This window comes from Castanea sativa, chromosome 7, assembly GCF_040712315.1.
Source record: "Castanea sativa cultivar Marrone di Chiusa Pesio chromosome 7, ASM4071231v1".
Classification (NCBI taxonomy): Eukaryota; Viridiplantae; Streptophyta; class Magnoliopsida; order Fagales; family Fagaceae; genus Castanea; species Castanea sativa.
The window spans coordinates 35,905,420-35,972,247 of record NC_134019.1 but is presented as its reverse complement, the minus strand read 5'-3'; the positions used below and the strand labels follow the sequence as shown (position 1 = coordinate 35,972,247).

General features: G+C 36.2%; 4 protein-coding genes and 1 long non-coding RNA gene across 5 annotated transcripts; 4 read left to right on the top strand and 1 right to left on the bottom strand.

Annotated features, from left to right (window-relative positions):
* Positions 1-1,514: 1,514 nt before the first annotated feature.
* LOC142644390 (uncharacterized) lies at positions 1,515-2,450 on the top strand. The gene has a single exon (XM_075819017.1). The coding sequence runs from the start codon at positions 1,515-1,517 to the stop codon at positions 2,448-2,450; it is 936 nt and encodes a 311-aa protein (XP_075675132.1).
* Positions 2,451-8,217: 5,767 nt separating this feature from the next.
* Positions 8,218-28,877, top strand: LOC142642394 (phosphatidylinositol 4-kinase alpha 1). The gene is made up of 26 exons (XM_075816743.1): positions 8,218-9,437; positions 10,736-11,077; positions 11,186-11,347; positions 12,952-13,122; positions 13,293-13,451; positions 13,552-13,679; positions 13,891-14,197; positions 15,007-15,175; positions 15,381-15,598; positions 16,179-16,337; positions 16,420-16,602; positions 17,473-18,000; positions 18,100-18,459; positions 20,350-20,564; positions 21,210-21,393; positions 21,576-21,712; positions 21,847-22,000; positions 22,099-22,365; positions 22,979-23,056; positions 24,006-24,050; positions 25,177-25,346; positions 25,427-25,622; positions 26,057-26,197; positions 27,601-27,809; positions 28,042-28,203; positions 28,350-28,877. Exons 1-26 carry the CDS (start codon positions 8,406-8,408, stop codon positions 28,606-28,608), a joined length of 6,135 nt encoding a protein of 2,044 aa, XP_075672858.1. The 5' UTR covers positions 8,218-8,405; the 3' UTR covers positions 28,609-28,877.
* A 9,174-nt stretch (positions 28,878-38,051) lies between these two features.
* LOC142644389 (uncharacterized) lies at positions 38,052-38,528 on the top strand. The gene has a single exon (XM_075819016.1). It carries the CDS (start codon positions 38,052-38,054, stop codon positions 38,526-38,528), a length of 477 nt encoding a protein of 158 aa, XP_075675131.1.
* An 11,181-nt stretch (positions 38,529-49,709) lies between these two features.
* On the bottom strand, positions 49,710-55,448 carry LOC142642120 (putative polyol transporter 1). Its single transcript, XM_075816473.1, has 3 exons — positions 55,125-55,448; positions 54,299-54,645; positions 49,710-50,923 (listed from the first exon to the last, which is right to left on the bottom strand). Exons 1-3 carry the CDS (start codon positions 55,273-55,275, stop codon positions 49,832-49,834), a joined length of 1,590 nt encoding a protein of 529 aa, XP_075672588.1. The 5' UTR covers positions 55,276-55,448; the 3' UTR covers positions 49,710-49,831.
* A 9,492-nt stretch (positions 55,449-64,940) lies between these two features.
* LOC142642921 (uncharacterized) lies at positions 64,941-66,703 on the top strand. Its single transcript, XR_012845773.1, has 2 exons — positions 64,941-65,856; positions 65,942-66,703. It is a non-coding gene; the product is annotated as an uncharacterized LOC142642921 (long non-coding RNA).
* Positions 66,704-66,828: the final 125 nt, after the last annotated feature.

Here is a 66,828-nt window from a genome sequence, read left to right as displayed (position 1 = left end):
TCATATGATTTTGGAAGAATTTGTCTTATATAAATAAATAATTAAATAGATTTACGATGATTCATTAAAAGATAAAGGTGAGAGAGGCAGAGTGATGATAAGTATGTACTATAGATTTTATATTTTATACAATATCATCAGATATATAAATTAGACAAAATTTTCTAAAATCAAAAAAGGAAAAGAAAAGACAGGAAGAAATAGAAAATTAATGAACAATGCAAAAAAAAAGTTCAACTGGCTGAACCTGCAGCCTGGAGAGAGAAATAAAATTAATGACTTTGTTTTTATCAAGATAAATTGAATGATGCAAATTAAGATACTATGTTTAACACGAGTTATCTCTTAGCATATAGCCACATACAGTTTATACACGAAGTGATGAATCTGATAATATAATAAATGATTAATTAATTAATTTTTAAATGAGTCTATACTCTTTGGTTCCTCAACGTTTTACTATCCTTTTTTAATATGTATTTTTTATAGAAATTTCAATAATATATACTATAATATAGTTACTCAACATATATGCATGGATTAATCCAATTATCCAAAAGGTTTTCATGGCCAAGAAAATATGTAAACTAAGATTCATAATTCATATATGATATAGCATAAATAAAAACAAAAATATGAGAAGTATTGCACATCATATCATTGTTCCACCCATAATCAAGTGAAAAGCTCAATATTCTCAACCAAAAAAAAAAAAAAGGTGAAAATCTCTTAGTCACTCCTATACAAAACAACCTTAAAAAAAAAAAAAAAAAAAAAACCTATTTATGTTTCACGTACAATACCCAAGAAATTTTAGGTATTTGTTTGTGACTATCATTAACACACATGTCAATTGGAATTCTAATAGAACTCAAAACACATTTCTGTAGGGATAAACAGAGGATTGAGGAAGGTTTTTAAATTTTTTATTTTTTTTAAAGAATTATCTCAATTAAGTTAGGAGTTAGCACTTAGCACTCCTTTTTTTGCGGCTTAATCATAGTGTAAAGCCCTTTTTTCTTTTGAAATTTTAACACCAAATTGAAAATCAAAAGAAATTTGGTGTTTTAATGAAGACAAAATTGCTTAAAATACCCATCCAAAAAAAAATTGCTAAAAATAAAATTACATGCCCTGCATTAAACTTTAGGAACCAAATTATATAGATTGTTCCATGGATAGGCCACAGCAATTTGAGTAGAGTAGACAAGGACGCATCTGGTAAGTCCCACCAAAATGCTCTACATGTACGGATGCACCACTTCAGCGTAAACCATTTTCAAGGAAAACAAAGAATTCGAATAGCCATTTGCTTCGAAATTCGAAAAGAACTCTAATCCATTCGAAATTCCATAGAGAATTCTGTTTTCCCCATCTCTATCTCTCCCTATATTTTAGCCTATTTTCCCAAATCCCCATATCCTTGAATTCCCACCTTTTCTTTTTTGCATTGTTTCATTCTCTTTCTCTCCCTTTCTTTCTCTCAAAACCCTCAAACGCTACACTTTTTAGACATGATGAACGAAGAAGACAAGAACCAAGAAATCGACAGGAAGAGAAAGCACATGAACACCACCACCAACAACAACAACAATCAAGATTTCACATTCACAAACACATACCATGAAGAATTTGAAGATGAGCTTGAACTTTCGCTTTCTTTACCTAGGCAAAAATCGTCATCACTATCATCGTCACCACCATCACCACCACCACCGTCTCCATCACCGCTATCGATGCAAGCCCTTTTAGCCCAAAACCCATCTCAACTTCCCCTTCAACTCCCACCTTCACACCCTCTTTACACCACTTTCATGCCGCCATTACTATCACCACCACAGCGTGAGTCTTCGACACCAATAATCTCGATGGTGCACCGTCAAGAGAGTACTCCCACCCCTGTCCCGTCCCGCCCTTCACGTGTTCGTCGTAACCCGACACAGGCCCCACGTGACGGGAAGAGTGACACTGTGCCAGCCCCCTTCCCGTGGGCCACAACGCACCGTGCTACAGTGCATACTATCGATTACTTGCTGTCCAAGGAAATAGTTTCCATCACTGGTGAAGTGCAATGCAAGCGCTGTGAGCATCAGTATGAGATGGAGTTTGATCTCAAAGAAAAGTTCATTAAAGTTGGAAGCTTTATAGCCGATCACAAAAACACCATGCGTGATAGGGCCCCAAGTGTTTGGATGAATCCAGTTCTTCCAACTTGCAAGTTCTGTAATCAAGAAAATAGTGTGAAGCCGATTATTGCTGATAAGAAGAAGGAAATCAATTGGCTTTTTTTGCTTCTGGGACAAATGCTTGGTTGCTGCACGCTTGAGCAGTTGAAGTATTTCTGCAAACACACCAAAAATCATCGAACCGGGGCCAAAGATCGAGTTCTTTATCTCGCATATCTTGGATTGTGTAAACAACTTCAACCAGATGGCCCTTTTGACCGATAAGAATTTCAGTATGTATATTGGGGGCTAGGCTGCAATCTCTTTATTTTTCAATGTTTTTTGGATTTTCTGGGCTACCCTTTTTCATTTTTTGGACCTTGATTGATTTTCTTTAGGATTTGTGCAAGAAATTTGGCTATTGTAATCTTCTGTATTGAATGATTCAATTGCCATGCAGTTGCCATGTCTAATTCAATAGCCATGCAGTTTGTTTCTGTTATACTATAATGCTATTAATATAATTTTGTTTCTTTGAATTTTACTGAGTGTATTGGATTTTCTCTATCATATAAAGCATGACTATGAGATATAAATATGCCATCATGCATGATCTGTATGTGCTGAGAATCTCCGGGAATTTAATAGGCTAAAACTTTCTATATTAATCTACTTTTTACTGCTTTTAAGGTATTTAGAGAAGTGGGTTGTAGAACGAGTCAATGAGATTTCTTCCACGATTATAATGGTTTCTTGTATACATAGCTTTGTAAAAGTTTGGCTTTGACATATATACCCAAATCACATGAAGGTCAGGTGTATGTGAAATATATCATATGCCAAATTTTTTGCCAAAGTTGGTATTATGAATTAGTTATTGGTGCAAAACCTGATTCTAACAAATATATCAAAGGAGGTTGAGGTTCATGCCTTGAATGCAGACTTGTAGGAAGAGAAATGTCTGACCACTGAAAAGCTAGCTGTCTTGGTGCAAAGTGTCAATTCGTGGTTTGTTGTTAGTAGTACTGGATCTTGTTCTCTCTCACTCTTCAGTCTTACTCAATGCAAACCTATGTGAAATCTTCTTTTAGTTGAAGATTGTGATAAACAAGTCCAGAATTCCCCAACTCTGATGACAAACCTGTATCAGATGTATCATGCATCTTAAGGATGATCTGACGTCTTCTTTGAAGGCCGTGTGCAAGTTTCTAATTAAGATAACAATGCTGACTCAAAAACCTTTGAGCCATTAAGAATATATTCAACTATTGATTATTTTTTCATGCATCGAGTGAAGCAGCTCGAATAACATAGTACCTATCTGTAACTTGGTGACCTTTAAATAAAGGAAACGAATATTGAACTTGGAGAGTAACACGCAGCAAGCCTCTTCTGTGTGTTGAAGCAGTCAAGGGGTTAGCATAGTGTTTCCTTCTGCTTAAGGTCTGGCTAATTGGCAAGCCCGGACCCTGTCAATATAGTCCCCTTAGTTTATTTACAGTTAGCTTTAAAGTTTTAAACAAATGAGCCTACTTGTTCACTTAAAACCACTTTTTATCTTACCTTTAAACAAATAGACTAACAAGAAGTAAGAGCTACTAATTTTTTGATCGCCATTCTTACCCTATTTCTTGCAACTAATGAGTGGATGTGTCATATTTTTACACATTCGTTAGATGTACACTCCGTACACATAATATCCTTAACTTCACATGCATTGTCTACATTTAAAGATGTCCACATTTAACACATATCCATAATTTTACATGTGCTGTCTATATTTGAAGATGTCCATATTTAACACATAAAATACATGATGTGTATCGACAATATAGGGTAAGCGAGTGTCCAATAATAAGTAGCCTTCACATAAACTTTAGGTCCTATAGTTATGCAAGGTCAACACTACTATGCATTACTAACATGGCCCAATCTAGTTCCTTTTTGCTGCCTGCAGAATCCTTAGGCCCTTGGCAAATGTTTCTGTTTAAGCCCACCAATATCAGCCTGCTTATTATACCAATTAATCATTCTATTTAGATGGACTCAACCCCAGCCCCCTATGATCAATGGCCCAAGCAAATGAGCTTGGACTTTGGAGGAGTAAGATTAATTGTGATTAATTAGCGTGGCTACAACTTCGTTGTGGGGTATTCAAGTAACATGGCAATCATTTGATTCAGACACTGTTAGACAACGAACAAAAAGATAGAACTTCTTTAAGCCGCTGTGGTGCTCGCCCTATGGGGTCCAGGTTCCACTTGTGTTTGTTTGGTGGCTCGCTTTCACTTTTGATGCAATTGATTGCGGGGTGAAATATTAGTGTGACCCGTGCTACACTGCACGAGTAACATAATTAGTGAGAGAAAAGGACAAGTCCAAAAGAAATGGATGAGCTATTTATGATGAATAAATGGATTTTAATATGACTTTTTAATATATACTTTTGAATCTTTGATCATACTCCAACAACTAACAAGAAGAAGAATAGTTTCTCCAAAAAAAAAAAAAAAAACAAGAAGAAGAATATTATAGAATTTAGCCCAAGGGACCAAGCCATCTCAATTCTCATATCACAGTTCATCAAAAAAAAAAAATTCTCATATCACAGAGAAAAGCACAAACTCTAGTATTACAAAGTACAACCCAAAGGACATCAATATCACCGGCTAAGAGATTAGTATCACTAGGAAGACAATTAAAATCCCAAACTACTAGATAACAATGACAAGATTTCTTTTACATTAGCTTGGATTTTCCCAATCCACCAATCCAATAAACTTCTAAAACGGCCAAACGAGTTAGCTTTAGCCCAAAGAGGTTTTGACAAGGAAGTCAATATCGCACCGGAGGCTGTACCGGTTTGGCCACCGGTACGATATATTTCGGATACCGGTCAATACCGGTGTACCGTTTCGGGTTTACGTTATTTTATATATATATATACACACAAATACACACCAAAATCTCTAGAACTATGTTTATAAACATATAATATTTCACTTATACTATAATAAATATATAATTTTATCATAAAACATTACCTCAATTCAGAACAAATTATTCATAGTTTTAGACTTTAGTATCAATTAAAAAAAAAAAACCACAATATAAAAAATAGAAAGCTTAGTTGTTCATTGCATACTACGAAAATAAATAATACTAATAAGTTAATGTAAATAAGTTACCATTATGCCATTACAAAAATTCAAAAATTACAAAACTAAAAATAAAAAAAAATAAAAAAGCTTTTTTCTGTATCGACCGGTACGCCCGATACCGGTTGGTATTGCCCGAAATTGGCCGGTACGGCCGGTACGCGGCCGGTACAACCGGTATTTTTTTGGGTACAATATAAAAGTGTACCGGTACCGGTGCACTGGCCGGTACGGTATCGGCCACCATGGTTTTGAGAAGTGCTATAGCTTCTAAGTATCTAGAGGGGGAGGGTTCATTGGATGCATTAGGCTGTATAATTATCAAAGAGTTGCTCCTGTTTTTCCCTATTCCATTGCCTAACATCCTGTGCAATAAGATCAACAACCCAATTAACATCATAAGGTCATGAGACAAAGAAAGTATCTTACACGCCAGGTGTATAAGATTTATGTGAGACTGATATGTGAAATATATGCTGAGTGTACATAAAATTTTCACCTTGAAACATTAAATATTAGATGGAATTAATAAGACACTTCTTTTGAAGAAAAATTAATAAGACATTTGATGAAGTTTCTCAAAAGTTTGAGGGGCAATTTAAGGTCTAGAAAATTTGTATATATAAAAAAAAGGTCTAGAAAATTGGCTTGCCCCTTCATCACAATTTAGCCTACTGCGCCAACATAAAAGCAAATCATATATTCCCTAAAACCTATAAATTAATAAAGCATACAATATTAAAAAAGGGCAAACTCCAACCATCGCATTTGGTAATTGAATTGTGTGTTTTAGGTTCGTTATGAACATTGGTTATCTATCGGTCCAATGATGGAGTTGTGAGTAGTCAAATAGAGGCTAACATTGGGTGAGATTTTTGAATTATAAGTAGTTTTGAATTCTTTCTTTTGAACTTCAAGTAGCTACAAAATTGGGTGAGATTTTATATTTGAATTAAATTATTATTTACTAACATTTTAAATTTCTAACAACCACTTCACATTTGGGGATTTTAAAATTTGATTTTTGTTTGTGGAAACCGTCTTTTAAATGAATGGTATTTTTTTATATAAAAAATTAATAGTTGGGAAAAAAGATTTGAATCTAGACAAATTTGTTAAAAACACTAATAAGTAACAATTGAACTATAAAACTAGTATGACAAATTAGCATAGATCACATTCACACACAAAGCTAATGGTTGTGTTGATATTTTAGTTGTAAAAATTATGAACTCTTTTAAACTCAATTAAGTTTACTTTAATGTGGCCTTTGGTATCGAGTAATGTCTTAAGATTCTTTGAAAATTAATGTTTTAAGATTCTTGAGAATATTAAAATATTCTTATATTATTTATTTATTTTTTGATAGGAGATTCTTATATTATTTGATTGCAAATCACCTAAGAGAATCTGATACTAGGAGAATCTAGATTATCTCTCAACGCTATTTTTGTGAAAATGTGGATTTCCTTTTAAAAAGGGGAGTATCTACATTCTCATATATGGATAGAGTTGCATTTTGTATAAACTGTCAATTTTACCCATTTTCCTTACCTTTTAACCAATATAAATACAATTAAAATTATTATTATTATTATTACTATTATTGTCATAAATTGACAATTCAAATAATTAATATTGTATTATAAATGTCATTTAAAAAATGTTATACTAAATTTTTATTGAATTTTTCATGATTCATAGTTTATATTTTGATTATCAAAGTTATTTGGAGTAAGATTAAAAAAAAGAAAAAAGAGTTGATGTTGTATTTACGAATCAAATGGTATTTTGGGAAAAACATCTCATATTCCAAGATTTCTATTAAATTCTAAATCAAACAAAATATATAAATAGTTACATTTTTAGACATTTAGAATGTTATATATCACATTCTTAGGAATGTAAATACTGAGAATAATGTGGATTTCTCTTTACCAAATGCCAACTAAGTGTTCCTAATCTTTCTTTGTTGTTGAACTTGTTAGAAATATTACTATATAGATACCTCATCCCTCCCTTTGGGCACAAACCGACGCCCTGACAAGTATAAGGAGGTACCATCCGACTCAACTCACCCGATGATAAATGTCCTCAAATGTATCAAAAAGTCAATCAAGGCCAAGCAAACGTGTTACCCCTTGATCACAATTTACTCAGCTGTACTTTTGGCTTAATTAGAGTTGTATTTTTGTCAAACCTTTTAAACTCTTTAATCCAACATTTTTTTTTTTCCTTTCTAAATAAGCATTGAAAACAAAAACAAAAAACAAATTACAAAATGGAGAGAATCAAATCCCTTTGTAGTACGTAAGGTCATGTTTGGTAACGGTGTTTAACTTTAAACAACAAAAACTGTTATTTAAACATCACAATATGCATTTTTACGTACTTTTTCACCCACACGTACTTTTATAAAATTTAAATAACGTTATCAAACGGGTCTTAAGAAATTTGAATCATTAGTGTAATCCAGCATTTGGGCTATTGGCCCCAACAAAAATTAATAAAAAAATTTCCCATCCAACCATAGGAAAAAAAGAAGAAGAGAAAAGCATATAATGGATTATTAGAAAGTCAAATATTGGAAACCAGAAAACTCCCAACCGTTCCATCTACCAATACTTAAGACTTACGGCTTACGAGTCACGGCAGCAGCAGTGGACCACTGGTACAGATCATTCGGTCAATATCACGTGACTGGTCCCAAAACGACGACGGCTAAAATTTAGTTACTTTCATAGAGAATAGACAAAGACAACGACACAGAAAGCAAACAAAATCAAATTAATAAAAAAAAAAAAGAAAAAAAGAAAAAAAAAGGGATCCAAGAAACTCAAACCAAAAACAGAATCTAAAAAAATCCAAAAAATACTTTCACAGATAAAACGTAAAAAAACAAAAACAAAACCAAAACCGAACCAATATAAAGCACAGAGCAAACCGAAGCAAACCAAAGCCAAAATGCCAAAAATATGAAATAGCCGAATTTAGAAAAACACCAATGTGGAAACCCTAAATTATATTCATTTCATTTCTTTTATTTTTATTTTTTTTGAGGCTTTGGATTCGATCTTCGAAAATGGAGGCAATGACGGAGCTATGCGATTTGGTGGCGCAAAACCCGACCCAATTCTCCGACAAATTGTCGTGGATTTGCAACGGGTGTCCGCAACCCGATTCGCTCTTATCCGGATCTTCTCCTCGGCTCTCTCGCTCTCAGCTCAATGCCATTCTCGCCGTCGCTCGCTTTCTCTCCAAATGCTCCGATTTCTCGGACCCCCGGCCCAAATCGGTCGCGCTCGGGTTCCTCCGAGCTGTTCCGGCTTCGTTTTCGCCGTCGTTTTGGCCGCAGTCGTACAGCACGGACTCGATCGGTTCTTTCTTCGCCGATTTCTTGAGATATGTGTCGAAAGCGGCTGATTTGTCTCCCGATTTCGCTTCCGAGATCTCCGATTTCTCCAGCGACGTCGTTTTGTGCTCGATTGGCGAGAATTCCGCGATCTCTAGGGTTTTTCTTACCGCTCTGTCGCAGAATTTCTTGCCGATTTCGAATTCCGACGCTGATAGGCTTGTCACGTGCCTGATCGATCAGGTGGCTACCGCGGCGGCGCCGGGGACTCCGAGAGATCATGCTCCGGCGAATAATTCAGAGGCATCGTCGGCGCAGAGCTCGCCTTTGAGTGCGAACGCGAACGCGAACAATCATTACCAACAGAATGAGAGTACGAGCCCGGGGAATGAGGTTAGTCACTTGTCTGGCTCTACGTCGAGCTCGAGGGTAGGCGACGAGGTGACGAGTGCTACGTCGTCGAAAGGATCGGTGGTGATGAATGGTGGTAGCAGCATTTTGTGGAAGAGTGGTGTTGATCAGTTGGGTTTGAATTTTGGGTTCAATGATGGAGGTGGAGGTGGAGGTGGAGGTGGAGCTGCTGTGTTTAGGCAACAAGTGGTTTCGTTTGAGGAAGAGTCAATTGAAAGCTTGGAGAAGCAAGAGATTGCTTTCAAATTGATTGCGCACATTTTGGATAAGGTACATGTTGATACCAGGGTTTTGGAGCAGGTGAGGTTGATCACCAAGAAGCAGCTTCAATCTTTGTCAGTTTTTCTAAAGGTAATGAGGTTTTTGATTTGAACGTTACAGTTTCGAAAATTTTGAAATTTTAGCGTTGTTTTTGTTAATCGTTATGTAATGTAGGTGTCTGTAGGTATAGCTAGTGTGATCTTCAATTGGGAAATTAAATTTAGAAATTGGGTTTCTCTAATGGTAATGGGGTTTATGTTTAAATGTTGAAATTTGCGTCATGTTTGTTCGTTGTTATGTAATGTAGGTGTCTGTAATTGTAGGTATAGCTAGTGTGATAGTCAATTGGGAAAATAAAAAAAAGAAATTTCGGTTTTTGAAAGGTAATGGGGTTTATGTTTAGATGTTACAATTTTGAAACGTTTGAAATTTACACCTTCTGGTGCTTTTAATGGAGACACGTATCAAAAAAATCCCCCCACCCCCAGTGTAGCTACCGGATTAACCAAAATTATTATTTTTTGCATTGTGTTCGTTAATTGTTATGTAATGTAGGTTTTTGTAGGTATAGCTAGTGTGAAAAAAAGATTCAAAATTTGGTTTTCTAAAGGTAATGGGGTTTATGTTTAAATGTTACAGTTTTTGAAATTTGAGTTGTGTTTGTTAATTGTTATGTAATGTAGGTATCTGTAGCTGTAGGTATAGATAGTGTGATAGTCAATTGACAAAAAAAATTTGAAATTTGGTTTTTCTGAAGGTAATGGGGTTTATGAATAAAAGTTACAATTTTGAAATCTTTGAAATTTGCATTGTGTTTGTTAATTTTTATGTAATGTAGGTGTCTGTAGGTATACCTATCAATTGGGGGGGGGGGGGGGAAGAAAAAATAGAAATTTGGTCTTTATAAAGGTAATGGGGTTTATGTGCAGGTTTTACAATTTTGGAGTGTTTTGAAATTTGCATTGTGTTTGTTAATTGTTATGTAATGGAGGTGTCTGTAGGTATAGCTAGTGTGGTAGTAAATAGGGAAAAAGAAATTAGAAATTTGGTGTTTCTTTAGGAAATGGGAATTATGTGTAGGTGCTACAATTTTGGAATGTTTTGAAATTTGCATTGAGTTTGTTAATTGTTATGTAATGTAGGTGTCTGTAGGTATAGCTAGTGTGATAGTCAATTGACAAAAAATTTGAAATTTGGATTTCTGAAGGTAATGGGGTTTATGTTTAAATGTTACAATTTTGAAATCTTTGAAATTTGCATTGTGTTTTTTAATTGTTATGTAATGTAGGTTTAGCTAGTGTGATAGTCATTTGGGAAAAGAAATTATAAACTGTGATTGTTAAAAAGAGAAGGGAAGATGGTTTTATTGTTGGCTTATATATGGGCAGATTAGGAAGCGGGATTGGAATGAACAAGGGGCGGTTTTAAAGGCCAGAATCAATACAAAATTGGCAGTTTATGAGGCTGCTGCGAAGTTGCAAATTAAGAGCATTGCAGTCTTTGATTCTGATGGGAAATCCACTAAAAGGTTGGTGCATGAGGCAGTTGCATTGTTGATCGATGCTGCTGAAGCATGTTTGTTGTCTGTCTGGAGGAAGTTGAGAGTTTGTGAAGAGCTCTTTAGTTCTTTGCTTGCTGGGGTTGCACAAGTTGCCGTTGCTCGAGGAGGTCAGCCACTACGGGTTTTGCTCATCCGCCTTAAACCTATTGCGCTGGCTGTTTGTGCACAGGTACATTTGTTTGGTTGTGTTTAGATCTTGCATATCAATTGGTGTGCAATGGTGGTAATCTTTTCGTTACTATTTTTATTGTATTTTCGTACAATGTAATTGTAACAGGCTGATACTTGGGGCAGCAGCCAGGGAGCCATGTTTCAGAGTGTCATGAAGACTAGTTGTCAAATAATTGAATCATGCTGGACCAAGGAGCGGGCTCCTGTTGACACATATATCATGGGATTGGCTACGAGTATACGTGAACGAAATGATTATGATGAACAGGTTGGTCTCATATCTGATGACTGTGGCAGACCCATAATGCGTATATGTAGGGATGATTATGCTTGTATTTGTAGTTTGGAATGTATATTAGATTTATTATGTTATTGGTTTTTGGGCTGTTTTGAGTCTGGCCTTGGGATTGCTTGAACCTTTCGTCCTCCATGTGGTTACTGTTGGTGAAACTGATATTGTGGTTATTTTGGAGTGAGAAGCTAATAATATTATCAGTATCTGTACCTTCCTAACAGGTCAAAGACTGTTTTATCACAAAATCTGTTGGGTCCTGCTGGTGGCCCCACACCCTTTTTTTTTCAATAAGTAATTTTTTAGTGACAAAAAATAGATGACACCAGTACACAGGAAGTGTACTAGTTGCGTATCAATGTTACGTAAAGGTACAAAAATCTAAAAGTTCTAGCAAACTAGATAATGAATGACCACTCATATTAGCCACCTACTCATATAAGGTTTGCAAAAAAACCAGTCTCACTACCAGCATAGTTCATTCAGTGTCTTCAAATGTCTGGCCATTCCTTTCCCACCAAATTATCCCCATTACACAAAGAGGGATCGCATTCCAATTGTCTCCATTATGATGTCTATCAAACCTTCCCTTACAAAAATCCGCCACCCTCTTTGGCATAACCCAATGAATGCCAAATAAAGAAAGAGCTAGTGCCCAAAGTTCTCTGGCCATAGAGCAATGTAACAGTAAATGGTCGATGGACTCCCGATCTTGCTTACACATACAACACCAATTAACGAGGATGACACCTTGCCATTGTAAATTTCCCATGGGGAGAATCTTCCCTGAAGCAGCTGACCTGACAAAAAAAGCTACTTTGAGTGGAGTTTTTACCTTCCAAATACTCTTCCATGAAAACTCAGCTGCACCTTCCCCATGAAATGCTTTATAATATGATTTAACTTTAAAAAGCTTGCTCTTTGTTGGGTTCCAATAGATGTTATCTTCTCCCATACGAAACTTTATAGTAAATGAGGGAAAGGAATTGGTCATTACTCATTACTTCTTGCTCCCAGTCATGCATGGCTCTATAAAAGGAAACGTCCCATACATTCTGGTCCGCCCTCCAACTTAGTAAATCTGCTACTGCTGCATCCTTCCCCTGAGCAAAAGTATACAGCCGTGGAAACGTATCTTTGAGGTCCCTATCCCTGCACCATCTATCATGCCAAAACTGAACATTTGTACCCAGTCCAAGCTCAAAGCAAGTAGATCCAGAGAACCGATTCCAACCCCTCTGAATATGTTTCCAAAGGCAAACTCCTTGAGGACCAGCCACCCCACTCAACACCATACTTGGTAGCAATAACTCTTTTTCAAAGGGCATCTTTTTCCATGGCAAAACACCAAAGCCATTTACCCAATAATTCATGATTGAAAGTATGCAAATGGTGAACACCTTGCCCTCCACCCTTTTTGATACTGCCAAAACTAAAAGAAAAGAAAGACAAAGAAACAGAGTTGTTGTGTCCTATCTTATTTGATGTCCTATTCGATGTTTTTGAGATCTTCTTGCTTATTTAATATTATTAGTTATACTTTAATTTCACTGCTTGTCTTTAATCTTTACCAATTTCAGGGTGATAAAGAGAAACAGGCAGTTCCTATTGTGCAGCTTAATGTTATACGACTATTAGCTGACTTGAATGTGGCAGTCAAGAAGTCCGAAGTGGTGGACATGATATTACCGCTTTTCGTTGAAAGCTTAGAAGAGGGTGATGCTTCAACTCCTAGTTTATTGCGACTCCGAGTATGGAATCTTTGTCTTCAGAGCATGTATCTTCTGATGTGAATTTTACATCTTTTTATCTTTCTTTTTTTGGTTTAGTATTGGTCACTATCACATTTATCAATTAGCTGTTTCTCTATTGGAATCAGTGGCTTGATTTCGTAACTTTTCTATCGCTAAACTTACTGCAGCTTCTTGATGCTGTATCTCGCATTGCAAGTCTAGGGTTTGAGAAGTCATATCGAGAAACAGTAGTTCTGTTGACAAGAAGTTACTTAGGTAAACTTTCAAGTCTAGGATCTGCTGAAAGCAAAACAGTGGCACCCGAAGCCACTACAGAACGTGTTGAGGTACTTATTGTCTAATAAATTGAACTGTGCTTGATACTGTTAAGTTGCTTGACTATTTTATTTTCTCAAATGGATGCTCACTGGTTCAATCACGTTATAGACTCTTCCTGCAGGATTTCTTCTGATTGCTAGTGGTCTTAGGAGTCCAAAATTGCGTTCAGACTATCGTCATCGTCTGCTATCTTTGTGCTCAGATGTGGGCCTGGCTGCTGAATCCAAAAGTGGAAGGTAGATCTCTGTTTGTAATTACATTCATGCTAATTGTTTGTAATTACATTCATGCTGATTGCTTGAATGATGGTGCTTCTATTTCCCATTTTAATTTTGACAATCTGTGCAGGTCTTCTGGAGGCTTTAGTTATATAGTACTTATTTCAACTGCCTGATTTTAATGGTTGCATTTATGTTGGAGACTTCATAGCTGATGCTACTGTTGCAGGAGTGGAGCAGATTTTCTGGGGCCTCTGCTTCCTGCTGTTGCTGAAATATGTTCTGACTTTGATCCTACTGTAGATGTGGAACCTTCACTTTTGAAGTTATTTCGCAACTTGTGGTTTTATGTTGCCCTTTTTGGCTTAGCACCTCCCATACAGAAGATTCAACTACCAACAAAGTCAGTATCCAGTACACTGAATAGCGTGGGAAGCATGGGTGCTATTGCTCTTCAAGCTGTGGGTGGACCATACATGTGGAATACACACTGGTCTTCTGCTGTACAGCGAATTGCTCAGGGGACTCCTCCACTAGTATGTTGATTCTGAAGAGTTTTTTATGTGATGCTTGTTTGCTCTTCATACCAGTAATTATTAGCATCTTTTGTTTGCTTGCTTTGGTTTCGTGGGAGTTATTCTGTTACTTCTTTATCTAACTGCATGTTTTGTTGCCACTAGGAATCGCTTTGTTAGGTTGCTGTTCTGGAGTAATTATGTCATTTTCTTTTTTGGATTCTTAATTTTACTTCCACATATGAATATGTGAAATTTTTTTTTTTATGATTGCATGTAAATGATTGCAATGACGTTACCTTGCATTAGTAGGCGGACTTCTGCTTGCATATGTGTTATGGGTGGGCATTGATGCCCCTATGATGAGTTGTATGCTGACTGATCACATTTCATGTTTGTTTGGCCGTTGAGTGTAGACGCTTCATTTAATGATAGTCTAAGGTTAGGATTGGAAAGTGCTCACCCCTTCCTCCTTGGCTCCTTGTTGGGGCCAAAATTAGGTAATGGGACTTTTTTTGTTTTAGTTGGGTTCAATTTAAGATAGTTATATAAGAGTTCTGCACTAGTTAAGATTCTACTTACCTTGATTATTGTAGACACTCAACTATATTTATTTCTTCTTTGTCTGCCAATTTAAACTCAACCTGTATTTATTAACATTGTCCTAGAAAGTGGCATTCTGTTCTCTCTCTCTCTCTCTCTCTCTCTCTCTCTCTCTTTTATTTTCCTTTAAAAAATAAAAGTTTTTATTTTCCTTTAAAAAATAAAAGTTTTTATTTTCATAAAACATGTCTATATTTGTAGTTTTATGTGAGAATGTATCTCTTTAGGTTGTTAGCTCAGTGAAATGGCTTGAAGATGAGTTGGAGCTCAATGCTCTTCACAACGCAGATAGTCGTCGAGGGAGTGGCAATGAGAAAGCTGCTCTGACCCAGAGAACTGCTCTTTGTGCGGCTCTAGGAGGTCGAGTTGATGTTGCAGCAACAAGCACAATTTCAGGTCAGATAAGTTCCTTAGTATACTCTTGAATGAAATGCAATTCCCTCTATTCATTCACTGTTCACAAATTGACACTTCATTGCTATTGTTGTTGAGGAAATAGGTCATTCAGATTTTGTTTAGTTAAATTCACCATCTCCAAAGATCTTCAATCCAATATACCCCGTTTGATGTCTGAAACATTGTTTATTTGTTCACTTTACAGGCGTAAAGGCTACCTATCTTCTCGCTGTAGCTTTTCTAGAGATTATACGCTTCAGCAGCAATGGTGGCATCCTTAATGGTGGCACTACTGTGACTGCTTCTAGAAGTGCCTTCAGTTGTGTCTTTGAATACCTAAAAACTCAAAATCTTCTGCCTGCTGTCTTTCAGTGTTTGACAGCAATTGTCCACAGGGCTTTTGAAACGGCTGTGCTGTGGCTGGTATGTCTGTGTTTTTCATAGAAATTTTGAAGCAGTTTCCCTTTTAGATACATCAAAATTATAAAAGTAAAGACAAATTTGCCTTAAGCTTTACATCTTGGGTGTACACTTTTGCTGTGTTTTGAACTAAACACCTGGTTTTAAAACTGCTGGGGACATTCTTGCACCCTTCTTCGACTAAACCCTATATAGTTTAGGGGGGTGTGACAAATTAAATCCTATAGTTTCAAAGGCAACAAATTAAACCTCAGCCCATCTAAATGGGATGGTAAAGACATGCTATCTTAGATAAGGTCAATGGGTAGCAGAATCAGTTGGAGACCACCTCTTATGGAATGGAGGTCACTAGTTTGAACTTTGAATCTTCTCTTCTCCCTCTTTTTGGGGCCAAAACTTGGGGAAAAAAAAAACTCTTAGATGATGGTATAAAACAGTATAACTGTACTATATCTTTTTCTTTTCCTACTACAATGTTAATTTACTGCGCTCTCTCTCTCTCTCTCTCTCTCTCTCTCTCTATCTATCTATCTATCTATCTATATGAATTGTGAACATCACTGTTCCTTTGGTCTTGGTTCAGGAAGATCGAATATCTGATACAGGCGATGAAGCTGAGGTCAGAGACTCAACTCTTGTTGCCCATACGTGTTTTCTCATCAAGAGTATGTCCCGAAGGGAGGAACACATACGGGATATCTCTGTGTACCTTTTGACTCAGCTTAGGGATAAGTTTCCACAGGTAAAGTCTTATTCGTAATGATATTCTCATTTATAACTATGGGTTCTTGTTTTCTTTAACAAATGGAACTACATGAATACAGGTTCTATGGAATTCATCTTGCCTAGATTCGCTTATGTTTTCAATTCATAATGAGTCACCTTCTGCTGTTGTCAATGATCCTGCTTGGATGGTGGCAATTCGTTCTTTGTACCAAAAGGTTGTTCGGGAATGGATTATCAAATCACTTTCATATGCTCCTTGCACTAGCCAGGGTCTTCTACAGGTTTGTAAATATACCAATTCTTGCTCTTGGATGGTTGCAGTTTGGTATTTTGATATTTACCCAATGGAGTTATTCTTTTCAATAAAAATTAAAAAAAAATTTCATTTTGAAGTTGAGATGTAATCTCATTTTCTTTTCTGCATAATTTGTTTGATTAGTCTTCTTTGTGTGTGTGTTGTATTTATGTTTTTTTTATTGGACGTTGTCTTATGCATTCATAAAATGCCATCTGTCCGAAAAGATAGTTGATTGGAAATTGTGAATTTAATCATTTAACCGTTATTCTAACACTCCCCCTCACTAGATGGGACCCAACACGTAGAATTTTTCACTTACGAATGGGAGTTAGAGTGGAGATAGGATTTGAACTCTAGATTGCTTGTTCTGATACCATAATAAATCACCACTTGTCCCAAAAGCTTAAGTTGACATGAAAGTGTGAAGTTAATCATTTAACCATTATTCTAACATAGATTTCAGTAAACTATTATGGCCTTTTGGAATTGAGTTAGGTGCCTCATTTTATTAAAAACCTTTTAGGATCTGTTTGGCTATCCTCCATTTTCTGAGTGGCGCAATTCATATCTTGTATGTTACTTGATGGATAGTCTGAGAATGGTGATGATCATTATAACATATTTTAAAAAGTTTCAATGATTCTTTGTCACATATAATTTTAATCTCCTATTTTTTAAAATGGTTCGAGATCAGACTCCATGCCAAAAATGAATGGAACCATTCTAATTACTTTCGGGATCTAATCAACATCCTTTTATTATTTCTGTTACTACAACTTAGTCCACTACTTGTAATAGGAGACTACATCTTTAGAAATTTTTAATTTTAGTGACTTTTGTTTGTCTAATTCAGGAAAAGCTTTGTAAGGCAAACACATGGCAAAGAGCACAGCATACAACTGATGTGGTTTCTCTTTTATCTGAGATAAGGATTGGAACTGGTAAAAATGATTACTGGGCAGGCATACAGACAGCAAATATTCCAGCGGTCATGGCTGCTGCAGCTGCAGCATCAGGAGCAAACTTAAAATTAACAGAAGCCTTTAATCTGGAGGTACTCAGTACTGGTATAGTCAGTGCAACAGTGAAATGCAACCATGCTGGAGAAATTGCTGGTATGAGAAGGTTGTATAATAGCATTGGTGGATTTCAATCCGGTGCTTCAACAGGCTTTGGGCTTGGGGGCCTTCAACGGTTGATATCTGGGGCGTTTCCTCAACAGTCACAGGCTGAGGATGATTTATTTAATGGGATGTTGCTTACAAAGTTCGTGCGTTTACTTCAACAATTTGTCAACATTGCGGAGAAAGGTGGGGAAATGGACAAGTCACAATTTCGTGAAACTTGTTCTCAGGCCACTGCATTACTGCTGTCAAATCTGGTAAAAAATATTTTCAATTTTCATGTCAATAATTTCACAGTATGGAAGAATCTTCTACGAGACCATGTTCCCTTTTTCTGAAATCTTTTATTTGGCCAGGGTTCTGATTCAAAATCAAATTTAGAGGGCTTTTCACAACTTCTGCGTCTTCTTTGTTGGTGTCCGGCTTATATTTGTACACCTGATGCAATGGAAACTGGTGTTTTCATTTGGACCTGGTTAGTTTCTGCTGCACCTCAATTGGGACCTCTTGTACTTGCCGAGCTTGTTGATGCATGGTTATGGACAATTGATACAAAGCGAGGTCTTTTTGCATCTGAAGCAAGGTGTTCAGGGCCTTCTGCAAAATTAAGGCCTCACCTTGCCCCTGGAGAGCCTGAAATGCAGCCCGAAACTGATCCTGTTGAGCAAATAATGGCTCATAGACTATGGCTTGGATTTTTTATTGATCGCTTTGAGGTTAGAAATTATTAATTTTTTTTTATTACGTATGTCTCACTCACTCGTATATTGTCACAACTGCTCATTGTTGAGTATGAAATGGAGTGCACACATTAGTTGGTATAGTGCATTTAGTTTACAATTTAGTGTTGTGTATTTATTGTCTTGTCCTTTTTCATGGAACCTCTGATCTTTTATTTACAAAAGAACTCTTGGGGCCTTTTATCTAATTGACGAAATAAAGAGGCAAAGTTGGCTAATGGTATTTATGTGTTGAATGGGTGCATTCACCGGAACCCTTTGTTCGGGCAATACAAGATTGGGAATTAGAATATATGGACTCATTCTTGAAGGATTTGTATACTACCAAGCTAAGTCCATTCCAGGAGGATAGGATGACTTGGACTCAGTCCAAATCTCAAGGTTTTAAAGTTAGTACTAAAGGTTTGAAAAGTGGGGGACACCGGTATGTTCCATGGAGGGTGCTGTGTTAAATCTCATCCTCATGTTGGCTTTTTTATTTGGTTTACAGTGAAGGTGAAAATTTGACAACCTGAGGAAAAGGGGTTGTATAATTCCAGATTGATGTAGCATGTACAAGTCTGATGGGGAGATTGTAGACCACATCTCTCTACATTGTACTGTAGCTAGAAGCCTAGAAGGCTATGGGATTTCATACTTAGCCTCTTAGGTGTGTGTTGGGTGATGCCTTAGCGGGTACCTGATTTACCATCTAGCTGGACAGGATTATGTTGTAAAAAGACAATCACAAATTTGGAGGCTATTCCTTGTCGTTTTGTGGTCTGTTTGGAGAGAGAGGAACTTGTGTAACTTTGAAGGCAAAAAATATTCGGTAATTCAACTTATGTCACAGCTTGTGGGGACACTATACGAATGGAAGCAAGCTAATTTTTTGTCTTTTTGATAGGTAATAGATATTTTCATTAAAAAAAGTACAATATGTTCACGATGATGAACAGGGTACTAGGAACAATTACAAACAAATCAAACAGATTGCACGAAATCAAAAACGGAAATACATTGTGTAAAATTCCAAATATGAGACTACTCAAAAAAAGTCCCAACTAGCAAAGACTTCAAAAAATCAGCAGATTTCTCAACATCCTCAAAAATGTGGGTATTACGTTCCTTCAAAATCAACCACATCAAACAGGCTAGCACCATATTCCAGACTGTAGAATAGTGTAACCCCAGAAAATTCTCCTATGCAAAAAGAAGAAAAACAACCGGCTTTGGCATCACCCACTGCAAACCAAACATCAAAAACACTTCATAAGGCGTGAAGCAAGCTCATTTGTCTTCATTTGATTTCAATTTAGAGTTTTTAGCATTTTTGGACAGCTTGTATCTTGGTTAATATCTGTTTTTGGACAGCTGGTATCTTGGTTAATATCTTGGGACCTTAGTGCCTCCATAATAGTTAAAGGATATTGAATTCAGCAAATTCAAATCGTTTGGATTTGTAGAAATTTGCTGTCTATAAGCATAGAGACCATAATATATGGGTTCATTTGGATATATCATGCAACTGGAAATTTGAAATCTTGAAGAGAATGTTTCGTACACTTGAAGAGGGCATGGCACTTTTAACTTTGTTCTAAGCTTAAAATATGACATGATGAGGGACTGCCAATCACTGAATCTTTTTCTTATGATAATGCCAATCACTGAATCACTGAAGCTGTTTTTTAATCATCATTTGGTACATACAAATTTTAAAAAAATTTGGCCAAATTATGTGGGGCATCTTCTTACTCATCTATTTGGATACTAATTGCTTCATCTTTAAATTAATAATTGAGATATATATATATATATATATATATATATTTATTTCCTGTTTCCGTTAGATGCCCTATGGTCCTTTATCATGTTTTGGTTGTGTAGGTAATTCGACAAAATAGCGTTGAGCAACTCTTGCTCATTGGTCGGATGTTACAAGGGACCACAAAACTCCCTTGGAACTTTTCAAGCCATCCTGCAGCCACTGGTACTTTTTTCACTGTCATGCTTCTTGGGCTAAAGTTCTGCTCATGCCAATCCCAGGGAAATCTGCAAAATTTTAAGACAGGGCTTCAGTTACTGGAGGACCGGATTTATAGGTGACGGCAATTGGCCTTTTATTTTTCTTTGTCTCTCTTCTTCTGGATTTGTCAATAGCATGAAGTGCATCCTATAAACTTGTAACAAGGTCTTCGATTTTGATGCTTGTATATGAAGTTATGAACGTATAAGACTTGAACTCTATAATTATTGCATTTTCCCAAATATTAGCAATACAATAAGGATAGTTAGCTTCATCTTTCTTTCTTTTTTTGAAAAGGAGGGGGTGTGTGGGTTCAATAGTCAATGCAAGTTCTAGTTAGCAGGATTATTGAATTTTGGTCACAATTTTGGAAAATACTCTATCGAATATTTTCATGTATATTGCTGATGGTCTATAATGAGAGAATTGGCTACAAGCATGAGAATGAAATATTTGATAATTTAGATACCTTTATTTTGTCTTTTTTTGTCTGCCCACTGATGATATTGAGGTTTACAACAGATTATTACCGTGTTTGATTTATCAAACAAAAAAAAAAAAAAAAAAATTAACAGTGTGTTTGGAATTTGGACACTTGACTAATTGTCTTGGCAGAGTGTTGCACAAAAGCAGATTTTCTGTCAAGCTTCAATATTCAAGTTAACTTCATCAAGCATATTTATTTTTAGGGTTTTGATTGTTTTCATTGGTGTATGTTCAGGGCCTCTTTGGGCTGGTTTGCTTATGAGCCTGAATGGTATGACATGAACAACATGAATTTCACTCAGAGTGAGGCTCAATCTGTCTCTGTATTTGTGCACTACCTGTTAAATGAGCAAGTTGATACTCTTCAATCCGATTCTAAAGCACGGGGACGAGAAAATGGAAGTTTGTTGGTTGATGCGGTAAGATGATTATCTTTGCAGAACATGAAATCTACAGCCACTGAGGAGTTTGAGACATGGATCGTCATCCTTAAAAAAACATGTCCTATAGTTAATGGACATTCTTCTTTAATCTATTTCCTGCTGTCAATTGTGCAAGTTCTATGTGCAATGTATCCTTACATTTACATTTGTTTTGGCAGAATGGTCAACATCACCCCGTGTGGGGCCAGATGGAGAACTATGCAGCGGGAAGAGAAAAACGAAAGCAGCTGCTTATACTGCTATGCCAGCATGAGGCCGAGAGGCTAGAAGTTTGGGCTCAACCCCTTAACTCAAAGTAGTCTTTTATTATTCTGGAGAATATTATTATTATTATTATTTTGGGGTGGGGGGGGGGGGTGGTTCTTTTAAGCAGGTGATTCAATCTGTGGATTAAATATTTTCATTTTTTTATTTCCATGAAATATTTAGGGAAAGTACATCTTCCCGGCCTAAAATTAGCTCGGAGAAATGGATCGAATACGCTAGGACAGCTTTCTCTGTAGATCCTCGGATTGCCTTTTCCTTGGCCTCAAGGTTCCCATCAAACACATATTTGAAGGCTGAAATAACTCAGCTGGCTCAGGTATCTTTATTGGCACTGCATTGTCATGAATCCCCTGGTGATGCAAGGCCATGTTCCCCTTGTCACTTAATTTAAGAGTTTTTTTTTTTTTTGGGCAGACACATATATTGGACATCCGCTGCATTCCTGAGGCATTACCATATTTTGTCACCCCAAAGGCAGTTGATGAGAATTCTGCACTTCTGCAACAATTACCACACTGGGCTGCCTGTTCAATTACACAAGCTCTTGAGTTCCTCACTCCTGCCTATAAGGGTCATCCACGTGTTATGGCATATGTTCTTAGGGTTCTGGAGTCCTATCCTCCTGAACGAGTAACCTTCTTCATGCCACAGCTTGTGCAGGCTCTGCGATATGATGAAGAGGTTAGTTATTTAATAAAGGTTTTCATAGTTTCGTTTTCTGTTGGGTGGAGGTGCGAATGCGTGGATAGTTTCTCATTTTGTGCATTAATAGCATGTGACTGGTGAGTTGAACCCTGCCATGGGAATTTTGATGCTAGAATCTGGTGCTTAAATGCTGAACAGGTTTATCTGTCTAATCTGTCCTGATAAGTGGTCTTTATGTTGTATGGAAGATTTGCCATGTCAAACTTAAGATTATGTTCATCTGAATTGATTTACATTATGCAGAACCAATAATGATAGTAACAAAAACAAATATATTATTTTAACTTTTTGTGTAGTATTGTTTTATTGTTAATTTTTCCCTTTTACCTACCAAACTGTACTTTCCCAGCCTAATTGAAGCCACTTTTCTTGCAAGCACAAGTTTGTTTGGGCAGCAAGCCCAATAACGTCATTATTCATACATCATATCACTATTGGTGAATGTCTTAGTTCTTTTTTTAGCTGTCTTTGTGTACCTCCCATGTATTAGGGTTGGCCTCCTATTTGATTGTTTTTAATGAATTTATTTACCCATAAAAGAAACTGTGAATGTCCTATTTTAGCTTATATTTACTTCATTATTTTGCAGAAGTTAGTTGAAGGATATTTGCTTAGAGCAACTCAAAGGAGTGACATATTTGCTCATATTCTGATCTGGCATCTACAGGTATGGAAAATTTCCAACTGTGACTAATGCATCTGTAGTTAACTGTTTCAAGTATTTGTTAATTGATTGGTATAAGGCATGGCAACCTTGATCAAGGTTTATTGGGCCTCACTCCATATTTACATTATAATGGTGAACCCTTGTCATAAATCCCAATTTAGGCAATTCAATAAGTTAAACATCCCTTTTATGATAGATATCTGAGTGACAATTATAAATCCGAGACTTCTTTTTATTAGAAAATAAAGAATTTCTTTGGCTCATATGCAAAAATATTATTCATCATACAAAATTAAGCGAAGATATAGATATTTAACTTTACTAATTCAAAAAAAATTTGAATTATTAATACTAATCCTTCATAGATTTATTTGAGAAATTCATATCTATAAATAATATATCTGTTATATGTAGAAAGGGATGAAACTTAAGCAACCTTGATGGGCCAGTGCTATGTCTCAGTAAAATATAATGTGCTTTTGAGTGCTTTTAATGCAGCTAGCTAGATATGATTTTCCAAAGATGCCTTTAATATTTCTTGAAGTCTGGTCAGATTATTATTTAGTGCTTTATGTTGTAGTTTGTGTATAAATTAAGTCAGTCAATAAGTCATAATTTGAAGTCAACAGTCTTATGTGACCTTTTGACTGCATGATCTTGTAACTAGGGAGACTTTATTTTTGCAAGCTGTCACTGGAGAATGTAGTGCTATTTATATGTTGAGTATGGGCTAATGTAAATAATATTTTTACCAATTAATATATCTAGTTTAGAGAATAGTTCTCTACAGCCCTATTTTGGGTTTGTTTATTCATCTACTCTTTCTATTCTCCTGTTTTTCTATGCTCTAAATCAGTTCCAGCAACCTTTGGTTACTGTGGACTGCATCATCTTTCCTGTAAATCTATATTGGTTTCTATTTGATTGGCACTGAGTTTAAGAATGGCAGGGTGAGACGGTACCAGAATCAGGGAAAGATGCTGTCTCTGGAAAGGTATGTGTGCGTGGGTGTTTAGTATTCATGTAAATTATCACATGACCATTATATTCTTGATACAAATTGTTCTCAAAGCCAAGGAAGCTGCTAATTGAAATTATTGTCATCAATGTGATTGAGCTAAAATGTTGTTTTATATTGACTCTGAATTTACACACACTCACAAACTAGTGTGTGCTGCAACTGTTTGGTTTACCTGACATAGTAAACAGAAATGTAAAGGTATTATAAAAGAATTTGGAACATATTAGTACATAACTAACATTTATTTTAATAAAAACAATTATTAAATACTCATTTCTTTAGTGTCTGTTCAAATCCCAAATAATTGAAATTTTACTTCACATGAAAAAGATTTTTTAATGGGGTTAGATTTTTAGCACAGACCATTGAAAGAAGCTTGGTTATTGTTCATTTGCAAAGCTAAGCTTTGATTTTTTTTTTTTTTTTCTTTTTCTAGTGTCTGATGAGTCAAAGTATCTATTTTGCTGGCGATAATTTGTTTCTTGGGTGCATTGTGGAAATTGTATAATGTGCTTGTGTTTAATAAGATCAGTTGCTATTTATTTTTATTGGTAAGTTACACACACTCCCACTGGCAGTTACTATTACGATAATTATGCTGACACCAATTGCATTTGCGTTACTGATATATTTGATATTGTGAATTGCTAGTACTGTCAACTCTGATCAATGTCTTTCATGAGTACCCACATCCTTGGATTTGCTTAGTGCCATTGTTTGTTTGTTTTCTTACCAACTTCTTCACAAGTAGATATGGAGGGTCAGATGAAAATGTTTTACTGTAGGGCTAATATTTTTCTTTTGGAAGCCTTGGATATTCAATTGCAAGTTAGGTACAATATGTTGTGGTGTTGTGCTGGGCAAGGTTATGGTTTAAAAAAAAAATAGAGTAGTCCAGTTTTGGCGATTAAAATTTTGTAATATGCATATGACCTCTTCTATGTATGCTTACAAGCTAAGATGTGTTTGCAAGACTGCATTTTATCATATTTGTACAAAGAATTTTCAATTTTATGGTTGAGATTTGACTTTTTACCCTCCCCCCCAAGTTCTCCATTGCTAAATGTTGCAAAACTTGTACATTTTCTTGTTATTTCAGAATGGCTTTCAAGCACTGTTGCCAGTGGTTAAAGATCGCATTATTGATGGTTTTACTCCCAAGGCACATGATTTGTTTAACAGAGAATTTCATTTCTTTGACAAAGTTACATCAATTTCTGGTGTGCTTTTTCCACTTCCTAAGGAAGAGCGCCGAGCTGGTATCCGTAGGTATGCGTCTTATTTGTGAATTCTTAAGCTCATTGTATTGCATTTTGCAGTTGAAGTTGATGCTTAACTTTCTGCAACAGGGAGTTGGAGAAAATTGAACTGGAGGGAGAAGACCTCTATTTACCTACTGCCCCTAACAAGCTTGTCAGGGGTATTCGGGTGGATAGTGGAATACCCTTACAATCGGCAGCAAAAGTCCCAATTATGATTACATTTAATGTGGTAGATCGGGATGGTGACCACAATGATATAAAGCCTCAAGCTTGCATTTTCAAGGTATGCTTGTTCTTATCTTTCATTGATCGCTGAGTAGGACCCAGCAATTATGATCTTGAATGCCTATTCAAAATTTAACCAATTATTGCAAATTTGAACAATTAAACCTCTCAAGTTTACTGGCCTTTTTTTTCCTGGTTAGTACTTATCATATATGGTCTTTAATGCATTTCTTGTTACAGATTACATTAAAAGCCCGGGGTGACTTTTTTACCTTATAAGAAAAATACTTTCAAATTTAATATGACCTTATATAACTGTGCTTAACCTAATTAAGTGTCAACCCCTATAAAATTGGATTGGCTTTAAGAGATCCTTATCAACTTATTAGATTTAATCACTTGTATTCGAAACATATGTATCTGCAAACTAATCTAAATTCTTAGTTTAGAGTTGTTTGTCACATGCGGTGTAACTGAAACCTCTTATTCCAGGTTGGAGATGATTGTCGACAGGATGTTCTTGCTCTTCAAGTGATAGCACTACTTAGAGACATATTTGAAGCAGTTGGAATTAACCTGTATCTGTTCCCTTATGGTGTTCTCCCAACTGGCCCGGAGAGAGGCATAATTGAGGTGACCTTTTTTACAATCTCTTACTATCTATTTTGAAGGGTTGTGCCTTGAGTGCATGCATATTGTGCATGTGGTACACTCTACACATTTGGTGCTTGTAGTTTTTGTGCTGGAATGTTATGTGCACAATTGCCAAAATAAAACTTTGGATACTGAATTTTGCAATTTCATGCACTCTTTAATTGTTTCCTAAATAATGTATGCATATGAATTAGGCTCAGATGTATGAAAATGAAGAGAATAGGGAAGAAGATTTAGATATCATGGTGGTTTTTATTTATTTATAATTTTTTAAAGGTCTCATTTAGGATTTACTAGTTGAATGAACATGGCTGAAATTGAATGTCAGAATTGCCAGATCTTCATTTGAGTTCTTAATTTCTTGTACAAAGTTAAAGCAAAAGAGGCAAAAATCCTCTTTACCTGAATTTTTTATGACAATATATATATAAACAACAAAATAGAAGCTTTTAATTATAAATAATATTGACTTTTGGTTGAGGCTGCCAGTTAGATTAGCCACTGGGTTTGTATCATGGGCTTCCTGCGGGGGGGTTTAGGTTTACTATGTGGTCCTACGACTCATTCTGCATTTTGCATGGACCAATTGGCCTTTCTAGTGGCACTGAATTTCACTTAGGTTGCATTGGATTTGAGGATTTAAAATCGAAGACAATTTCTAGCATTGAAGATTTTGCTTTAATGAAAAACCTTGTTATTTCAAATTTACATATTAATAAAGCTTGAATCCATCCATAACTAAATTTTGTCCATAGAAAAAAAATTTGTCCTTTCATACTTTTTTTAAATCTTTTAAACTAAAAATTATAAATTGTCCTTCTCTTCAAATACTTCCATCCATATGAATCAATTGTCATTTGATATTGTATTCACTGATCTTGTGGGGCTATTTAGGATTTAAAAACATAGTTTATTTGTGTCTGCTTGCTGCCAGGTTTCATACTTCATTTGGGTTTCAGTATCTGGGTTTGTTTGTCATTATTAACCACAAATCTAGGACTTGAAGCCTGAAATTTGTTTCAATCTGCCTGTTGTGCTAGTTGTCAATTCTCATGTCTCTTGGTAGCATATGTTCCATGAAGTAAATTAATATTTGAATTAAATTGGAAAGAAATAATATTGATGTAAACATGGCAGTTTGCATTTTGCATTGCATTTTATATTTGGGAAATGTTTTAACCTACCAATATTTGGGAAATGTTCTAACCTTGGCAATTTGCATTTTATAAAGACGAAATGTTTCACCAATTCCACAAGATTTTTACAATGTTGCACTTTGCTCTTATGGGTTTTTCTTTGAATCTTCTCTTTCAGCTTAAAGTGACTGACTATAATGGTAGGTGTAGGCTTCATTCTTTAAATATTATCTTCTTATCTTGCAGGTTGTGCCTAATACACGGAGCAGAAGTCAGATGGGTGAAACCACCGATGGTGGTTTGTACGAGATTTTTCAACAAGACTATGGGCCTGTTGGCTCTTCTAGTTTTGAAGCTGCCCGGGAGAACTTTATCATTAGCAGCGCTGGTTATGCAGTTGCCAGCCTTTTACTTCAACCAAAGGATAGGCACAATGGGAATCTTCTTTTTGACAAGTATGCTTAATCTTTTGACCTGTTTTTTTTAGTGTAAATTTTGATTTGTGATAATATCATAATTTAGTTTGATTTATCTCTTTTTGCAACATGACAAACCTAAACTCAGTATTTTCTTGCTTGATCTCATTACCTATGTATAGTTTTCTTGAAAACCATATGAAGGTCATTCCAAAAAAATGAGGTATGTAGTGTAGAAACACAACCAATGCTGATGTACATGTCAATGCAGTGTGGGGAGACTTGTTCATATCGATTTCGGTTTCATATTGGAAACTTCACCGGGTGGAAATATGCGTTTTGAAAGTGCACACTTTAAGCTGAGCCATGAGATGACGCAATTACTAGACCCATCCGGGACTATGAAGAGTGAAACTTGGAACCTATTTGTAAGGTAGTGAGGACGTGTTTGTTGACTCTCTCTGTCTGTCTTTCTCATATCACTGTTCATGAATGAACTTATTTTCTAGATTGAACATAAGCGATTTGTTGTTGTTTTGATCAAAACTAAGCATTGTGCTTTCCATCATATGGCCACAGTTTATGCGTGAAGGGGTACCTTGCTGCCCGCCGATATATGGATGGGATTATAAACACAGTGATGTTAATGCTGGATAGCGGATTACCTTGCTTTAGCAGGGGTGATCCCATTGGAAATCTTCGCAAGAGATTTCATCCTGAGATGAGTGAGCGCGAGGCAGCCAACTTCATGATCCGTGTGTGTACAGATGCTTACAACAAGTGGACAACTGCAGGCTATGACTTAATACAATATCTGCAACAGGGTATCGAGAAGTAGATTTCTGGAGTTTGACTCACTTGTACATGTTTGCTTGTAATTCTATCATATTTATTGTCATATAGTAGCGATTTTTCCTGGGGGATGCCCACTTTCGTAGCGTTGAGGTGAGTACAGTACCAAAAAAAAAAAAAAAAAAACGGCAGACACTGAATTGAGTTCTTTGTAACCTAGAGGTGGGATTCCTCCCAAGGTTTGTAAAAATATAGTTTGTAGTTGATATTTATTAATGAAATTAGCAAAATTTATTCTGTTGATTGGCAAACAAACATGTTTGAAGCAGATCGACAACAGGATGGGCTTGTTTAAACGTCTGTGCTGCTTATTTTCTTGTAATGTAATTTTTATTTTTTGGTTTGTACTTTGTAGAGACATTGAGCAGGAACTTTTTATTTTCTTCGTGTTTTTAGTCTATACTGTTAAATAGAAAAATGATTCTTTGGTGCCTACTTTTCACTGTCTCCCTACCCTCTTTAAGATTCAAGCGACCTACGTTGGTTTTGTTTTGTTTGTTATGTTTTGTTTTAAAAAAAAGAAAAAAATTACATTTAGTCTATGTATATATATTTCATTGGGTTCTATTAACATAAAATGAAATTGACTATCTTGTCCTTGTCCTTTTCTACATAAAATAAAAGTTATAGCGTCATTTTGTGAAGGGTGGGGGGGGGGGTGGGGGGGGGGGGGGGGAAATGTGCATAAAGGATCAACTGTACAAGTTTGATAAAATTGAAGGTATTTAAGAATTTCATTTTTTCAGCTGGACTTTTATCTGGTTAAAAAATGCACTCATTAATGAAGGGTAGTTTCATTTAGAAAGATGGTCATAAATGTCAAACAACAAATTTCATTTTGAATTCATAAAGAGAATTCTTAAAATTTAAGATTGCTTATTTCTAAAGTTTATTATTTTTATGTGTTTGAAAAATAAAAATATATATATTTTAAATTATAATAAATGTAAATTATTAACTTCAATCCAACTAAAAGAGTTTCTGAGCACGCATGTACTTAGAGGTTAGTTATATATAATAATAATAATAATAATAACAATAATGATCAACAATCAATCATTGATAAGTTTATTAATTCTAGTTACAAGCTGACAAGTATCATAAACAAATACTTTGACAATGAGAGCTATTTATAATGAATAGGTTAACAACTATATAAATAATGAGTTTTTCTTTTTAATAATCATAATGTGCTAATTGAACATTAATAAAAAGTGGAAATATTATATAAAATCAATGACGTCCAAGGATGTTTTACAAAATCTAAATCAATAATTCACGATAAGTTTATTAATATTGATAATAATAAATAATGTTGATTAAACTATTTGCAAGAATCATTAACAAATACTTCAATAGCGAGAGCCATTTAAAATGTATATAAAAATATATAAATAATGTGGTGATTAGAAATTAGTTAAAAGAGGAATTATTCTATATATAATCTTCTCGAAACTTTTAACATGCAGTCAAAATTAATAATCTAACACTTACCGAACTCGAGTTTAGTCTATGGAATTAATACATTTTCTTTCAATCACTTTTTAAGTTGGATCCACCACACCAGTGTGAGTTATAAGTCTTCTTTTTATGGCTTCAAACTCGGATCGAATGTGCCAAAAAGGATCTAATATCCTTGGCTCTCTTTGGTTCTGAACTCGTACGTTCGCAGATAGAGACATGTCAACTTTTGATCTCCAAAAATGCAGGACATCCTTTCTGATCTCTGATCTGCACTCAAATGGTTGTTGGTTTCATGCATTGAAATGTGGGATTCTTGAGTGACCCCATCATCATGTGATGTTAGTTGAGTGGAGCCTGGATCTTTTCTTTAGTGTGTGTGTTACACAATGGGGTTACATGGTCAACTCTCTCCCTCACATTCCTTTCTCAATCTTTTATTTTTTTTGAATTCGAACACAAACCTTTAGACATCTTCTTAAACTAGATAAGAGGGAGGATGCCATTGAATTAACTCAAAATTGAGGTGATCAATTCAAAAAACTTGTAATTAAGTGATTCTATTTTATCCTGTATGAACATAATATATGTTTCAAAATAATGTTAGAGACACAACAGTTTTTACAATTGTTAACATAGTTTATTATGATTAGAGTTACATCACTTTAAGATTAACCCACTATTAACATCACTTTTATCATGCACAAATCAAAGGCTCACGACAATCTATCTCAATAATTGTGAAAAATATTGTATGATTGTATCCCTAAACTTATTGTATTGCATGTTTCAATCCTCTAATTTGAAAGCAAAAAAAAAAAAAAAAAACCTTCAAGATTGGGGTGAGGATGCTTTCAGCTTATGTCAGTGCCAGTTTTTTTCTTAGCGTTAATGTAAGCCCAATTTTTGAAATTCAGGAATGAATAATTGCCTAATTGGGGTTATGTTAAATGTTTTGATCAAAGGCTGAGACTGGATTGGTGCCAACTCACTTGACTTATTTTCCCAAATTGTATCCATGTGCAGGGTTTGGCAACTCTTTTGGTCTACTTCTTTCTCTCCAGTTCATCACTTCCAATGCACGTTTTGAAAGCAATTAAAAAATAAGTCACGTATTTGATTATAATATGATTTTTTAGTCTATACAAGTGGAAAAGTTTCCATGTACTCATGTCACATGTAGCTATACTTCCACATGTTTTTGCAAAATTGAGCACTAATATTGATGGAGCTAAAATTTTTAACTTTTAACAATTTAAAAAATTATTTTATTTATTTTAATACCACATTTTACAATTTATGAAACACTGGTTCTATTTTTTATTACTTCATTTAAATATTTTTTATTTATATTTTTTTATTCTTTCTTTCTCTCTCTTTATAACTTTATTAATGTGGGCTACCTTTTTTACTTTCTTGTCGGGGTAGTATCTTGGTCTCACTTGTCTGAGTTGAGAAAAAAATAAAAAAAAATATGGTTAAAAAAAAAAAATTATTTACAACTTGTAACTATAGTGAGCTGCCAAAGATGATGAGCTTGGTAGCTCACTATAGCTCATTGGCCAATTTTTTTACTTTTACAAACATCAATGTGGCCTAACTTTTAGTATTTTTGGTGGTATAATAGCAAATAACTATTATACCACCATCAATGCTAATGCTCCAAATGTATATCATCTATTGGTTCATGAATGTGAGAGTTCCAAAATCGAAGGTCGTGTAGAATCGAGAACTTCCATTATAATCCAAAAACAGAAAGCAGCCTAGCAATTCAGAATATTATACCATTAGAACCATATTAGGTTGGTAATTGGACTAGTCGTCAGTGCCACTTTGGTATCTTACTAAAACAAAAATGGTCATATTGTTCAATAGTTGATGGTTGTTATTAAACAAACATGGTGATATAATTATATTGTTCCTTGGTTGATTTAGAATTTCAAATTTTGAGGAAGTGCCATGATTATTTAATCTATTTTTTTCAAATGAACGACATGAAAGTGGATCTTTGGACCTTGAAAGAAATATAAGAGTTTTCCACTAGCTATTAGATCAAATAGGATTGTCCAGTTCCCATAGAGTCTATCACTAAAAAAATCATATTATAACTTGTATATATCCTAAAGAACTTTTTATATGAGTGGAAAATAGGAACTGGATTTAGGTCAGCGAGCATTTCCTATCAATCAATATATATATAAAAGCAGAGACCTCATGTGAGAGTGCATGAGGTTCTGCCACGTGGCTCTCTAATATTGCATTTAACATTTTTTACCTTTTTTCATTAAGCTTTTTTTACTGTTACCCAATAAATCATAGTAACTTATTTTTACTATTATATAAACTTAGCATTTTTTACCTCTTTTTATTAATTTTTTTTTCTTTTGCTGTTACTCAATAGATCATAATAACTTATTGCATTTAACCTTTTTTCATTAAGTTATTTTTTACTGTTACCCAATAAATTATATTAACTTATTTTTACTATAATATAAATTTGGCATTTTTTACCTCTTTTTATTAAGTTTTTTTTACTGTTACCCAATAGATCATAGTAACTTATTTTTACTATTATATTAATATGAGTTGTTATTAACAATTAGACCAAAAGTTATTCACTATAAAATTGATTACCTTTCAAAAGTAGACCAAACCTTCTGAAAAACTTAAGTCCAGTTCTTACCTTACATATTATGACCCAAGTTTGACCATTCCAACGTATAAATCAAAGTAAAAACTCTTACCCTCTTACAAACTCTCTTCTTCCTCCCCCACGTATAGATGATACTTCTAAAAAATCTCATTTTCATGAAATATCTCTTCATTTTTTCCCAATTTCAATTCAATATACTTTTGTCTATTAATAATATTATTTGCAATTTATGCAGGCAAATTCTCTGTCATCGACCAGTGCAACAAAAATATATATAAATCTTGAGATCCCTTAGGTTGCTGAAATAATTGACAAGTGCATATTTCTAAAATTTCTAATAACAAAAAAGTCTAATAATTAACTTAATATTTTCTTTAAAAAAAATTCAATGATAGGAATGGTCAAAAACATGATCCTATACAAGAAATACCAAAAATACATGCAAAACAATTTTCATAGGAGGATTTATCTTAAAATAATATGAAGACAATAAAGATAATATGCATTGAGTGAGATCCTACAAAAAAGGTTTGTTAATACATATTAATTTATGTAAAAAATAATAATAAATCATATCATTTACATTAAAAAACTAATACATATTAATATCAAAGTTCATTGCAAGATGTAAATTGCTAGGGTATTGCAATAATAAGGAACATTGATACAACAATGGGTTGGTATTACATTTTGTGCGTACTTTGTGAAAGGAATGTCAAATTACAAACATGATCATTTTGGTGTGCAAAATGTAAAACAAAAATAAATCTTTCTATCCCAAAGTTAAAGGCACTCACATTAATACATACTCTCCAAATATTTATAATATATTTATCTCACTATAACTACTATATATATACAATTGCAAACTACTTTAGATACAGGATTCAAATTGAAGTTTTTAATGCAACTAACAAAACAATGTTTGTGATATTTGATCGAGATGCCGAGAAAATCCTAAATAAATCTACAAGATTGAGATCTTGCTGAAAAATAAACTAAGGTACAACTTATTTAAATTATTGTAAAAATATTAATATTGGAGAAGGAATCCCACATGATTTGAAAAACAAATTAGGAAAAAAATGGATTTCTCTACTTCATTTGAAGGAATTCAATCTAAAAGATGATTTTGAAAATTACATAGTTGCTAAAATTTTTGATGCGCTTTCAAATGATAAAAAGGTATGGAAGAAAAAAAAAATACAATTCAACATGCTATGTTAATTCTTTTTGCTGCACTATGTTAAATTATCGATTGTCCCAAAAACTTAAACTGTTAGGAAATGGTAAGTTTAATTACTTAACCATAATTCTAACACTCCCCCTCACTTGTGGGCCTAAACTTCCTCTTAGTAAGTGTGGGCCCAACAAATGGGAATTTAACATTTTAAATGGAAAGTAAAGTGAAGACAGGGATCGAACTCAGGATCTCTTGCTCTGATACCATGTTAAATTACCGATTGTCCCAAAAACTTAAGTTGTTAGGAAATGGTAAGTTTAATCACTTAACCATAATTCTAACACACTATTCCAAAATTAACAAAAATAAAAAATTTACAAAAAACTGTCACATCATTGAAATCAATATATATATAAAAGCAGAGACCTCATGAAAAAGTGTATGAGGTTCTGTCATGTGGCGCTTTGTATGAGTACTTTTTCGTTTAGCCTTTCACCTCCTATCTTCTTATCAATAATAAGTTTAAGCCATAAATGCAGAAAATTAAAATATTTGGTTCTACTCCCTTTTCCAACTTCTTGAACTCTTCCACTTTTAATTGCATTAATTTGATAAATGAAAGGTTTTCTCCATTCAATATTAGTTTTCATGTTCTTTTATATATTCCAATTTCACAAAATATCAAAAGGCCAAAAGAAAAATAGGACTGGAGAGATAGAGAGACAAAGAGTGAGGAATTAGTGTCAAAAAGAGTATGAAATTGGCTTTGGTTTCAAGTGCATATGATCTAAACTTCTTAACAATACTATCAAAGCTTGATTCAATGCTTTAACAACATATGGGGTTTCTAAAAGATATGAGTTTTTTGTCTTTATTTATATTTTTTAAAAGTGTTTAATCTTTATAAGTGATTAAGGTACTCAAATGTAAGTAAAATTAAACATAAGATATGAAATAGTATAAGTTTATATTTTCCTATTCAATTATTGTTTTATTTTTAATCTCTTGGCATGTATATTTAGTTTTGCGAATTAAAAATTATAAACCTTAAATTTTAGATGTTTAGCCTTCAAAAGTTCACGTGTTTTCTTTAAAAAAAAATACTTTAAAAAAAATGAAATAATAAAAAAATTTATATTGGAAACGGTCAAATGTAAGAATTAAATATACATGTACACCTGATCAAACAAAAAAGAGCATATAGTGGCATTTTTAGAGTCTAATTAATTATGGTTACTAATGGAAATATTGTGTTACAATTTTTTTTTTCATTCATTATTTTAGTGACGTATACTAAATAATCGAAATTAATCTTCCAAACATTATAACACATATGAGTATTATAAAATAACTAATAACGAACACGCGCATCGCGCAGGACATCCACTAGTTTTTACTAATGGAGATGGTTAGACAATAATTATTCTCTTATATAAAGAATATAACAATTTATTGTAACGTCTATCAGGTAAAAAAAAAAAAAAGGATAGGAGAGGTGGAATTTGAACCATAGAAACTAGCACTATAGGAAAAATTATTATGTTCTTCATTGTACTATATTTTCCTCTCATATAAATATGAGCCTCATGTGCAGAATCTACATGTGAGGTATACTTTTTTTTTTTTTGGTGAGAAAAATGTGAAATAAATATGATATTATCAAATAATTTCATGCAGAGTGTGTTGGTACTTGGTACCACTAGATTATCACTCAAACCCACCTATTTCCTATTTTGTTTTCAGTAATTAGAGCATCCCCATCCCAAAATGCCATCCTATCTTACTTTACCATTTCAAAAAATTACTTTATTAATTATACCATATCATTTTACAATACACCCAACATTCTAAACTCTATTTTTTCCCTCCAGTTTATTTAAATATTCTTTTTTACTATTTCTCTATCTCTTTTCCTTTTCCTCTCTCTCCCTCAACCTCTAGCACAGCTTACACAAGCCACAACAGATAAGAAAAAAATACAACGCTACCACTGTTAAACCACCATCAAATCAAAACCAAATTAAACCACAATCAAACAACGCCACCACCCTAAAGCAACGCCACCACCATCAAACCAAAACCAAACGATCAAACCCAAACCAAAAACAAATGATCAAACCAAAACCAAAAACAAATGATCAAACCCATTAAAAAAAAATCACCACTGGAGCCACCACCCTAAAGCAACGCCTCCACCATCAAACCAAAACCAAACGATCAAACCAAAACCAAACCCAAACCCATTCAAAAAAAATTACCATCAGAGCTACCATCGGAGCTATTGACGATCAACCTAATTGATCCACCCATCGATCAACAGATCCACCGATTCAAACCCACCAATCAACTGATCCAAATCCATCATCAACCAATCACAGCCCGCTGATCCACGCCGATCCAACCTCTAAAATCCAAAACCCAGCATCAGTGCAAGCTTTGAACGAGAGATATGTGAGAAAGGGAGTGAGGAAGGAGGAGCTGTGACTTGTGAGAGAGAGAAAGAGGAAGTGAGAGTTAGAATGAGAGAGAACAGTTGAGAGAATAAAATTTTGTTTTTGGTTTTACAATTGAGCTTTAGTGCGATTCTACATTTAGAATCGCACTGTAGCACAATTGCATATTTTTTTGCAATAGTTAGGATTTGCGACCGACTGTTGGGGGGAAATTGAGCCTTAATACTAAAATATGCTTACATTTGGCATTTGCAAGCTCAATTGTGAATGCTCTTAGTCAAGAAAAAACGAGTGAAACTGCAAACTTACAAATAAAATGGGACCCATAAATTGTGATAATGCAGAACTTATAGGGACTTTTAGGGGCTGTTTGGTAAGTTAATTTAAGTAATATTGTTTGAGTGTTTTTGATATACGTGTGGATGAAAAAATATATTAAAATTTGTGTAAAATTATTTAAAATGTGTTAAAATGTGTTATAGTTGATCTCTCAAACAAATTTCTATTAAGCGCGAACTTCCTGCCACTGTATCTAAAAACAAATATCACATGCTTGGTTACTGACACACTGTCCAACCCTGCTTGTCCATGTGTTTAATAGAGTACTAAACTAAGAAACTTTGGTCAACAAGGGGATTATAATATTGTAATTGTAATTGTAATTGTAGTAGTTGATGGTACTGACGAATATGTAACTGACGAGGATAATTATAGACGAAGTTGCCTTCACGGACGAACATGACCAGTATCCGCGTCATCAAAAAGAATTAATGCCATTCAATGCTGCCAATAAAGCTCCAACCGTTACAAGACCAGCTGGACGAATCGACGGGAACGCATTAAAGTCCATAACTCCACCAGAGACGTTATCAGGGAGTCATTAACACTCCAACGGCTACAATCCCCAAGGGTATATAAAACCCTCACAACACCAATACAAGGTACACAAAAAAACAACATCACCACCTGAATCATTTTTTCTGGTCTTTCAATCATTATCTTCTTCGATACTGACTTTATCATCGAGGCGTTGTGGCAGGCACCACACCGGTGACCACTTGAGTAAATTCCTGCTCCCACAGGTTCGTCAGAGTACTTTCAGGAGCCGTCTGGACGAATCCAAGCAAATCAACGAGATACTGTTTCATCGGTTGGCGCCGTACGTGGGGACGACTTTGTCATACAACGAGAACGCCGGTTCCCTACCGGCTCCGAGATGGAATCCAACCGAGGACTCGGTGGCCTTGGCACAAGAGTCCAAAATCTCGCGACCACCGTCGAAGAACTTACGAGACGAGAATCGGGGAGATGAGACGAGAGGTTACAACAAGAAGAGAACCTAGGTCGAAGAACCTGTTCAAGAAGACGAAGGGGATAGCCATGGGAGGAGTGACCGACGGAGAACGGTAACCCCGAGAAGAAGCGGCATTCGACATCCTCCAAGAGATGAGGAAGGAGATGGATGAATTAAGAAACGCCATCAAAGAGAAGACTGATCGAAGCCTGGATAAAATGGTCAGAGCGACGGACTCTCCTTTTACCATGGCAGTCCTAGAAAGACCGGTACCAGTGAAATTTCGGCTACCTCAGCTTGAGCCTTTTGACGGGCTCAAGGACCCCCAAGATCACCTTAACACCTTTAAGACGACCTTAGGCCTTCAACAGCCCTTGACGAGATCATGTGTCGTTCATTCCCAACTACGCTGAAGGGAGCTGGACGAGAGTGGTTCACAAGATTGCCCACTTCGTCCATCGACAACTTTGAACAGTTAAGTAGTGCTTTCCTGCGCCATTTCGTCGGGGGGCAACGACCCAAAAGACCAGTGGATCACCTACTCACTATTAAGCAAGGAGAGAGGGAGACCTTGCGATCGTATGTAAAACGCTTCACTCGGGAGACGCTAGAGGTGGACGATGCAGACGATAAGGTCCAGCTGACGACATTTAAGGCAGGGCTTAAGTCCAGAGAATTCGTCGTCTCGTTAGCAAAGAATCCGCCCCGGACGATGGCAGAGATGTTATTGAAAGCTCAAAAGTACATGAACGCTGAGGACGCCGGCGGCCATCGTAGACGAGGGGAAGCTAAAGACGGAAGGAAGGAAGGAAGACGAACGCAGGGGACAAAAGAGGGAGCGTCCGAGCTGTCGGAGAGGTGACACCGACAGACGGAAAGACGAGAAAGCTCCATGACCGGTAAAATTCACACCCCTAATTATGCCTGTTGACAAAATTTTGACACAGATCCAGGATCAACACCACCTAAAGTGGCCAAAGCCCTTGCACTCGTCACCAAGTGTACGGGACAAGAGCAAATACTGCCGATTCCACAAGGACCACGGCCATTACACAGAAGATTGCCGAGACCGAGGGGACAAATAGAAGAAGCGATACGAAGGAAAACTTCGAAGTTTGTCAAGAAGGGGACTCCGAGCGGAGGTTCGGAGAGGGCGACACGAGCCAACGAGAGACCTCGTCCAAAAACGAGAGTCGCCGATCTCAACCACAAGAAGTAATCGGGGAGATAAGCACGATAGCGGGGAGGACCTTTCATGGGGGGGATCGTACGGGTCCCTCGAAAACATACCGTAGACAAGTAAACGGTGTCCACATGGAACCCCGTTGAAACACGGACGGACGAACCAAGATATATTCTTCGGCGAAGAGGACGCGAGGGGAGTCGGGCGGCCCACATAACGACCCTGCGGTGATAGCACTCACAATTGAAGGGTTCAATACTAAAAGGATTCTCATCGACAACGGTAGCTCTGCGGACATTATGTACTATCGGCCTTCCAACAATTGAAACTAGGTCCCTGTGAAATTGCGTCGTTTGAGTCCCCCCTCGTCGGCTTTAGCGGTGACCGGGTATACCACAGGGCATTGTGACACTAAAAGTCACGATAGGCGCCTACCCGAAGCAGGACGTCATACGGACTGCCCCAGTTTGTGGCGCCCCTCTTCGTACAATGTGATCATTGGAAGGCCCACGCTCAACCAATGGAGGGCGGCAACGTCCACCTACCGCCTAAAGATAAAATTCGTGAAGAAGGGGTCGGTGAGGTAAAAGGAGATCAAGTCTTAGCCGAGTGCTATCAGCCGTGTTGGCTGCACGGGAAAACCACACATGGACGATTGAAAGAGAAAAAGAAGACAACATGGAAGCCACTAGAAACGGTAGAACTCGTTGAGGGGAAAGTTCGAGAAGGTGACGAGAATAGGTACAACTATAAGCCCGAGATGAGGAATGAGCTCGTCCGTTTCCTTAAAGGAAATTTGGACGTATTTGCATGGAGTCACGAAGATATGCGGAGCATACCATGCCGGGTAATCCGGCACGAGTTGAAGACGGATCCCGAGAAGAAACCCGTCCGGCGAAACGACGGGTCTTTGCCCCCGAACGAAACCAAGCAATCATGGAAGAAGTTAACAAAGTTGTTGCGGGCAGGACTTCATCCGAGAAGTTTATTATCCCGAATGGGCTGGCCAACGTCGTGTTAGTGAAAAAAGCAAATGGAAAATGGAGAATGTGTGTAGACTTCACGGACCTAAACAAAGCACACTTCCGAAAGATAGTTTTTCCGCCGAGGATAGATCGGTTGGTAGACTCTACGAATTTGGACATAAATTATTAACATTCATGGACGCATTTTCGAGTTACAACCAGATAAAGATGGCCGAGGAAGATCGGGGAAAAAACCGCCTTCATCACAAGCCAAGGACTCTCTTGCTATAAGGTAATGCCCTTCTGATGAAGAACGCGGGGGCAACGTACCAAAGATTGGTGAACAAGATGTTCGGCAAGCAAATTGGAAGAAATATGGAAGTATATGTGGACGATATGCTCGTCAAGAGCAAAGAAGAGTTAACTCACCCGGACGACACAGGAGAGACATTTAATACCCTCCGAAGATACCAGATGAAGCTCAACCCTAGTAAGTGTGTTTTTGGGGTAGCTTCGGGAAAGTTCTTAGGGTTCATGGTATCCCAAAGGGGAATAGAAGCAAATCCAGAGAAGGTGCAAGCGATACTTGACATGGCATCCCCCAAAACCATCAAAGATGTCCAAAAGCTCACGGGAAGGATAGCTGCACTGAATAGGTTCGTCTCTAAAGCGACGGACAAGTGCCTCCCATTTTTCAAAACATTGAAGCAAGCGTTCGCCTGGACTGACGAGTGTGAGTCAGCTTTTCAAGAACTCAAGCGCTACTTAAGCGGCCGCCGTCTTGAGTCCACCAAAAGCGGGGAGAAATCCTTTATTTATGCACAGCGGCCTCATCCCACGGCCGTCAGTCTTTGCCTTAATCCGAGAAGAAGACAAGAAGCGGCTCCGAGTTTATTATGTCGGCCAAGCCTTCCAAGGAGCGAGAGGCCAAATACCCCGGGATTGAGAAGATTGTCTTCGCCCTAATAGTGGCTGGCTTCGCGAAAGCTATGACCATACTTCGAAGCACACCCTATCCTTGTAATGACGGATCAACCCATCGGGAAATCCATGAGCAAGCCCTGAAGCGAGTGGGAGAATGGTCCGGTGGGCAATCGAACTCGACGGATCGACATCGAATACCATCCCGAACGGCCATCAAGGCGCAAGCTCTAGCCGGACTTCATAGCGAAATTCACCCTCCCGGACGATGGTGACGGCATGGACGAGGCGGAACGGTGGACGATTCGGGCCGACGGATCGTCGGCCGAAAGAGGGGAGGAGTAGGGATCATTATAAACACCCGTGGAGAAAAACTCCAATATGGAGTCCAATTAAAATTCCCGACAACCAACAACGAGGCCGAATACGAAGGCATACTGACGGGACTAAGACTTGGCAATGCTCTCGGGATTAAGAACTTGCTCATTCAGAGTGACTCGAAACTAGCGATAGGGCAGATCAGGGAAGAGTATAAAGCGAAGTAAGAAAGGATGCAGAAGTACCTCAAGTTGGTCAGGCATCTAGCTCGCGGGTTCGACAAGTTGAATTTCGCCAGGATCCCGAGAAGCCAAAATGCAGAGGCAGACGAGGTCGCCAAGATGGCCTCGTCTATAGAAGAACCAACGAACAAGGAGATTCTCATGGAGATTCAGAAATACCCTAGCATCGAGGAAGTCTCGGTATTCCCCATCCAGAACATGGGTGGTTGGATGGAACCGATCGTCTCATATCTTCAAGACGGACATCTCCCTCATGACTCAATGGAGGCCAAGAAGATTAAAGCAAGGGCGGCCAGATTCACAATTTTGAATGATACCTTATACAAAAGAGGATTCTCCTTGCCTTATTTGAAGTGTCTCGACGAGGAAGAAGCTAAGTACGTCCTCCACGAAATCCACGAAGGGATTTGCGGGGACCACGCCGGGCCCAGATCCTTGGTAAGTAAGGTTATTAGAGCAGGGTATTTCTGGCCAACTATGCAGGAAGACGCTATGAAGCTCGTCAAGAGGTGCGATAAATGCCAGAGGTTCGGGAACATCCAGAGGCTGCCAGCAGAGAAGATGACAACGATTACCTCCCCCTGGCCATTCGCACAATGGGGGATCGATATCGTCGGTCCGTTACCCCTGGGAAAAGGACAAGTACGATTCTTGCTCGTCGCTATCGACTACTTCACTAAATGGGTTGAAGCAGAAGCAATAGCAACGATCACAGAGGCAAGAATCCGTAGCTTCGTGTGGAGAAACATAATTTGCAGGTTCGGGATCCCGCAAACGATCATTTCAGACAATGGCCGACAGTTCGACAGCCAGGGATTTAGAGACTTTTGCTCGGGACTAGGTATCAAGAATAAGTTCTCGTCGCCTGGGCACCCACAGTCTAACAGACAGACGGAGGTAACTAATCGAACACTGCTCAAGATCATAAAAGCACGACTAGACGAAGCTAAGGGCGCGTGGCCAGAAGAATTGCCCAATGTCTTGTGGGCCTACAGGACGACAGCAAGAACCCCCACGGGAGAGACGCCTTTCAGGCTCACTTATGGCACTGAAGCAGTAATGCCAGTCGAGGTGGGTATGACCAGCACCCGGCGAGAAGTCTTCCGCGAGGAGAACAACGACGACCAGCTTCGAATCAATCTGGATTGCTTAGACGAGGTAAGGGATAAAGCCTCGAACATGACGATGAAGTACCAGCGTAAGATGACTGAATACTACAACAAAAGAGTCAGGCTCAGAAGACTAGAAATTGGCGATCTCGTCTTACGTAAGGTGACGACTGCAACTAGAGACCCCGCCCACGGGAAACTTGGCCCCACATGGGAAGGACCTTACAAGGTCGTGCACTACTCCCGACAAGGCAGCTATCACTTGGAGACCCTGGACGGACAAAAACTCCCGCGACCTTGGAACATAGAAAACTTGAAGAAGTACCACCAACAGACATAGATCAAGAATGTACTAATTACTGAAAATTAATGAAATGATGATTTAAAGGATGTGCTCATACAGGTACCAAGTATCGGAGAGTTAGAAATAAAAAAAAATGTCTAAGTAATAAGATTCCGCATCGACGGATGTACATTACTGACAAAGACAAAAGCAAAGAACTTTTGTCTAAGTAATAAGATTCCGCATAGACGGATGTACATTACTGACGAAGACAAAAGCAGAGAACTTTTGTCTAAGTAATAAGATTCCGCATAGACGGATGTACATTACTGACGAAGACAAAAGCAAAGAACTTTTGTCTAAGTAATAAGATTCCGCATAGACGGATGTACATTACTGACGAAGACAAAAGCAAAGAACTTTTGTCTAAGTAATAAGATTCCGCATAGACGGATGTACATTACTGACGAAGACAAAAGCAAAGAACTTTTTGTCTAAGTAATAAGATTCCGCATAGACGGATGTACATTACTGACGAATATAAAAGCAAAGAACTTTTGTCTAAGTAATAAGATTCCGCGTAGACGGAAGTATATTACTGATGATTACAAAAGCCAAGAACTTTTGTCTAAGTAATGAGGTTCCGCATGGACGGAGACACATCACTGACGAAGACTAAAGTAAAAAAAAAAAAAACACCTAAGTACAGGAGAAGGCTTAAGTGATAACGTTCCCATCCAGTGGGCGAACATTACTGACGGATACAGAAATTTTTTATTTTAATTTTTATAGCAGAATATATCCAAGTAGATGTAATATTATAAAAGCCTAAAACCTGAGGCCATTGTTCAAAAAAAAAAAACCCATAAACACTGGGCTAAAAAATACACATGAAAATTTCTAATTGTCCAGGAAATTGAGCCTGAAAAACATGTCAGGCACCTCAAAAAAAAATACATGTAATAAAAACTTTTTAATGACAGGTTTAGACATCCGGGTCGGCATCGTCTCCAGCTGGGGCATCGAGGGCAGGGGCATCGATGACGGGAGCATCAGGAACGTCCTCAGGAGCTTCGGCGGCGGCGGCTAGGGCAGCCTCGTCAGCAGAGATCTCCTTATCGACCTCCTTCATATCCAGCGCCTCCAAATCCACCCCGGAAGGATGCTTGATGCAATACCTCCTCAAGAGCTCAAACCCCTTAAAGTACCAGCTGAAGAGCACAGAGTTGTACTCTTCAGTCTGCTGGAAGCCCTCGATGGCCCTAGAGGCGACGACCTTGATTTTTTCCTTCGCGGCTGCGAGCTGCTCGTCCTTTTCTAGAACCAGCTGCTGTTCAACCTTAAGATCGTCGCCCAGCTTTTTGACCTCGTCCTTGTATTGGTGAGCATCTTCCATCGCGGTTGTCAGCTCCCTCTTCAGCCTCGAGTTCTCCATCTCCAGGACTTTGATCCGAGAAAGCGAAGACTCGACCTTGGCCTCCTGAGCTTGATACTCCGCTGAAAAATGGACGGCTTCCCCCAACACCTAAAAAAAAAAAAGGGCAAAAGAATAAATAAGAAAGAGAGAGGCATATGTGTAAAGGCGCCATGAGAAACAAACGATTTACCTGGACGAGTTTATGGATATGACGACCCATCAACTCAGCTGGAGTCGAACCTGAAAGCACCTTCAGGTCCTCGGCATTCACTACCCCACGAGCCCGATTCGTCGCCAACCTCTCGTCATCCCAAATAGTGGACGATCCGGCGGCATCCTTTTCTTTATCCGATGTGCGAGGCCTCTTGGAAGCAGGTGTCGGAATTTCTTCTACTGAGGTGGCCGGAGAAGCCGTCCTCGTCGTCTCGGCACCCGAAACCACGGGTGTGGTCGAGACCGTCGGAGTAACGGAAGCAACCTTGCCCTTCACTCGAACCACCTTCTTCCCAAGGCTCGACAAGGGTTCGTCTTTCTTGGACCTCATTTTTTCATACATGCCCTTGTTGAATTTCGTCGTCATCTCTGCAAAAGGGAAAAATTTGTAAGAGAAAGAGTAAATTGAACAAGTACAGCCTCAGGGTCAAGACTGACGAACTTAGTAGCTTACTCTTTTTTCCCTCGATATCAAGGCTTCGTAAGACGTAGGGAGACGGATCGGGGCCGAGGTTGTAGAAAGCGAGTGTCCTCGGGTCTACCAAGTCGTCCTAATTGTCAATAGATTGGGAATAAGTGATGGCCGCCTCAACGCCCTCCTTGTACCTGCTTTTCAACTTCGGTCTTCGTTTAGCTGCACGAGGACGAAGGAAATTAGCAACAATCACCCAAAAATATATATATATACATATGTAAAAAAAAAAAAAAAGGGCGAGAAAGAAGACTGACGCACCTAAGGTCGGGGTTCCCCACCGACGAAGCAACCTGGGGATCTCACCCCAGTCCTGGGGCCGGAGGGAGTCTCGAAAATTGTCCCCGGACACAAACACAAATGCGGACTTCCCGGTACACGAAGGACGAAGGTAAGCCCTTGACGATCCCGGTTCTTCTCTCCCAAGGTACTAGCTCGTAATACCCGTACTCTTTGGACTCTTTTAGACGGTATAAATATACGAGCTCGTTTACCTTAATCATATCCCCGTTAGCGGCCAACCATATTTCCATACAGTTGACCACTATTCTCCACGAATTGGGCATAAGTCGCCCGGGGCAATCCCCGTATATGCCGGAGCTCCATCACAAACGGGTGGACGGGAAGCCTAAGTCCACAAGTGAAAGCGGCCTCGTAGAAGCACTTCACCGGGGAAAAACGAGCAAGCCCCGTCATCGTCGGTGGGGCGACGAACACGGACCGCTGCGGGAATTGAAATCTATCCCTAAACCGATTGACGGCGTCGGAATCTAATCCGCACGGCTCCACGAGGGCATGGAAAGCCCTAACCTCTCTAAATGTCGAGACGGCCGTATCTCCCTCCATAGGATCGTCGCTAGACGACAACCCAGTATCGAGGTCACTAGACCTAACCTCTGACATCAACTTAAGCTTCTTCACCAAATCTTCAAACCAATCGACGGACTCTCGGAGCAATGGGAATAAATCACCCAAAACAACACCTAAACTGCTACCCTCAGAAACAAAGCCCCTCAAATTGGGGAAAGCACCTAATGACCCCCCTAAGCGAGCAAAAAGAAAAGAAATTGAAGGACAGGTTTCCCTAACCTCTAAATTACTGACCATGAACTTCCAGTCTACAAAGAAGAATACTAAGATTCCCACAGAAAGAAGGGAGAAACAAACAGGGAGAACCACAAAAAAAAAAAAAAAAACAAAAATCAGATACTTGCAAAGAAAAAAAGAAAAAAGAGAGAGAATGAAGAAGCTTACCTCGAAGAAAGCAAGGAGCCCAACAGCCAAGAACCAAAAAGGAGCAAAGAAACGTACGAGGAGGATGCTTAGAGGAGAAAAACTGGAGTTTGGAAGGAAATGAAAAAGTAAAGTGCAAAGAAATGAGTTTAAAAGCCAAAATAGAAGTGAAAACCGAAAATCGGCGGGAAACCCAAGGGTCAGTCCCTTTCCAACCCCATCACGCCACGTGGCCACGACCCACGTAACGCCGCCGTAACGCATTCAATGCGGCACGAAATCCTAAAGAACAAAGAGAAAAAGAAAAAAAACTGTTCGGCTTCCACGATCGTCACTGACGACCATAAAGCCTGGGGGCATCTGATGGTACTGACGAATACGTAACTGACGAGGATAATTATAGACGAAGTTGCCTTCACGGACGAACATGACCAGTATCCGCGTCATCAAAAAGAATTAATGCCATTCAATGCTGCCAATAAAGCTCCAACCGTTACAAGACCAGCTGGACGAACCGACGGGAACGCATTAAAGTCCATAACTCCACCAAAGACGTTATCAGGGAGTCATTAACACTCCAACGGCTACAATCCCCAAGGGTATATAAAACCCTCACAACACCAATACAAGGTACACAAAAAAACATCACCACCTGAATCATTTTTTCTGGTCTTTCAATCATTATCTTCTTCGATACTGACTTTATCATCGGAGGCGTTGTGGCAGGCACCACACCGGTGACCACTTGAGTAAATTCCTGCTCCCACAGGTTCGTTAGAGTACTTTCAGGAGCCGTCTGGACGAATCCAAGCAAATCAACGAAATACTGTTTCATCAGTAGTATATACCAATTTGTTTGTCTGATATTTGAATGACGAGGCAGGTATTTGATAACGTTGCCTACCAATTTGCATTTAAGAAAAGACTAATAGCACATAGCAAACACTTTCAATAGGTTAATGATTTGCAATTTGCATTTAAGAAAAGACTAATAGCACATAGCAAACACTTTCAATAGGTTAATGATTTGCAATTGATGATAGAGACCATTCCTGATAAGAATTTGTAGGCCCAGCACTTTTTTGTTTTGCAGCTTTTATTGGTCATTCGTATTGCGCTAACAATTTAATGGCTTAGGTCAAATTCAAAATCTAAACATGTACATGTGTAACAAAAGAACTACACAAAAAGTTTAAGAATTATATAATATTTCGATATTATGATCCTATGAGTAGAGAAAAAACCATCACAGTATCCAGTGGCGGTTTCAAAAATGTTTTTCAGGATGCTCTTAGGTGGGTTTGCTCTGTTACAATTTTTTTTTTCTTCAGATTCTCTATTACAATTTTTTCTTTTTTAGATTTTAGTTCAATTTTTTTTTAGCTTTTTCTTTTTGCTTGAAAGAAATGTTATGAATACCGTTTTGGACCCTATTTGGTTTGTTTAGTGGAGCAGAATATTTCGGTACCGATCTATTTCAACGTACCGTTTTAGGAGTGTTTTGGGGTTTCTAAAAATAAAAATAAAAATAATATATATTTGTTTTTTCTTACATAACATAAAATTATTAATCTAAATAAGTAAACCTCAAATAAAAGAAATCATGTAGTTTTTTTTTTTGAACACTCAAATCATTTAGTTATTACATAACAATTACTGTTTTAGAATATTAAAACATAAATATGTAATAAAATAATGAAAAACAACAACAAAAAATAGTACAATAAGAGTGTTTATATGTTTATCATATTGGGAAGAGGCAAGACTCAATAAATAAATTTGAAATCAAACTCATTTGTCAGCTTTTTGAGTTTTGTCATTTCCAAAGCTTTGTTATGTGGGTGGGGTCAGCAAGCTAAAAGTCTAAAAGGCAAACTAAATAAAAAACTTGATAAAGCAAAAACTAGAGTAAAAAAAGAAAGAAGAGGCAGACTAGCAGAGCGTCTAAGACAAAGCAAAGAAGAAGAAGAAGAAGAAGAAGGAGTGACGTTTGCGACAACTGGATATTTTTTAGGCGTTCGGCGCAAGTAATGACATGCTGTGTTGACGAGTTTATCAGTTTAGAGATTCTTCTTTTTCTTCTAAAAACTGGTACTGGCCAAAATGTAACAAATAATCCACTAAAATAAATTTTATTGGCATAAAATTTTTTTGAGAGTGTTCTTAATTTTTTGTAAGGGTAGATAAATTTTTTTTTAATTATATAAAAAAAAAAATCAGCGCCGCCACTGTCATTATTGGATGGAAACTTAGCCGCCCAAATAGAAAGAAGGAAAATTTTATTTCGAAGATTTAAAAAAGAAGAAAAAAGAAAGAAAGAAAGAAAGCAATGTAAGGTCCTTTCTCTGCTCTTTCGGCAATAAAATTCAATCAATCCACTTGTTCTAAGAGGTATCCCATCACATTGCCAAATTTCCTTGTTCACAAAAGTAATAAATAATAATAAAAGAGAGAGAGAAAAAAAAAAGAAAAAAAGGTAGGACCAAAGAAACAAGGGATCCCAATGAGTTGGACTTGAGTAGGCTGAAAAAAGACATACAACCTTGGCAAGAATCACTTTCCGCAATAACAATAGCCATTGCTCTTGCTCATCATGTGAAAGGAACCAACCAATCAAATGGAAAAAAAAAAAGGTCTAAATATAAGTAAGTAGAGAACACATTTCTAATTACCACTTTCCCTTCCCTTCCCCAATAATTGGAGCTCCTTCTTCCTTTGTTTTTGTTTTGTTTTGTTTTTTTTTTTTTTTAATTTAATTTTTTTTAATTCTTAGCTAAAATTATAGCTTATAGGACCCCAATTCAATTTCCACTAATTCCCATTTGTTTAGTGCGGCTAATTCCATAAGGGTTTTAAGAAAGTCATCATTATCTGTGATTGGTATATCCCATTTTTATGAAGAAAAATGCTATGTCATTTTCATAACAAATTTTATGTAGTAAGTTGTTATTGGTTATTATGAGTGGATAAAAAAGTAATTTAAGTTGTGAATTAAAATTAAAATTAATAATAATTTACTACATATGACTTGTTGTAAAAGTAACATGAAAATGTTATATACATATAACTTATCTTTTATGAAATATTCGTACCTTTTCTTTTGGCGAAAATGGGCAAATGCTCATTTTGCACCAAAAAAATGGGCAAATGCCCCAATTCCTAAACTAATTAGGGAAATGTCTCTTTTTTGAAACTTGATTTTAAGAAATCGAGTTTCAAAATTTTTTTTTTTGGAGCCCTATAGTGATGTTTTAAGAAGCCTATAGTGACATTTTAAGGACCTATAACGGCGTTTTGTAACTCGACAGTTTTTTTTTTACCTATAACTCGACTTTATGTGACTCGAGTTACAAAACACCGCTATAAGTCCTTCAAAACGTCACTATAGGCTCCTTAAAACATCGCTATAGAGTTTAACTCGATTTTGAGAAAATCGAGTTTCAAAAGAGGGGCATTTCCCTAATTAGTTTGGAAAAAGGGGCAACATGCTGATTTTTTTTTTTGCGAAAAGGGCAAAAGCCCATTTTTGCCCTTTTCTTTTAATGCACATTTTACCTTATCTTGTAATGCACATTTTGAATCTCCCCCTAACATGGCAAACCAACCCAAACTTAATTGGACTTATTGCTTAGAAAACATGAAAGATCATAAAACAGAGAGACACATTGTAGTAAATTACCTTTGTCATTCATATTTCATAACATCAGTTTTATTTATTTATTTATTTTCATGCATCTCACATCATTGTTATGAAAGAAAGCTAAAAACATATCTACCAGTAATTCCCTTTTTTACCCAAACCCCTTAAGTTACTTACTCCCTAATTGAACTTGACCATTAGGTCCATCACCATTACTAACTTCCTTATTATTTTTCTTATTCTTATTCTTAGGAAAATTCCACTTGAGATTACCAAAAAGCCCCTCCATATCTTCAAGGGTTCTACCCTGTGTTTCAGGTAGCACGTAGTAAAAGAAAAACCAGGACACCAAGGCAACGCCAGCATACAAAAAGAAGGCCCCACCAATTGTAATCCCTTTATACAGTGAGATAAAAGTCATAGATATGACCCCACTTGTCAGCCTATTCGCTGCCATTCCCATACTCGTTCCTTGAGCGCGTAGCTTCAACGGGAAAATCTCAGAGCTATAAACCACTGGACTGGGTCCCATCCCAATAGAAAAAAATGCCACAAAAGCCAATAACATAGCTATGCTCAACCCCAGAGCCCACGTGATTTTTTGATCAGAGCGATCAATCACCGTGAGCCCAAATCCCAAGGTGGCGAGTGAGAATATCATCCCGGCCACACTGCTCAAAATCAATGGCCGCCGTCCGATCTTATCGAACAAAAAAGTGGCTACCAAGATGAACATGGTTTTAGTAAATCCAACGGCTACGGTAGCGAGTAGCTTGTCGTTTGAGGAAGTGATTCCAGCTTTATCGAAGATCCTAGGACTGTACAGAACCACTGAATCAATCCCCGAACACTGTTGGAAGAAGTGGATTCCAACGGATGCGATTAAAATGTGACGAACGGACGGTGTAGGATGGACGATCAAGTCTTTCCATACACCTTCACCGTGACTGTGTTTTGGGACTTGAACGACGTCGTCTGTGAGATTCTCGGGAATCCCAGCTGCTTCCTTGATATCCGCTAATCTGAATTGGGCCTCTTCGACTGAGTCCGAGGTTTTGTCCAAAACTCGCTTCGCGTCACCGAGTCGACCCTGCATGACTAGCCAGCGAGGTGACTCCGGCATCCATAAAACGACGGAGGCGAGTATCACAGCCGGGACTGCACCCACTCCTAGCATGACACGCCATCCCAAGTGTGTTGGGAGCTTTGAGCATACGTAGTTTGACACGTACCCCAGCAGTATGCCAAAATTGATAAAGACCTGTGTATTACAATAATAATTAAACCAGGTCAATTAGTATTAATAAGATGATTGTACTTAATGACTTTATTTTTTGATTATCTACGCACTTTTGGTGCGATGATTAATTCAAAAGTATAAATATTTATGGAGTATGCGGAATAAAGGTCAGAATTCAAATCTTCACGAGGGAGCTTTACCCACATACACTTAGCGAGGGAGCTTTACACACATACACTTAGATTATGCTAGAGTAAAAATTATATCTTATATTAAAAAAAAATTATTTCTTGATTGGTTAAAGTTGTTTCCATAATCTTAATAAAACTAATAACGTCATTTTGGAAAAGGAATCAACTGTTTTGCTTCTTGAAGTCAATTCAATTGATGAAAGTAGTTTTACCAACCTTATAAAAAATGATTGCCTTTGCTTTTAAAGCTAAAGAAAAAAAAAAATGGTGAAAGTAATTTCAGATCTTAAAATAATTAGTGTTACTGGCTTTAATCTAAATATCATCTTTTTCTATTATTTATAAATTATATAAAATAAATTATTTATTATAAATTGTAATTACATTTACTTGGTTAATTTTTATTCATAATAAAGAATTTTGGAAATTTTTTAATGATTGTCAATTATCCAAAAAAAATTATAAATTGACGTGACAAAACATGTGACTAATGACACATTAATAATATAATTAAAAGATATATCAATTTATGTAGGTTTATTTAATAATGTTTTTAGTAATCCTACTGTGGAGATTTCAATCCACTTTAAAATGTATCATTTCGGTGAGAGGAAGAGCCCATTTAAGTCACAAGATCTCAACATTAAAAATAATTGTTGTATGAAATTTGTTTCTAATATTAGATTTTTTATATATAAAATAAATGGTTAAATAGTTACAACTTACTGTAAGTGCACAATTGCACCTGGACCCAAGAACAGTTATGGGCTCAGGCCCAATGAGCCTTAAACAATGAAAATTTGTAGAGAGTGGGCTTGAAACCCAGGTTAGAAGTGAGTGAAGATTAAATGACAAACTAAAGATTGCCAGTATTAGGAAACAGCAAAGAGTAATGTAAATAGGTCTCCTCGGACGTAAGAGAAATTTGTCTTATATTATCTCTCTCTCTTTGTCTTTTTTTCTTTTTAGGTTACAAAAAGTTCCGTCCCCATTTCTGTTCTAGGTCTTTCCTTAAATACTCTTCTTCTTAATACTTTATACACGTGTTGCCCCCAACTCCTCCCTTAGTATAGATATTTCTTTTCTTAGTGCCTTTGAACAGTAACTAGAAGTTTCCCTTCCACGTTTAAGTGTCACCTCCCCATTAATGCGGCGGGGTGGTAGGTGCGGGTCTTTAATGTGGAGGTAGCCTTTGTCTTTGACATTTCTTCAACACACTGGTGCTTGGGGCATTCAAGGGTTCACCCCTTTTAACCATTGGTCTTGACCGTGTCATTCCCTAACCCGTACCATGAAGTCCGGGTTCTCGGTGTCGTCCGAGGGTAAGTTCACCCTCGGGGGTCCTCTCGGACCCTCGGCGCATGGGCCGACCCATAGTATTAACAATTTCCAAACCCAGGGTCAGGTCGGCCCTCCTTAACACGGCCCAAAAGGCCCATGTTCCCATCAGGATCTTTTTACCCCCCACACTTACAATAATAGAAGAGGAAAATTTTGAACATTCCACATATTAGATAAAAATATTAAAAGTCATAAGATCTTGACTTTTTAATTCTAGTAGTTGTATACATTTTTTTTAGAAGAAAGACGTGTAGTCTAAGTCATAAGATCTTAATTGGAAAATTAGATAAAACTAAAGAATTAATACTTGAAAGATCAGACTTCATCCAAAGTACGAGAGGAAAAAAAAGCCTTACTCTTTGGACTAAGACATGTGTAACTGTAATGCCTTGCCTACTCACACGAAGGAAGGAAAAGCTTTATAAAGAGTTAGTATAAGTTAGGGTGTCTTTTAAAAGGTGGCCAATAAAGGATTGGACTATATCTCAATGTCTTAGGGAATTCATAACAATCTCTAAGTCTCCTTCGAAGGAAGAGTGGTAGAAGCCCATTCCTGGGTAATGATAATTGCTCTTATTGCAGCTAGCATCTCCAAAGCCACAATGGAGGGTGGTTATTGAGTTTTTTCTGAAAGTGCAACCATGATCCCACACTTGGAGTTTCGAATAACCATACCAATGCCAGCCTCACCTGATTCGTCGAACATTGAAGCATCAAAATTTTCCCAAACCCTATCTTTTATATAATTTAAACTTGTTCTTTTATTCCTACCTACTACAGTTAGTAAACTCAGATATTTTTATACTCCTTTAGAATAATTGTTTCCTAAATCCAAAAAAGAAAAAGAAAAAAGAATCCACAAGGCAATTGATAAAAACTACTTATCTAAGGGGACAATCTGCCTTAACTAGGAAGAAACAAACATTCTACTGTGTAGGAGAAGTTGCTAGCACCCGAACTTTCACTAGCGACAAAGAAACAGAGTTTGGATACTCTTTATAATTGATTTGTAACAATAGTCATTAGTAGTTGCAGTGCCTGCTCTATAATAGAAGCAACTAATGCAGTCGCTTAAGATCACAAGTAGAAAAGACCTCAAATTTTAATCAATATGGTTTTTTATTTATTTATTATAATAGTATTAATTAAGTGCAAATGAAAAACAAGAAGAAAGAAAATAGAGACATGTGACTTCACAACATTTTAACAATACTTTTATAATAAATTCTAAATAGCATGTTGTTATAGAGTATTATTGATGATAAAAAATTAATTTCTATGTTGGGTTCAAATTAGAACCAATAACAACTAAACTCTTCTAAAAAAAAAAAAAAAAAAAAAGAGTAACACAAAAAAATTCATAACATTTTTCACAAGTTGAGTTGGCAAACTTTTACTAGCTCCTAGTTAAATCCCCCACTAACATACTTTTTTACTTACCATTATTAATCTGCCACATTAACAAGTATAAAAAAAATTTCAAATTTTGTCTATAATCTTTCTAAAAAAAAAAAAAAACCTATGTTATTCATATTAATTAATAGTAATTTTGAATCTAAAACAAGATAATAAAATTTAAGTAATACTTAATTTTAAATAAAACTATATTTAAATATATAAAATACATTAATTTTCGTTTTCGCTTTAGGTCTCTAGATGCACTAAGCCGCGCCTGAGTAGTTGTATATTTGTGCGTGAGTTGAAAAGGAAAAAAAAAGATATTTAAAGACATTCTAAAAAACAAAAGTTGTGTAATTCCATTTTTGTCAAAGTAACTTATCCAAACACTACTATTCTTCTTCGAAAGCAAAGTAGAAATAATCTGTAGTTTTAACTTAATGAAGACAATCATTGCACTACAAACCTCAAAGAACGAGGTGAGGAAGCCACGAGTGGAAGCCGGAGAGATCTCAGCTGTGTAGACAGGGGCAATCATGAGTGCATAGCCCACGCCGATGCCTGCGACAAAGCGACCAACCATGAGAAATGCATAGTTGGTGGCAAATCCCATGAGAATAGCCCCAGCAAAGAAAATGGCTTGGGCCACTAGTATGGTGTATCTCCGGCCTATCCAGTCGGAGGTTCTGCCGGCGGCCCATGAGCCTATGAGTGAGTAAAGGTTGATAATTCCGGCGAGGATTTCAACCTCTATGTCTGAGATTTTGAGGTCGTCTTTGATGTAAATTATAGCTCCACTCATTACACCAATATCTGAAAGCAATAAACAAACACATACATGAGGAAAAAACGTAAAGATCTAGTGCATTTAATTTGTATTTGTATGATTGCAATATCCCAATTATATATTCAAAATAACATTTTCTGGAGAAAATAAGGTATGTTTCGACATGAAACATGATAGACATAAGTTATTGTAGAAGGGTAAGACTTCTATTCAGTGCTCGAGATTAAGATCTGCACTTGACTATTTTAAGACACGTGTTGAGTTTAGTGGCAAACCAAACCCGTGAAGAGTTACCTCTGTTTTGGGATAAAGTATGGCGTCCATTGACAAAAATGGAAACTCATTAGCTAACGGAAGTTGAATGAATTAACAGGACATAATAAAAACTCTTGAGACAGCCAACAAAACAAAACTGTATTATGTAATCAACGACAAGTGAATTGGAAAAAGAGTATAAAAAAAATGTTACATGTATATTAACAAGCCATAGTTGAAGATTACTGACCATAACCAAGTAAGGCAGAAGTCATGGTGGCCAAGAGAGCACAAGTAAAAGCATATTTGTTAATTTTGGGTTTCTTTGGAGGATCAAAATCCATGGTAATTTTATTGGGTTGGCCGGAAATGGCACTAGTTTCGGCTTCCCGGTCAGCCATATTGATTAGCTATGGAGAGATTTGAAGATAAAGAGAGGCTTCTATCACAAGGGATTTTGCTTAATTGTGGTGTTAATTTGGAGAGAAGTTCAAGTGGCCATGAACCAGCACAGGTTGGGAATTGATTGAGGTTCAGATAGTGTGGTTATATAAATAAAAAAAAATCTAAGACCACATAAAATGTCACTGCAAACTGTGAGCGGTGAAAAAAACACAGGGTCCATATGAAATTGTCTTTTATATAGGCCATACATCACCATGGGCTGTAAAGTCCTATATATGACACTCTTAGCTTTACTTATTACGTAAATGTCTTTTTCATTTTCACTGACTAAGAGCAATCGCAATAGGTCAGGGATATGGCACATGTAACCAAAATTTAGCATTTAGGTCCAATTTGTCTCAACAGCCAGAAGGCTAAACATGAAAAATATAAATATTTTTGGCATAATGCTACAGTGCCATCATAAATGTATGATGGTACTGTAGCACTATGCTAAAACAAAATAATAATAATTTAATCAACTGAAGCTCTCATTGACGCACTTCTCTCTCTGTCTTGTACTCTTTCCTCTCTCCTCTTCATCTTCTCTATTTTCTCTCCCTTTCTCCCTCTTCTATTTTCTCTCCCTTCTTCTATGTCGGTTGGCGTGGCGTGGTAAATCTTGTTGAAAGAAATTAGAAATCTACGTTCTTGGCAAGGCTAAGCGACTTGCCGTTAATGGGTTTGCTTGTCAGTGTGGTGGCGTGGTTGTTGTTGAGATTGGCGTGATGGGTTTGCTGCCATGGGTAATGGGTTTATTGATCGGTGTGGTGGCGTGGTTTTTAGCGAGATCGGAGTGATGGGTTTTTAGATCAGCGTGGTGGCATGGTTGTCGGCGAGATTGGTGGTGGTTTTTTATTTTTATTATTATTTTTTTTTTTTTGTGGTTCTGGCGGTGGGCTTCTCTTGGTGGTTGTCGGCGTGGGTTTCATCTAAGGTTGTCGGCGTGGGTTTCTCTTGGTGATTCTTGTGGTGGTTGCTTTTTTGTGGTTGTTTTGTTTTGTTTTTTGTTTTTTTTTTTGAGAAACTTTTGTGGTTGTTGGTAGTGGGTTTGGTGGTTTTTTTAATGGGTTTTGGTGGTTGGAATGGTGGTGGGTACTATGATTATGGTGGTGGTTGCTAGCTGGTGCCGTGGTGGGTTTGTGTGGTGGTGGCTGGGTTTTTCGCTTGGTGTTGTGGTTGGGTTTGCTTGGTGTCGTGGCTGGGTTTGCTTGGTGATGGTGGTAGCTGAATTTTCCTGTGGTGGCTTAATTTTTTTTAAATTATTTTTTATGAAGAGGAGGAGAGACTGAGAGAAAGAGGAGAGAGGAGAGGAAAAGAGAGAAATATGTGGATTAATGTTTTAATGAATAGATGAGATAAATAAGAAATGAGATGTTGGGTGTATTGTAAAATGGTATGGTATAATTGATAAAGTAACTTTTTGAGATGGTAAAATAGAAAAAGATAGCATTTCCCATTGTGAATGTTCTAAGTAAAACATTATGGACTTGCAGTACCACAACTTGTTGCGTATGATACACCATATTGCAGATGTAATTGCCGAGCCTATATAATATATATTACAATAATTTTTTTTGAGGGGAATATACTACAGTAATTAATAACCTGTATATTATTATAAATAAAATATCAAATGCATCTAGTGATCTAGATATGGCCCATTTTTTTCCCTAAAATAAAAAAAGAAAATAAGGTCCACTTTTATTTAATTATATATATATATATATATATATATATATATATATATATATATATATATATATAGAGAGAGAGAGAGAGAGAGAGAGAGAGAGAGAGAGAGAGAGAGAGAGTTCAAATTACATCAACAATTACTATTTTTTTATTAGATACAAAATTTAACATATCCACTATTGAATTAAATATTTTTTATAGCCTAGCCTTCATGCATGTAAAATTTCAAAATAACAAAAAATAAAAAATTATGTAATCTATTAAAAAATATTTTAAATTATTCATAAAAAATGAAATTAATAACATCTGATTGAAATGCATATTAACCAAAAAAAAAAAATGCAATCCAACAATATAATTTTCAAAATATTAATCCAAAAAAGAAGTATATAACTTTGTATAACCTTAATTATATACTAGCACCCCCTCTTTTGTTCTATTCAAAAAAAAATTTAATCTGTTGATTAAGGCAAAGTTCCATTAAAGCTCCTGCCTTCTTAAAAATATCATGAACAGTTCTTGTAGGTTGAGCGCCCATTTTAAGAAAATATAGAACAGCAGGAACATTTAAATAGGTTTGATTATTTATTGGGTCATAAAAGCCCACTGTATAGATTTAGACCCCTTAACACAGTATATTAACCTAATATTAAGCCAAGTTGATTAACAAGTTTGTTAATTAATACTAGGTTAAACCACAATGTGTAAAACAAATATAATGTAGAAAGATAAAGAATACCAAGATCTGATGACTTAGGAAAACCAAACCAGTAAAAACTTGGGGAGGATTTAACCTAGCCATCCTCAAGGTAAAATAGATTCACTATGAAAGAATTGAAGTTTATACAATAAGACTTAGACCACTAACATCCTATTGCTACCTCAAGTAGAAAACTTACTACCACGACCACGTAACAACTCCGAGTCCATAGACTACTTCTTTCTTTGATCAACTACAACCACAAGTTCTCCTACTTGTGAATCTTGATCTTCTTGAATGTTCTTTGTGCAACAACTGAAACGATCACCAAGCTCTTGACATCAATCACGATCTTGATAACCTTAAGTGTGTATGAAGGTAAACACCTCTAGATCTCACAAGAGATTCAAACACATAGCATATCAAAAGCCTCTTAAACGTAGCTAGGGTTTTTCTTTTTATATGAGACATAAAACATAAAACCCTACACGTCAAACGGGCTTGGGCTGAGTTGAAAATTCTGCAGAAAAAACAATTTGCACGAATTTCGATCGATCGAATCTAATTTTCGATCGATCGAGCCTTGCAGAAAGTGACCAATAATTTCTGCAATCACTCGTTTCCAACTTTACAACAAAACATACTTTGAGCAAGCCTAAACCTAGACTCTATGTTTTTATCATGGTTTGCCAACACAATACACATTGAAGTTCTAATACATTAGAACTTAAGGCTTTAGAACCTAACACCCACTTTCCAAAGAGCTCTTCCTTCTTTCCAGCATTGAGCATCAATTGCAATGATTTAATAAACCACCCATTGGGATATTTATCACCAAGTCGAGACGAATACTCTATTGTAGCATCAGGAAATTCTTTGGGGCTGAATCGAGGTATTCAAGAAGAGCAGGTTGTTCCGGTTAGATACCGTCAAGAATTCCTGACCGTTGAATGGGAACGGGTACATCTTCGAAGTATTTTTACCTTCCAATATTTTTCTGTTGGAGCTTCCCTCATTCCTTTTATCGAACATAATGATGCGAATCGAGCTTTAATGAGTTCTAATATGCAACGTCAGGCAGTTCCACTTTCCCGGTCCGAAAAGTGTATTGTTGGAACTGGGTTGGAACGCCAAGTGGCTCTATTTAAATAAATAAATAAATAAAAACTTCATGATAAAAACATATATAAAATAAAAATTACTATATAAGTCAAATAGAATACTCAAATACTTTTTCGTATCTTAAGTTAATTTTTTTTTTTTTAAAAGCTTATATTATATTCTATTAAGTAAAAAATAAGAAAAAAAAAGACGACGAAATAGAAATTACAATTATATAATAATTAAAGGGCTAATAAATAAGAAAGAACCAATAATCAAATTAGCATCTGATTCCTTCGTGCATGCTCCATTTGGCTTGGGGGAATATAGCTCAGTTGATAGAGCTCTACTCTTGCAATTGGGTCATTGCGATTACGGGTTGGATGTCTAATTATCTAGGCGATAATGATAGTATCTTGTACCTGAATTAGTGGATCACTTTCTCTAAGTAATGGGAAAGAGGACTGAAACATGCCACTGAAATACTCTACTGAGAAAAACATGGGATGTCAATTTATGGCAATGTCATTTTGATGTGTGGTCTCACGCGGCAAGTATCTGTATAAACCAATTATCCAAGCATCCCCTCGATTTTTTGAGTTACTTTTCAAGTGTTCAACGAAATCCTACAGTGGTGCAGAATCAAATGCTAGAAAATTCATTTCTACTAAATAATGCTCCTAATAAACTTGATACAATAGTTCAATTGGCCATTGATACACGATTCAAACCATTAATATTAATTTATTTCTATTCTATTTGTTATTTTATTATCTTTATTACTATTATCAAATAAAAAAAATTGACCTCAAATACAAAAAGCTAAGAAGAAAGGGGATGAATTTGCACTTAGGAATTATTCAACCCTCGACATGATTGTCACAGTGTGTCATGTAAATTCCTTGAAATGTAAAAATTAAATAATTCTCTGTGATGGAACAAAATATCTTGCATTTTTGCCTTGAATAGTTTAGTGTTTTTGGTTTCCAAAGGAATGTTGGGGTGATCTCGTAGTTTCTACGGGGTGGAGACAATGGGGTTGGCCCATGAATTTATCTTCCTTTTACCGCATTTCACTCAAAGGGTTGAAAGGAGATAGTGCATCAAGTTGTTAGCAAGGACCAACTTAATCCTCTTCCCCATGGATCCCTCATGGGATGCTTAGGAGAGCCACTAACTCCAATTATTGTCCATGTACGATTCATACTAGATATGACCAACTGTCCATCCTACCTCCTCTACGTTTTTGATAGCCCATCTTTGGCTTGGTAGAGTTTTTTAGTGGCATTTTTCCCATATATATATATATATATATATATATATATATATATATATATATATATATATATATATATATATATCTAAAAGCTGAACCGTAGCATTATTATTGCTACGCTCCGGTTGAGCCATATTAGCGTTCACCTCATTATCATTTTTCTTTCTAATTTTTCTATAATTGTTTTTAACATTTACCTTTGATTTTAATTTAATATTTACACTTTTTTCAACCTTTCTTCCTCCCTTACTTTTTCATCTCTCCACCATGCTCTACATGAATATCATTCTTTCTCTTTTCTTTATCTTCGTTTATCTTGTCTCTTCTTATTCACACTCTTTTACTATAAATTTGTAACTATTTCTTCCATTCTATGCATATTCACAAAAAAGGTTCTCTCTCTCTCTCAATTTTTTAATGGATTTTTTTATGTTTCTTGCATCTTTGTTTTAGGTTGATAAATTTTTGTGTTCTTTGAAACTCTTCTTTGGTTAATGTGACTTAGTTTTGTTTTTTAAATTGTTATTTTTTCTCTCTCTTGAATTGTTATATGTTATCCTATTGTTGTTCTTTCTTATAACTCTAATTAATGTTGATGGTTTTGTTTTGTTAATTAAGGTTGATGGTTGTTTCTTACAAAGAAAAGAAAAGATTGAAAACAGTTGAATTCCGTATAGACCTGTACTTAAAGGGGACAGGAGCCTTTTATTGGATTAGAGACAAGATATTAAAGGGGCATATCATTTGGCCATTGCATTGCATTTCTTAGAGGATAAAGGATAAAGCATTTCATTATAGGAAAACATTTTGGGTGGGGATAAGGGCGGCATTTTGTTTGCTCGAAGAGTCACAAAAGATCCTATTATAAAAGGAAGCCCACAATCATATCACATGCTTATTACACTAACCATGAGCATAGCCCATTATTCTCTCTCACCATGTTTCTACTGCATTTGCATTTAACAACCTAAGACTAGAATTTATTCCCCAACAGAAGACTTGTAGAATCATTCAGTTTCTACTTCAAGTATTGTTTTTTTTTTTCAAAAGATTTTTACATGTATTTTTTTTTTATCTTTTTATCTCTATAAATATATTATTTTATTATTTTTTATGTGTTTTAATTAATATTTTTTTAAGGTGAACCACATTCTTCTAACTCTATTGTAGTGTGTTACATTTGCCTAATATACAACTCATCTCTTAAGGAATAAGGAAATTATCATAATAATAAAAAATAACATAGAATTACAATTTTATCTTAACCAAAATTAAAATAAAACTAAAGAAGTAAAAAATAGATTTTATAATAATTTATTAGTCAAATAATTGCTAGGTATATTCAAATTCATATTTCTAAAAACAACGAAGTATTAATCCAAACCAAAATTCAATTAAACCTATAAATGGGAAAGAGAACACTTTCTAATGGGAAATTTAAAAAATACTATACTAAAACACATATTAAAAAAAAACTATCAACCTCAATTAGATTTATAAGAAAGAACAAAAATCTTTTATGTGCAATTGTTCTCTTTATTGGTATTTATGGTTATATCTTTTATTTTTACTTTTTTTCTCATCTTATATCATTCAACTTTTAAAATTGAGTCACATCTTTCATATCATTAAATTCTTTATATTTTCTCTTCTTTTTTATTTTTAAAAATTAAACATGGAATATTTTATTTAAAATAAAATAAATAAAACTATCCTAAAAAAATTGTACTTGTAAGGTCACATTTTGGATCCTAAGTCCAAAAGATGAAATGATTGAGGCCCAAAGAGCCCAATACGATGAATTTATAGAGAGTGGACTTGAAACTAGACTTCAATGAGTTGGATAACGATCAAAATAGGTTAAAGATGATAAGAAAACAAAGACAAATAAGTTTTATGCAAAGAAAATCTTCCTCGGCAAAGTCCGAGGAGAGTAGTTCTTGTATAAATTTCTCTTAGACTTGATTGCAATTACAGTTCTTGTTGCCAATGTTTTTTTTTTTTTTTTCTACAGATTCTCCGATAATCCCCTTGTAATGAGGTTTTTCTTCCTTATAATTCTCCTATTTTGCTTCATATCCACCCTCCATGTGTAGGTCAAGTTGTTTGCTTTAATCCTTGTCCCATCAGCATATTCCTGAAATTTTTGGGGGTAGCTGTAAGACTGAATATCACTATTTAGGTATTACCTCCACAATAATGCGGCAAGAGAGTTAGCTACAAAGCATTTAATGTGGTGGTAACAGTTTTCTCTTATATATTTCTTAATTTCCCTTTTTTCTATTCCCTCCTGATGTTTATTCTTACCAGTAGAATTGCCCTGAGTGTTGCTCTTGATGGCAAGTCAACCCTTTTGACCTCTACTCTGTTAAGCTGAGGAGGCATCTCTCCTCAGACTACCTTCCCAAACCCTCATGACCAAAATCCTTCCATGACTCACTGATTTGTACTTCTTCGCTAATGTCTACCTGTCCTCGAATTGCTAAATGTCCTAGGATAAGGCCCACAGTCCAATATACATTCTTGGGCCTTTCATCCTTACAATAACCCCTCGAAATTATCCTCTTTTGCTTCTCAGGAAAAAAGGAGGATTTCGATATTACAACAATTATTCTGCTCTTCTCATATGTCACCTTTGTCTGTGTAGGTGTCTTTTCAACTTCCCAAAAGCATGCTCCTGACGTTTCGGCACCCGGGACACGCTTGCATTTATTTTCTGTGGCTTCATGTGCCCTATGTTCTACGGTACGATAGAGATCTAATGGTTGAAGATTTTATGGGGACTTGAGTAGGAGTTTTCCCGCTTGCTTTTCCCTTTCATATATATATATATATATATATATATATATATATATAGACTAAAAGCTTCAACTGCTTCACTTTTTGCACTTTCAAATCTCAAGAACTGGTCCGAGGAGCCCTTCTTCCCTTCCGTAAATCATATTTATTATTTTCTTCTTCTCTTCTTCTCTTCTGTTTCTTTTTATTTTTGGAAAAATAACATGGAGTAAATAAGAAATTGATATTTTTATATTCACTTAAAGATGTTATTAAAAGTGGTAAAAATCTTGAGTTCCACATAAGAAAGGAAATAGATAATATATGAGTTTATAAGCTCATGAGTTGGACATTGGGTTGGGCTTTTGGCATATGTGGACTGGGCCTACTTGTCCAAATATTTATATTTTATTATTTTAATTTTTGAGTCAGTTAGTCTGCACAGCAGTTATTACTGAAACAGAGTATCTGTTCAGTAACGTATAATTTTGCATTGTCCCTCATTCATAAAAAACTACTTTTAAGAAAAAACTCTCGAGTGTGAATTTTTGTGCACTCATTTTGTGTCAAAGAGAGAGCAAGAGACATTGAATAGTTCGCAGAACATGACTTTGAGTACTTCGTTTTCATGCTGTAGATCATTTTATCTTAGGAGGTAGACATTTGTGAATCTCAAAGTACCACAATGATTATGTGAGGGGCGAAATCTGCTTTAAGGAGACTGTGTCAAACACAAGACTTGATCTAATTTGTTCATCCTTCACGCATCTGATCTATGAGTTTTTAATTAATTGCATATTTCTCTTTATATATTGTATTTATTTGTTAGTGTTGCCATGTACATCTATTTATATTATTGTTTTTTCTTAGATCTGTGTGTTGTTCTTTTTGCTTTATCACAAAAATAAATTATTGATATATACCTAATAGTCTTAAAATAGAATTTTAATATATATTTTAATTTATTTTTGTGATTTAACGGTGAAAGAAATTTATGTTTGTTATAAAACACTACATCAATAACAGTAAATACACTGCACGAAACTTAGAAAACTGATTTGTGTCTCGCATACTTGAATTTTTTGATTATGTGGGTTACGTGTTTGATTGAAATTGATGTAGTTGTTGATATTTTTTCTTTCTTCTTTTTTATTATAATTTATTAGAACCTTTTGTCTTGTATGTATCCTTACTGACTGGCTTTGATTTGAGTTTGTGTCTGCCGTGTTTAATTTTTGAAGGTTATATATATTATAATGAGATATTTGTATTCTTTAATATTTGTTTGACTGAGCAACTTATATTTGTAGATAGAAATACTGTTTGTAGTACTTTTTCTCTCTTAAATATCTGTTGTATAATAATATAATATTTTTTTTATGTTAAGTTTGTTTGTCTTCTTGCTTGGCTGGGCTATGTATTGTCTATAGTGTAGTGTTTTGTGCTGTTCGGCTCCTTGTCCGCTATCCGGTATTATTATATATTATTTATGCTTTAATCTTTCCTTTTCACATGTCTCTGAACATCTTCTTCGCTGGGGATTTGGATAAGGTGCAATACTAATTCAGATAAGGTGCAATATCTTAAAGGTGCAATACCTTAGGTATTGTACCTGATAAAATTGTAATCAAGGGTTGAGATTGAAAGTTAAAAAAATAACTTTCAATTTCAACCATTAAATAAAATATATTAAAAGAAAGTTAAAGAGTTAAAGTTAAAAAGTAAAAAAAATTGTGAAAGGAAATGGGTATTGCACCTGGTAAAATTGTAATCAAGGGCTAAGATTGAAAGTTAAAAAAATAACTTTGAATTTCAACCATTAAATAAAATATATTAAAAGAGAGTTAAAGAGTTAAAGTAAAAAAAATTGTGAGAGGAAATGGGTGAATTGCACCAAGTGCAATACCCTAGGTATTGCACGGATTGAGATACCGTGCAATAGCTAGGGTATTGCACGGGATGCAATACCTCAAATCCTAACCTTCCATTCAATCTAACGGCTTTAAAATAACTCCTCGTCATCAATCCGTGTGACTTAAAAAAAAAAAAATTCACTCTCATTCATTCTTTTTCTCATTTTTTTTTTGTTTTTCTGTTCATATCTCTCTCTGCAACTCTTCACTCCTCTGTTCTCTACTTCTCTCTAAATTTCAGATTTTTCAAAAAATCCCTTAGTCATTGTCTCCGCTACCGCTATCACGACAAACCACCATCATCGCACGAACCAAGTCTCGAACCAATCACCATTGCGCCACCCACAAGCCACCGTTGCGGCCTTTCTCTGCCCCAACGATCTATCAACCCTTGCTACCCCTTCGCTTGCATCTTTAAATTGCACCGCCGGCACAGTCACTTCTCAATAAGTTTTCTCTCTGATTTTTCATATATATTGGGAACATGAAAGAAAATAATTATAATTTGACATTGCAATCTTTTCGATTTTTTTTTTAGTTAGTTATGAGCTTAGGGATTGAAATCAGATGGTGAGTTTTTTGGCTGTGGGATTTGTGGGTTCTTTTAATCTGGGTCTTGTTTTTTTGTAAAGTTGTGATTTTTTTTTTCATTCCCATGGTGGTGATTTGTACTAAGAGCCAAGAAATTTTTTATGGGTATATTGTTTTGCTTGGTATTATGGGTTAGGTTATTTATTTATGAACTTGAACAGAATTTTAATGCTTCTTCATTGTTGAACTTGAAAGGCACTATGAGTACCTTTATTTAACTTAAGTTGGACATATAGGTGATATATATGGACAATTTAGAGACTTGATTTTTTTTTTTTAGTAGGGTATTGCAAAGAAGATTGCATAACAAAATCTGCTGGTGATTAGAGTAATTCATTATTACAAAACTTGCATCAATGTGAAGTTCTAAATTTATACAGCACTTTAATGTGTTCATTTGCAGTTAGATGGCATTAAATTTGATGATGGAGAGTCTCCATTGGAGACCTCTCAAAGTTGAAAAGGTAGATTTTGCTGTGCACAGGTAATGTAGCATTAGTGGAATGCTTACCTTTTGTACTCGTTGGTTGTGATCTTGCTAGTAGTAATCTGGGTTGGTTTTGATGTAGCTTGTTGGAAAGCTACAGTAAGAGCTAAAGACCATGGGCGTGATTCTTGTTGCAGTGATACTAGGCAATTTGACATTGGTAGTAAACAAAAGGTACTAAAGACAGATGCAATTTGACAATGGTAGTAAACAATGGGTACTGAAGACTGATGCCTTTCAGTGTGTCATTAAATATTCATAATATGCTTTGGTTTACAGCATTTTTGTGGTAATGTGCTCTCAATTTGTAGTAATACTTGAAATTGATAGCACTTAAATCTTGTAATGTAGGTTTGACAGTTCATGTACAGGAAAAATTGGTTGTTTCTTCTAAGTTCAGTGTATTCATTGGCTAGCTATGGTAGCTCTTGATATAAATGATAAATCCCCCCCTCCAAGTTTGTTCATCATCTTAATAGCTTGTTTTTCTTAGCATTGTTTCAACTTTTCAATATTATCTTCTATGTAGTCCGAATTTGAAAGAATTATTGCAGTGAGTCACTATACTAAAGGTTGCTAATTTTTTATATCCACTATGCAATGCAATTGAGTGCTAAACCTGTTTTTTCTGAATTGGTGCTCAATAATCTCAGCATGGTTACATAAAGGCTGGCACTGACGGGCTACCATAGTCAAGCCACTTGAGATCGATGTAGAATATGATCTTGAAGCAAACACTTTTTTTTCCCTCTTTTCTTAGTGTGGAAATCATATATTCTACTAGGGGGGAAATTGGTCTTGTAATCAAAGTCTATATTTCAATAGAACTCTTGTTATCTTGTTATTTGGCCTTGTAATGAAAGTATACATTTTAGGCTGCGTTTGGTTCAATGTAAATTGAATTCCGAGCGTAAAATGAATTCAGGGGAAAATGAATTCCCGTAAGGAAAATAAAATCCAGGTGTTTGG

Coding starts and splice junctions, on each gene's coding strand:
- LOC142644390 (XM_075819017.1), top strand. CDS start 1,515: ATGATGAACGAAGAAGACAAGAACCAAGAAATCGACAGGAAGAGAAAG.
- LOC142642394 (XM_075816743.1), top strand. CDS start 8,406: ATGGAGGCAATGACGGAGCTATGCGATTTGGTGGCGCAAAACCCGACC. Junction 23,057..24,005: donor TTCTGATCTGGCATCTACAG/GTATGGAAAATT, acceptor TAAGAATGGCAG/GGTGAGACGGTACCAGAATC. Junction 27,810..28,041: donor GGGAATCTTCTTTTTGACAA/GTATGCTTAATC, acceptor ATGTCAATGCAG/TGTGGGGAGACTTGTTCATA.
- LOC142644389 (XM_075819016.1), top strand. CDS start 38,052: ATGTGTCGTTCATTCCCAACTACGCTGAAGGGAGCTGGACGAGAGTGG.
- LOC142642120 (XM_075816473.1), bottom strand. CDS start 55,275: ATGGCTGACCGGGAAGCCGAAACTAGTGCCATTTCCGGCCAACCCAAT. Junction 54,646..55,124: donor TTCTGCCTTACTTGGTTATG/GTCAGTAATCTT, acceptor TATTGCTTTCAG/ATATTGGTGTAATGAGTGGA. Junction 50,924..54,298: donor TCCTCACCTCGTTCTTTGAG/GTTTGTAGTGCA, acceptor TGTAATACACAG/GTCTTTATCAATTTTGGCAT.